General features: G+C 43.6%; 1 protein-coding gene across 1 annotated transcript; it reads left to right on the top strand.

Moving 5' to 3' along the window:
- The first annotated feature begins 37,821 nt into the window (after positions 1 to 37,821).
- Positions 37,822 to 41,331, top strand: RPTN (repetin). The gene is made up of 2 exons (XM_047082283.1): positions 37,822 to 37,959; positions 38,638 to 41,331. The coding sequence occupies exons 1-2, from the start codon at positions 37,822 to 37,824 to the stop codon at positions 41,329 to 41,331; spliced, it is 2,832 nt and encodes a 943-aa protein (XP_046938239.1).
- Positions 41,332 to 72,089: the final 30,758 nt, after the last annotated feature.

Here is a 72,089-nt window from a genome sequence, read left to right on the forward strand (position 1 = left end):
CAAGGAGGAAGACACAGAGTGTCCAATCAAGTGGAGAGATCTCAACAATTGTGAATATAGGTGACAGAGACGGTTCTAAGGGGAATGAAGAATGGATCCAGGTGGGGCATCTAACCAAAGCCTAGGAGACAAAGCATAAGCCTTGTCTCATAGATGGTTCCAACACAGAGTAGAAGGGAGTGACCTGGGGATACACAGGGGCACCGTGTACCAACTGGCAGCAAAACGAATCTAGGGAGAGTCCAGGAACCTAGAAACTAACGATGAGTGACCAAGTTTGAGGACTGATTCAACTCCAAGCTGTAGGTAGAGATCATCAGTGGACTTGTTTAGGGGAAGTAGGGAAAGTAGATCAAAGAAATGAAGACCCAAATGTTTACGGATAGATTATTGGTCCCTTAGGTGCAGGGGCTATGCTCATTTCTTGCCTCCACAGCACTCAGCAAAAGAAATATTTACTCGTTACGTTAAAAAAAAAAAAGACCACGGGCAGTGTTAGTATTACCCAACGGGGGAAATACGCCAGCTCACCTGAGTCACTCTTGAGCAGGCTGTGTAGTGGCAGCTTTACAAGGTGCCATCACCTGGCAAACACAGAGTGGTAACATGATCCAGTACATGAACATGGGGCTAGGAATGAGGTGGTAAAGCTATGCCAACTTTGCCGGTAACCTCCCATAAGACCTTAAACAAGTCCTTTCACTTCTCTGAGCCTCAGTTACATCATCTATAAAAGGGTACCTAATGTAACTGCTGCAAATTTTTCATAGTCTCTAGAACACTCTTTCCCCAGCTCTTGCTTGGCTAATTTCATTTCTTTTGAAACTTTGCTCAAATTTTGCTTTCCTAATGAGGCCTATTAGCCATCCTCTGAACTGCCCACCCCAACCCCCATATCCCCACACACTCAGGTTTATACTTTTCTTTTTCACAATGCTTCTAACAAACTATATAATTTATTTACTCATTATCCTTATTGCTGCTGGCTAGAATGTAAGCTCTGTGAGGGCAAGGACCTTTGTTCTAATTCACCGATGCACATCAAGTCTCTGAATAGCATTTGGAACAGAGTAGGCATTCAATAAATATCTGTTGAATGACTATATGAATGAATCTAATAAAGGCCAAAACCTTGTGAAAGAAAAAGACCAGAATAATAAATCATTTATATTCTCCCTGAAGCCAGGGGCTCCTACCCATACCTTCATTCAACCCTATACCCCCACCCCCACATCCTGTATCAGAGTGTGAGGCAGATGTTAGGACCTAAAAGTGCAAATACACCCATGGTGCTCTGGGGCCACCTGCTGGCAACTCTATTTATTGGTAAATGGAATTGCCGGGAATCTCTCCCTTCAGTAGTGAGGACTGCCACACTACACATAAACGGGAGGAAGGAGAATAGAGTGGAAGTCAAGGAGTTTCCCAAAGCTCCTGGAAGAGAATTAAAATCATCTCTGAACATGTAACAGTGTTTCCTAGAACTCCTTTTCCACCTACAGTAATAACAGTAACACCATGCACTTCTGGCATTATTTCATTAATCTTTTGATGCTGGCATGGTTGTCACCATTCTATACATAAAGAAAGTTTCCTTTCAAAATAAATGTTTTCAAGAGGCGCCCAGCTGCCTCAGTCCACACATAGAGCCTGGGACTCTTGACCTCAGGGTTGTGAGCTCAAGCCCCACACTGGATGTGGAGACTATTTAAAACAAATAAATTTAAAAATAAAAATAAACATAAACAGGAGCGCCTGGGTGGTACAGTCAGTTAGGCATCTGACCTCCACCCAGGTCATGATCTCACAGTTTGTGGGTTCTAGCCCCATATACAGAGCCTGGAGACTGCTTTGATCCTGTGTCTCCCTCTCTCTCTCCCTCTGCCCCTCTCTGCTTGCACGCTCTCTCAAAAATAAACAACTAAAAAAATAAAAATAAACAAATAGGGGCACCTGACTCTTGATTTCTGCTCGTCATGGTCCCAGGGTCATAGGATCGAGCCAAGAGTCTGTGGAGCCTGCTTGGGATTCTCTCTCTCTCTTCATCTGCCCCTGCCCTTCTGGCACACTGGCTCATTCTGTCTAGAAAAAGAACATAAATAAAAATAAAGTCATTTTTTTAAAATAAACAAATCCAACTAAGTAAATCAGCGAAGCCATTCACATTAGAATATTCATAGGTGACATCAGGACAAGGTGCGCACAGGAGGCTTTGGGAGTGTTCGCGCACACGCGCTGGACAGCGTGACAGCACCACGGAGCACCCACGAAATGTGAGGGTCCTCAGCAACCCGATGATGCTCCCCAAGCCGGCCGGGGGTCTCCACTTGGTTCTGAGCAGCTAAGAACCCGAGGCCGCTGCCCCGGGACTGCCTCCCGGGCCCCCGCGCTCCCACCGCCCTTCCCGACTGAGCGGGCGGAAGACAGACCGCTCTTACCCGGAAGCGCAGCCCTCGACCCCCCGCGCGCCCCGGCCAGGACCCGCGACCGGCCGGCTCCAGGCGCCACCCCCACGCGCCTCCCGGAGGGCCCTCGTGCAGCCCCGCCCTTACCTCCGCGGGCAGGGACTCGGCCCGGGCCCCGGCAGCACCCCCCGCCCCCCCCGACCCCCCCCCCCCCCGCCACCGCGGGTGACGCCCCCGCCTTTCCCAGCCCGGCCGCGCGCCTCCGCTTGCGGTCGAGCACCTGGGGCCTCTGGGACGGCGGGCGCTGACGCCTCCTGGTGGCCGGTGGGAGCCTCGGCGCCTTCCCTGCAGCCCTGGCTGGTATGCTCCTTCCCAAAAGACGTGTGCAAAATGGGGGGCTTGTAGGTGCTACGTGCACTTTTAATAGTATTTGAGTTATTCTTACCCGTGCTAGAAAAAACTGCAACTAGTGCAACTAACACCATTTGTCTCAAATAGAATTTTAGTATAAGGCTAAGATGTGTGTATGTGTATGTGTGTGTGTGTTTACAAAATCTGATTTTATTTTTATGATCTTAGAGATGAAATAATCCAGGCATAAATAAAGGGGTACGTGCTACCTCTGGCAATGGAACGGTCCTGCTTAGTAGCTTTATTTTTTTAAGTGTTTTTTTAATTCATTAGTTAACAATGTTATGTTAGCTTCAGGTGTAAATTAGTGATTCCATATTTCCATACATCACCCAGTGCTCATCACAAGTGCACTCCTTAATCCTCATCACCTAGTTCCCCCATCCCTCCACCCCCTCCCCATCCCCTCTGGTAACCATCACTTTGTTCTCATAGTCTGTTTCTTGCTTTGTCTCTCTCTTATTTTTTTTCCCCTTACTTGTTTGTTTGTTTCTTAAATTCCACATGAGTGAAATAATATAGTATTTGTCTTTCCCTGACTGACATATTTCACTTAGCATTATGTTCTCTAGCTCCATCCATGTTATAAAAAGGGAGTAAACATTGTTTTAAAGAAAATATTAAATAAATGATACAGAGATACTGCAAAAAATCATGAAAGGGATACTCAAATAACTAATATCAGGGAAAATGACCAGCCCAACAAGGACAATCAAGGGAATACGTGTAATAATTACTGTTATGTGTCAACTTACAGGGTGTTTTTGGATGAAATTAATATTTTTTAAAAATTTTAATGTTTATTTTTGAGAGAGAGAGAGTGGGAGTGGGAGAGGAGCAGAGAGACAGAGACACAGAATCTGAAGCAGGCTCCAGGCTCTGAGCTGATGGCACAGATCAGGACACTGGGCTTGAACTCACAAGCAGTGAGATCGTGACCTGAGCCAAAGTCAGAGACTTAAGAGCCACCCAGGCTCCCTGGATGAAATTAATATTTAAATGAATGAACTGAGTGAGGTGCATCTCATCCAATCAGTTGAAGGTCTGAACAGAAGAAAAAGACCCACTGCCCTGAACAAGAGGGAATTCTCCAGCAGATTGCCTTTAGACTCCATCTCCACTATTGGCTCCCATGGGTCTCCTGCCTGCTGGTTCACAATGCAGATTTTGAAATTGCCATAATCATATGAGCCAGTCCCATATAATAAATATATACACTATATATAGTGTATTTCTGTTTTTTCTCTGGAGAATCCTAGTATTAAAGTAGGTGATCTCAAATAGTCCTTCTTGCTCTGACTCTTGGTGAAGCTGTAAGGATGTAAGGAGATCAGCAGGACAGAGAGGGCTTGACTCCAACAACTGATGCTCCAAAGTGCTAAAGCGGTCACCCTATGCTCTGTTTACTGGGCCCACCTACTCTGGCTTCACTGCTACTGTCCTCCTTCCCCTTCCTACTCCTACTGCTCCCTCTTTCTGGAGGAGAACAGCATAGTGAGATGTAGATGGAGCTCTGGACCCAAGTCAGGATGTCTGGTGTCCTGGCTCATCTCCCTCACAAGCTTGCAACAGTCACTTATCAAAATCCTTTCCCCTCCCTGGAATTCTGTGGCACCTGTACAATGATGCAATGTATCTGTGCAATCTGATATTTAAGGTTTCTTCTGGATGTGAGCACCTTTTCCCCACTCCTGGTCTCTTTCCACCCTTTTTTTCTCTTTACCCCTGAGACGGTAGAGGGACTGGTTGGAAAATTTTTGTAAGAACAATTGGCTCATGTCTGCCCTGCTTCTGTTTGGGAACTACAGGTGCTCCAGGCCATAACAGGACCTATACTTGTGCAGGGATGTGTGCCCCACCCCAAGGTTGCCACTGGGTGGGCAAATATGACTAATTCTGAGGTCTAGTATGAGCGAGCCCTAGCTAGCAGACCTAGAGCCACTGCCTATAATCTAATCACTATCAGAAAAAATGGTGGCATTTTCACTACTGTATTTTTGGTTTAAGGTTTAATTTTTAATCCTGTTCAGAACAACAGCGGGGGCGGGGGGAACACTCTTTATTGAAATGCCTTTGAAGAACCAAACAATTCCTCTTAGCCCCTTCTAGAACTTCCATTCACTAAGCAGTGAAAACATCTAATGAATAAATTCACATCAGTGAGTTACTGTAACCCTTCATAGGTTGTCTACACCTTTAAAAGAACTACAAAAACAATACACAATGCAGAAAAGACAGTCTCTTCAACAAATGGTGTTGGGAAAACTGGACAGCAACATGCAAAAGAATGAAACTGGACCACTTTCTTACACCATACACAAAACTAAACTCAAATGGGTTATTGACCTAAATGTGAGACCTGAAACCATGAAAATCCCAGAAGAAAACATAGGCAGTAGTTTCTTTGACATCGACCATAGAAATATTTTTCTACATATGTCTCCTAAGGCAAGGGAAACAAAACCAAAATTAAACTACTGGGACTACACCAAAATAAAAAGCTTTTGCACAGTGAAGGAAACCATCAAAAAACCAAGAAGGCAAGCTACTAAATGGAAGAAGATGTTTGCAAATGATATATCTGATAAGAGGTTAATATCCAAAATATATAAAGGACTTAGGCAACTCTACACCAAAAAAAAGAAAATCCAAGTAAAAAACGGACAGAGGACCTGAATAGACTTTTTTCCAACGAAGACATACAGATGGCCAACAGATAACATGAAAAGATGTTCCACATCAGAGAAATGCAAAACCACAATGAGATATCACTTTATACCTGTCAGAATGGATACAGTCAAAAGCGCAAGAAATAACAAATGTTGGCAAGGATGTGAAGGAATCACAACAATGTGCATTGTTGGTGAGAATGCAAGCTGGTGCAGCCACTTTAGAAAACAGTATGGAGGTTCCTCAAAAAAGTTAAAGAAAACGAAGACACTAATTTGCAAAGATACATACACCCCAATATTTATTGTAGCATTATTTACAATAGCCAAAATATGGAACAAACCTAAGTATCCATCCATAGATGAATGGATAAAGAAGATGTGGTGTATATCTACAATGGAATATTATTCAACCTTAGAACGAGATCATGCTTTTAGCAACAACATGGATAGAGCTAGAGAGTACAATGCTAAGTGACATAAGTCAGCGGAAAACAAATATCATGATTTCACTTACATGTGGAATTTGAGAAACAAATGAACAAAGAAAAAAAGAGACAAACAAAAAAACAGACTCATATACACAAAACAAACGCATGGTTGCCACAGGGGAGGTCGGTGGGGAATGGGTAACATTGATAAAGGGGATTAAGAGTACACTTTCTGTGATGAGCACTGAGTAATGTACAGAATTGTTGAAAAATATATACTGTTCACCTGAGAGTAATATAACACTATGTTAATTACACTTGAATAAAAAAGGTGATTTTAGGGGCGCCTGGGTGGCTCAGTTGGTTAAGCATCCGACTTCAGCTCAGGTCATGGTCTCACGGTTTGCGAGTTCGAGCCCCGCGTTGGGTTCTGTGCTGACAGCCCGGAGTCTGGAGCCTGCTTCGGGTTGTATCTCCATCTCTCTCTGTCCCTTCCCCGCTCATGCTCTGTCTCCCTCAAATATAAATAAAACGTTAAAAAAAATTTAATAATTTTAAAACATTCCAAAAAATCACTATAAGAAACCCTGACAAAGGGCAGTACTTGATAGTAAATATACAACTCTACCCCCAGAGTTCCTCAAGTAATAAACATATATATCATTCAGTAAACAATTGTTTATTAAAAGTTAAAAGTAGAGATTATGGGGGCACCTGGGTGGCTCAGTTGGTTGAATGTACGACTTTGGCTCAGGTCATGATCTCATGGTTCATGGGTTCGAGCCATGTCAGGATCTGTGCTGACAGCTCAGAGTCTGGAGCCTGCTTGAGATTCTGTGTCTCCCTCTCTCTCTTTCTGCCCCTCCCCAGCTCATGCTCTCTCAATCTCTCTCTCTCTCTAAAATAAATAAACTCCAAAAAAATTTTTTAAGTAGAGATTGTGAAGTTAAAACAGTCTGGGGTCTCTTTCCCTAGCTCTGTGACCTTGGTTGGGTAAGTTATATCACTTCTCTCTGCCTCAGTTTTTTCATCTATAAAAGGGGATAATAGTGGGACTGTGAAAGACACTTGGTAAGCATGATAAAACTTCAGCTACCTTTTACACTCTTTGTTAGTCCTAGATCCACAAGCATTTTACCTCTGGAATAAAATCTATGGAACTAAGAAAGGAAATCATTGCAATCAGATTGTAGGAATAGTAAAAATTAAACCAAATCTGAACATTTGTGCTCGTAACAAGGATGGATTTCTAGACAAACTTGACTTAGAAAATAGTCCCATCTTCCCAGGATGAACCCCTCAAATTGAATAACTTAGCCTTCAAACCCAGGAAGTGTTTGGGGGCACCTGAGACACACCTGAACAACCTACAGGGCTTTGCTCTGATAATACTGACTTTAATGCCTTCAAACTGCCACCAGGTGTCTACAGACACTCACACTTTCCCTGTTTGGCTCCAGGGTCAACAAATGTGGATGTAGGAACAGAGAGCAAGTAACTAACCCAAGGACACAAGGTTTGTCCATTGTGGGCTCTGCCCTAGAGCCTAGGTTTGGGTGGCTGGGTAGTGCTTTGGCCCCAGTTCCAAAGTGTTCCAGGGCTAGGAAGGAGAAACAGATTGCAAAGAAAGAATCATATGATTCAATCAAATCACATATCCTTCTGTCTCTTCACAGAATAATACTTAAGTCATCCCAACCAAAGAAGAATCCTCTAGTCTACCAGAAAAGAGATTTAAATCGCCCCTCTGTTTATAGCAGCACTTTCAACAATACCCAAATTATAGAAAGAGCCTAAATTGTCCATCAACTGATGAATAAAGAAGTTGTGGTTTATATACACAATGGAATACTACTTGGCAATGAGAAAGAATGAAATAAGGCCTTTTGTAGCAACGTGGATAGAACTGTAGAGTGTTAGGCTAAGTGAAAGAAGTCATACAGAGAAAGACAGATACCATATGTTTTCACTCTTAGGTGGATCCTGAAAAACTTAACAGAAGACCATGGGGGAGGGGAAGGGGAAAAAAAGTTACAGAGAGGGAAGGAGGCAAACCATGAGAGACTCTTAAAAACTGAGAATAAACTGAGGGTTGATGGGGGGTGGGAAGGAGGGGAAAGTCGGTGATGAGCATTGAAGAGGGCACCTGTTGGGATGAGCACTAGGTGTTGTATGGAAACCAATTTGACAATAAATTTCATATTATAAATAAATAAATAAATAAATAAATAAATAAATAAATAAATAATTGCCCCTCTGTTTTCCTGAGCCTCTAGCCCAGGCTCTGACACTTCTCACAGCTGAGAAGTTATTCTTGGCTGTGCCTTCAGATACCTTCATGTCAGCACTGAAATGTCCAGCTTGCATTTGTCTGTCTCCTGTGAGCCCAGGAGCACATTAGCATTGTTCAGTGTGGAGCAGGGATCCCCCACTACAAACTTCTATCTCTCTTTCCCCTGTCAGTTCTACCTGTTGACAAACCTAGAGGTAGATATATACTGTTTTCCTCTGTAAACCCTTCATATCTGTAGCTCAGGGGCCATTGTAGCCATCTAGCATGTTCCGGCTTCACCACATCTATTTTATGTGTTTGTCCTGTTTATACAAATATACCACCACCACCACCAGATCCTAAGTCCCTTGGCTTTCTATTATTCCCAGCACCACACAAGGTAACTTACATGTAGTGATGATGTTCAGTGAATGTTTGTTGAATTGGTCCCAAATGCTGACAAACTTGAGAGATTTGTGTGAATTCTAGATGTGGGATTTTATGTCCATGTGGGATGGTTGCCTCTCTACCCTAAGGAATGGCTTCTCTGGAAAATGGCAGACATCTCCCCAACAGCAACAGTCGTTCTGTTTGGAGACCCATATGGGTGGTATGATGTCTGATATGGCAGCATGACATGGGATGAGGCGCCGGCTGGGCAAATCTGAGTAGGCCAGTGGTCACAGGCACACAGACCCTCCACAGCCTAGGTGCCCCTGACTCTCTACAGCTGCCCCAGGGATGACGAGCTGCCTTTCTCACTTCTTCTCTCCCCTCCTTCTGTCTCCTCATCTCTCCATTCTTGCCATCCTTTTTCATTTCCTCTCCTTTTCCACCTCCCTGCATTGCAGAAACAACATCAGAGCTCCATTCCTAAGACTCAGAGCCCTGACTAGAGGGCCTCCAATGACCAGCTCAATGGCAGCTCAAGTACAGCTCAAACGCAGGGGCATTTGGAGTCACCTGTCCTAAAGTGTTCTGCACCAGGGAGGACTCCAATAGAAAACCCTTTACTACTTCCTATACCCCCATCTAGCGGGGGTATATGTTGTTCAATCAGTCACTTGCCGCCCCCCTGCCCCTGCCCAGGTGCTGGCTTTCTTTCACTAAACCCTCCGAATAGAGCTGATCTATGAGAGCCCACCCTGCCACGTGCAGGCCAGTCCACTAGCTGGGGTCCCCCAATTCCTATAGAGAGCACTCAGAGGACCATCAGGCCCACTGTAGGAGCTCAGGACATGCCTACTCCACACCCAGGGATCAGTGGCAGTATGGCTGCTTCACCACCAGTCAGGAAGAAGCAAGCATCCAAGCCCAAGGCAGGCTCACACCCAGGAGCACTCAGTCTTGCGGTTCTGCTGTCCTGATCCCAACTCAGCACTTTTCCACTAAGCCCTGAGCAAGGTGCTGGACCATGCTCTATGCTAGGAGAACTGACACACATCCTATCCCGACTAGGGATCCAATTAACCTGGTGCCAACTGTGCCAGTTCAGTGCCACCTCACCCCTACCCAGGAGCTCTATCCCCTCCACCCCCTCATAGCTTGGACCTTGATCTGAGATCTACTCTCATCCCATGCACTCCCTACAAATGGTCTCTTGGGACCTGGTGAGAAACTGAGCTTTCATTGATTTCGCTTCATTTCTGGTCATAATTGTGGGAGATGAAAACTGGCAGAAAAGGAAGACCACAAGGTTGTGGTCCAGAGGGAGGCATGTTGGAAATGCCAGATTCCAGAGCAACTCCATGAGTTCATGCTGCTGATTAGTGTGGAGGAATGGGTACCCCTCCCAGACTCCGGATGCACTGCCAACACCATGTCGGTCACATCTTAGAGCCAGGACTGACAGTCGAACAGGACCAATGCACTCCTTATTCCTTCCCACTCTCAGCTGTTTTGCACATGAAATAACTAAGGAACACATATGCAAAGTGACTAGCCAAAGCCCCACAGCTCATTGATGAAAGAGTCAGGATGTGAGCCCAGTTTTTCTGACTCTTATTAAAAGCCTGTTTCCATAACAAGAAACTACAAATTCAAATCTAATGGTGAACTTGTGGCAGCTCTCAGCTGGGTTCAGGCCAGCCAGAAAGCTGCAAAGCTAACATGCAAAGTAGCAGCCACCCCTGGGGAATCATCTGAAGTGCACTCCACTGGGAGGCCGATGGCTAAGGAGCCAGCTCATGGGTGCACCCTGGAGTCTCAAGGTGCCAGGAGTCTGATCCACATGGACCACATGCAGATTACCTGACTGAGGAGCCAAATGACAATAGTCATGTATATTGATGAGACACCAGGCCTTATCCTCAGGCCAGGCACCGGGACATGCTTATCACGTGTACAAGACCACTAAGGAGTCTGATACCACATATCACAAGTTTACAGGAGACAGGGAGTCAGGACAGAAAATATTTTCACCTTGAGAGGGATTTTAAGTTTTTATTTATTTATTTTTGAGAGAGAGAGAGAGAGAGAGAGAGAGAGCAGGGGAGGGGCAGACAGAAAGGGACAGAGAGAATCCCAAGCAGGCTCTGTACTGTCAGTGCAGAGCCTGATGAGGGGCTCGAACTCACAAACTGTGAGATCATGATCTGAGCTGAAACTGAGTCAGATGCTTAACCGACTGAGCCACCCAGGCACCCCGAGAGGAATTCTAAATTAAAAAACAGAATGCTTTTTCCCAGAATACTGGTAAAGGAAATCTAATAATTCAAACTTCTTCCACTCTGCTTTTTTGTTGTTGTTTAAACAGCATAGTAACCTCTTTGTTGGCCTTTGTTACTCCAACATCCCTCAGCACCAAGCTCACAACTTCTTATGAGATAATTCCCAAGCCCACAGAATAATATGCATTGATTTCACTTCAGGGTGGTTGTTTCCAGGTGCTTCCTTACAGAGGCACTGCAAACTTGCTCAACTGTCCCCACAGCAGAGCTGAATAAATTCCTTCCAGGAAAGCTTTTGGTGGAACAAGCAGCTGACCTCGCCCCGTAACTTGTGACTCAGGTTAACCCCAAAGAGGCCTGACGTGGCCTTCATGTTCTCTTCCAGACCTTCTGCCTCTGTTTTGTCTTCAGCTCTTTGGACTTTATAACCCTCTTCCCTTCTAATAACTAGGTCCCACCCCAAATCCAGGTCTTCAGTACTTAGGGCAAGACAGAATATTGAGAGTGGGCCCCTTGCCTTCTGACCCACTACATGTGCTGAGATTAAACTCCTTTCAAGCCTAGCCTATGCCTGAAACCATTCAGCTCTCTCATCCCCATGGGCCTCACCCTCTGCATGGTCAGAACCCGGCCACAGGGGCCAGCTCCAGTGCTGTCATCTGAGGAAGGCCTTATTCTTCATGGCAGGCCCTTCCAGTTATGCCTTCTGGCTATTTCTGACCCCAGGGAGCTATGAGACCCCAGGGTGAGATAAAACTCTTTTTTAGATTTTGCCACGGTCATTGCATAGTAACAGCAATAATAATGATAACGTGGGCAACAAGAGTGATGATATTAGAAGTCACTGGATGTTTTCTTGTCATTTGTGAGTCAAGGTGAAGAGCCCAGCTTTCTGCAGAGCAGGACCTCGCTTCATAACTGTGTGCCATGCAGTCTGTGTCCTCATGGGAGGTGCCACACTGACCTCCACACTTTTCCAGCACGGTGTGCACAGACTCAGCCAGCGGCCCATCCTGGGACAATTGCTCCAACCTCGGCCTAAACTGGCATTCTGGAGCCGGGTAAGACCAGGGAGGAAACAAAAACTCTCCCTCTGCTTAATGAGGAGAACAAAGGCAAAATAAATGTAGAGACAATTAAATTTCCTTATAATTTTCAGCCCACTAATAAATCCCTGAGATGGACAGAGTAGGACATTCCTTGAGGAATTCACAACAGCATCAACATTAATGCTTTACTAGAGAAAAAAGCAACCTTAGAGTGACAATAGCCAGACCTCAAGGATCCTGTAAGTCTTCTCTAACGTACAAAGATCCTTTTGGAAACTTCATTTATCTCTACCCCTCCCTCCAACTTAAAAGTATGTAACCAATCACTTATCACAACCCCAGTGCATCTCTTCTTGCCCATGGTTCCCGTCCCTGTGCTCTAATAAAAGCACCTTTGGCACCGAAGATATCTCAAGAATTCTTTCATGACTGAACATCACATCATGCTGAGGGGCAGCCCTTTAAGTCTATTAAAAATGCAGGGTGCCCAGGGGTGCCTGGGTGGCTCAGTCGGTTAAGCAGCCGACTTCGGCTCAGGTCATGATCTCACAGTTTGTGAGTTCAAGCCCTGCATTGGGCTCTGTGCTGACAGCTCAGGGCCTGGAGCCTACTTCAAATTCTGTGTCTCCCTCTCTCTCTCTGCCCCTCCCCCACTCATGCTCTATCTCTCTCTCTCCTTCAAAAATAAATAAATTTTAAAAAAATAAAAGAAAAATGCGGGGCGCCTGGGTGGCTCAGTGGGTTAAGCATCCGACTTCGGCTCAGGTCATGATCTCACGGTTCGTGGGTTTGAGCCCCGCATCAGGCCCTGTACTGACAGCTTGGAGCCTGGAGCCTGCTTCAGAATCTGTGTCTCCCTCTCTCTCTGCCCCTCCCCCACTCGTGCTCTCTCCCTCTCTCTCCCTCTCTCTCTCTCTCAAAAATAAATAAACATCTAAAAAAAATTTTTTTTAATGAAAGCCACACAGACAAAGCATTTTTGCAAGCTGGCTGAGCTGAGCCCTGGGAGCCACATCTCAAAACTCCACCAGAGCCTTTCCCAAGACTCTTTTATGCAACTTTGGTATCTCTGCCTGTGTCTTCCCCAAAATAGAAGAAAAGGGAGTGAGGCAGAGAGACTGGAGGCTACAGAACATCAGGTCTGAAGGTGCCTAAGTGGCTCCTCCCTCTGTGGAAGGGGGTAGTCAAAGTGTGCCTCAGGCCCTCTATGAAAGCCCAGGACTTACCATCTTGAGTCATGTCCAGGGTCTGTCCACACAGGCCAGTAGCAGGAGGACCACCTGAATGCTGACTTCAGCAGTCAGGAATCTCTCCAGATATGGTACACTCCTTCACATCATGTACTGCAGTTTGTTGTTGTTTTAGGACATGGCTATTTGAGTATTAACCAAGTTCCACAAAATTAGGAGCCCTCAGACACTTGCCCAGGGTTTGGCACAGAGCAAGCTCACATAAATATTTGTTACATAAACAAAACTGAATGGGCACCAGCCAGTCCAGGGTGCCGCATTTTATGAGAGGAGCTGACAAACTATAGCATATTGGGAGACGGCACGGCCAGGGTTGTGAATGTTCTGGAGACCTCATCACATGAGAAAGATGACAAGAACAGAATCGATAGGGACAGAGAAGAGGAGGTGTCAGAGGGGGACTGGCCAATTGTTTGGTGATGCCACATGGAGGAAGAATTCAATAAGCCTTGATTTACACTGTTCCAGAAGGTAGAATGGGAACCAAGGAGCAGAGGTCCGACATAGATTGCATCTCCCAGTGATGTATGTTCCCCAAGACTAGCACTATCCGGAATGGCACAGGCTGCCCCCTGGGGAGGGCCGCCTCCATTAGAGGGCACGGCCAAGCACAGGCTGGTCACCACCATGGGGTGTACCTTTTGAAAGGTTACCTGGAACCACTGACATTACCTGGAAGATTTCGATTTGTGTCTCTCATGCCCCAGAATAGAAGGACAAGTGTCCGTGTGATACGAGTCCTGAGGAGCCCTGAGCAAAGCAATGGAAGAGAGGAAAAATCTGACTTCAACATCCTTCACTCACCTTTTCACAACCTTTATTGACTCTACTCCCCAAACTCCTAACACTAACTTTCCTGGCTTGGGTATGAGTAATGGAAAAAAAGAACCTACTTACAAGTGTTAATGCCTTACTATGTCAGTCCACATTTTGAAAGAGGATGCCTGGACTTGTGATGAGCACCAGATGTTGTATGGAACTGCTGAATCACCCCAGTGTACACCTGAAACTAATATCACACTGTATGTTAACCAAATGAAATTTAAATAAAAACTTAAAAAAAAAAAGCAAGTGCCTTGGTAAAGTGTGAGCAAGTCTAATGGTGGGTTGGCAGCTCAGTAGCATTTGAATGGGAAAGTCTTCTCAGATACTTTTCAGTTAGTCAACCAACAAGGGCTCAAAATCTCTACTATGGCCAGCGCAGTGCTACAGAGGGGTGTGGGCACAGTGTTACGCACGGGTGTGGGCAGAGGACTGAGAGGTAGAAGTCCTGAGGTTAAGTCCCAGTCCCACCTCACACTGACTATGTTGTCTAGGTCAATTACTTAGCTTCTCGGGACTTCGATTCCCTCATCTATAAAATAGGGTACTACCCCCTCTTCTTGAGAACAAACACACAAAATGACAGAGAAAGGAGATGGGGACACAGAAGGAGAAACACGCAGCTCAGGCCCAGGGAGAGGACTGAGCCACGCCTAATCCCCACTGAGAGCCCAGTCTTTCCTACTGGCATAGAAGATTCCTCAGTTCTCTCTCCACCAGCCCAAGCATGCCCAAAGGCCCTTGAACTCGTCCCCCTCCACAACAACTTCAGGTACTCCAGAGGGTGTCCTCAACTTCACCCTTCCTACCCCAAGCAGCATTTACTGGCTTCAGAGAGAGAGAGTTCCATAAATGAAAACCAGCTTAGCAAATACAGGCGGCTAGACCCGTAAGTTTCTTTACTGCAAGTAAAGGGCTTCATTATTCTGTTGCATAGAACTGACTCAGAGCAAATTAAAACAGATTTCCACAATGACCTGCTGACCTTGCTCTTCACTGATGAGATGCCAGATACCAGAAGAAATCAGCTCAACTTCAGGGCCAAGAATGAGATTTGAGAATGTATTTTCTGACAAGAAACAAAGCATAAAAGAAATGGGATCCTTTGGTGATTGTCTGTCTGTCTGCTCGTTTGGGTTGTCCCTTGGACATTTCCAGTATAGATAAATCAGGGGTAGGCAAACTCTCTCTGTAAAGGGTCAGATAATAAATATTTTTGGCATTTGTGGCTAAGGATATTACATTGATACTTAACGAGAGAGAAAACAAACTTCCACAATTTTTATTGACAAAATTCAAAATATGATATTAATAATTGAATACAATTTTTTGTAATACGGGTCTACAATGAGAAAAAAAATGTAATTCTCTTTTTAAGGAGTAACCGTTCATCTAATTGAGGTTCAGAGCTGTTGCTTATCATCAAAATCGACTGCAAATGTTCATCTGCCGATGCTAATGTGTAAAAAGATCTTAGATATTCCATATTTAAAAATGTGTTTTCACACATAGATATTGCCAAATACTGATGCCAATCCATAGATAGGATTTTAATTCAGCATTTTCATCACTTGGAAGATATTTATAGAATTCTACTAAATTCATCTCTTGATATTTGCCTTTTTTTTTTTTCAACGTTTATTTATTTTTGGGACAGAGAGAGACAGAGCATGAACGGGGGAGGGGCAGAGAGAGAGGGAGACACAGAATCGGAAACAGGCTCCAGGCTCTGAGCAGTCAGCACAGAGCCCGACGCGGGGCTCGAACTCACGGATCGCGAGATCGTGACCTGGCTGAAGTCAGACGCTTAACCGACTGCGCCACCCAGGCGCCCCGATATTTGCCTTTTAACATGGCATTACATTAAAGAGTGTAAGTCCTTCCAATTGAAGGTTAAGGGGAAAGATCTTCCATTGCATAGTTAAATGGAAACAGAAATTTCCTTTGTACCTGCATCAAGGTCCAAAAAAAAAAAAAGAAACAAAAACAAAAAACTGCTGCCAGTACAGAGTTGAGCTCAGAAAATACATCTGCTACAAATTTGTGTGGCAGTACAGCTTCACTTTTTATTCTAACTTTTGACACACAGGAAGGCACACTTCGACATTACTGGTGATCTAGACAGTGTTAGTCATCTCGGAAACAACTTTAGCATGGTAGGAGTTCCACATTTAAGAGCTCATTTGCCTTGTAAATTTAAATTCAATTCATTAAGAAACATTATCAAGTCTGCCACAAAAGCTAACTTCCAAAGCCATCTCTATTAAAAAATAGTGGATGGGGGCGCCTGGGTGGCGCAGTCGGTTAAGCGTCCGACTTCAGCCAGGTCACGATCTCGCGGTCCGGGAGTTCGAGCCCCGCGTCAGGCTGATGGCTCAGAGCCTGGAGCCTGTTTCTGATTCTGTGTCTCCCTCTCTCTCTGCCCCTCCCCCGTTCATGCTCTGTCTCTCTCTGTCCCAAAAATAAATAAACGTTGAAAAAAAAAAATTTAAAAAATAGTGGATGAAGATAATTCTCATTCAATAAAAATTTCAAGCTTAGCCTTGAACTCAAAAAATCACAGAAAAACTTGACCACTGCTAAACCTTCAAACTGTTGTGGAATAGAGCGAGTGAGACTACTTAACCTCTATTTCTGACCCAAAAAATCACAGAACTGAGGATGATTAAGTGCACAAGAGGAAGTGAAGTTCACCATTGACACCATTGGTTAAAAAACATGAAAGACTCCAACATTTTGTCCAAAGTATCTGCTGACAAATAACACAACATTAATCATAGGCTTTAAACACTACGGTTTCATGAGTTTTGAAAATGTTTCCAATTAAGCTCTTTCCAACTGTGTTTTTACCATCAGTTGTAACATATAGTAGCAGATTCCACTTCAGGAAATCAGTATTTTCTGCACTTTGAGAACATGCTTGCAGGCAGGTATTGCACAGACTATCGCAGAGGTACTTCAGATTTGTGAGGTACTTCAAACTCAGTATTAACTATCCAAATAAACAACTGAGCAGTATCAGAAACATCTGCCAACTCATCAAAAACCAAAGAAAATCACTCAAAACCATTTATTTTCCTTGTTTTTTATTGACGGTTGATGTTCCCAATGTCCTCACTCTTTACCAAAAGGCTAGTAACCTTAACCAAGTTTGTGTTCTCTGGATACATTTCTTCAGCCACTGCAATCAAATATGATTTAATTGACTCACCAACTAGAAAAGCTTTCCTTGCTTAGCTAACAAAAGAGCTGCTTGGAAACTTACTTAGTTATGGTTTTGCTTACATTTTTTTGTAAAGAAATTCTGCTGTGATATGTCTCAATTTCAGTTTGCTGATTTTTCTAACCATTGTTTCCTGTGAGTTGGGCACTTTGTTTTTTTAAACCTTTTTTTAATGTTTTTATTTTTTTATTTTTGAGAGAGAGACAGACAGAGCATGAGCAGAGGAGGGGCAGAGACAGAGGGAGACACAGAATCCCAAGCAGGCTCCAGGCTCTGAGCTGCCAGAGCACAGCTGGATGCAGGGCCCAAACTCACGAACCATGAGATCATGACCTGAGCTGAAGTCAGACAGACGCTTAACCAACTGAGCCCCCCAGGCGCCCAACTTGGAAACCTCTGATGAGTGCTTAGTCTGATGACATCAACATAGATTGTATGATCTCAACACAGCAGCAGCATCACTGCATAATAAACGTAATGCTTTGTCCTCTAATTCCATGATGAGAAGGACAACAGACTATGTTCCACTGTGCCTTAAAAGAAGGACATATGAAGTCTACTTTTCTCTTCTTTTTTTTTTTTTTTTGTTTGACATGATGGGTGTGACTGGTAATAGAAAATGAAAGGAGATGTTACAGTACGATGATCAGCTTGCCCTTGAAACACTGTCAAGTCACGACTGCACCTGCAATTAACAGCACAGTCAGCAGCAATGTGAAGGTGCCAGAGACAATATGCAACAAATAAGCATGGCTGTGTTCCAATAAAACAATTCAAGGGTACTAAAATTTGAATTTCATATGATTTTTATGCATCACAAAATGGTGTTCTTTTTTCCATTCTTTTCATTCAGTTAAAAACATAAAAATCATCCTTGACTTGTGGGCCTTACAAAAACAGTTGGCAGGCATGATTTGGCCCACAGCCATAGTTTGTCAACCCCTAAATTTGATGACTGTATTTTCTTGAATGGTATAGTTGTAGTTAGGGCTGCTTGGAGTCAGGAAAATGGACCAGGTCACTTCTAACCTCCCCTCCAATATGGGAATCTGTGGCATGTGTCACAGGCTATGGATGTTGTCATGTAATCACGTTAACCAGCTGGGTGAGCATCTGTGCCCAGCAGTCTGTTAGCCATTTAAGTGAGTGGGCAAGAAAAGCAGGGGACAAAAGAGAGATAGGAAACATAGGAGCTTCCCTCAAGTGTCCTGCAGTCCAGTTGTTTGTTTTGTTTTGTTTTTAAGTAAGCTCCACCCATGCTGGGTGCCCTAACACGAGGCTTGAACTCATGACCCTGAGATTAAGACCTGAGCTGAGATCAAGTGTTGGACACTTAACCAACTGAGCCACCCAGGAGCTCCTAGGATGAGACAATTTTAATACATACTTTTAACGGCGTTAAGTAAGGTCTCTTGAATAGAGTTGGTGCCTAATAAGTATTTGGTGAAGGAATCAGCCAGTAAATGATACATAATATGACTGTCTCGAAACCTAATAGAAGCTCAGCATGGTTGCAACATTAAGCCCCTAGTTTCTGAAGTCTGAATGCCTGGGTTCAGTTCTTGCCACTGCTATTTACTACTTCCAGGACCTCAGACAAATTATTTGACCTCTTAGCTCTACTTTCCTATCTATAAAGTGAGAGTAATAATATTATCTATTTCACAAGCTTGTTGTGAGCATCAAATGAGATAATGGTTGTAAAGCACTTGGCACAGAGCTCAAAGAGCTCAATAAATAGGAAGTACTAGTTGATAACATTGTGTTGTATAATCAAGGTTTGCTAGAGGCTAGAACTTAAATGTTCTCACACACACAAAAAAGGTAAGAATGTAAAATGGATTAAAGACCTAAATGTGAGACCAGAAACCATAAAAATCCTATAAAAGAGCACAGGGAGTAATTTCTCTGACATTGGCCATAGCAACTTTTTTCTAGATATGTCTCCTGAGGCAGCGGAAACAAAAGCAAAAATGAACTATTGGGACTACATCAAAATAAAAAGCTGCAGAGAGAATGAAACAATCAACAATACTAAAGGCAACTTACTAAAGGCAGAATGAGAGGAGATATTTGCAAATGACATATCTGATAAAAGGGTTAATATTCAAAATATAAAGAACTGATACAACTCAACATCTAAAAACCAAATAATCCAATTTAAAAATGGGGAGAAGACATGAACAGACATTTCTTCAAAGACATACAGATGCCCAACAGACACATGAAAATATGTTCATCATCACTTATGATCAGGGAAATTCAAATCAAACTACAATGAGATATCACCTCACATCTATCAGAATGGCTAAAATCAACAACACAAGAAACAACAGGTGTTGGCAAGGATACGGAGGAAGGGGAACACTTTTGTACTGTTGGTGGGAATGCAAACTGTTATAGTCACTGTAGAAGATGGCGTGGAGGTTCCTCAAAAAGTTGAAAATAGAACTAACCTATGATCTAGTAATTGCACTATTGGGTATTTACCCAAAGGATACAAAAACACTAATTCAAAGGGATACACACACCCCTCTGTTTGTAGCACCATTATTAACAATATGGGATACATATTTAGCCATAAAAAAGAATGAGATCTTGCCATCTGCAACAACATGGATGGAGCTAGAGAGTATAATGCTAAGTGAAATAAGTCAGTCAAAGAAAGACAAATACCATATGACCTCACTCATGTATAATTTAAGAAACAAAATAAAGGAGCAAAGGGGGATAAAAGAGAGAAAGAGACAAACCAAGAAACAAACTATAGAGAACAAACTGATGGTTACCTGAGAGGACACGGTGGAGGATGAGTAAAATAAGCGATGGGAATTAAGGAGTGCACTTGTGATGAACACTGAGTGTTGTACAGAAGTATTGAGTTACTATATTGTACACCTGAAACTAATATTACACTGTATGTTAACTAACTGGAATTAAAATAAAAACTTAAATATGTAGATATATATAAATTATAAGTTGATCCCCCCCAAAATTTTCTTTAGGAAAAAAAAGGTACTTACGTGAGGTGATGGGTATGTTAATGAACTAGATATGAGGAATCTTCTCGCAATGGGTACGTATATCAAATCTTCACAATGTACACCATACACTACAATTTTTGATATTTTTTTAATGTTTATTTATTTTTGAGAGACAGAGACAGTGTGAGCAGGGGAGGGGCAGAGAGAGAGGGAGACACAGAATTTGAAGCAGGCTCCAGGCTCTGAGCTGTCAGCACAGAGCCCAAAATGGGGCTGGAACCCACAAACTGTGAGATCATGACCTGAGTTGAAGTTGGATACTTAACCGACTGAGCCACTCAGGCGCCCTCATACACTACAATTTTATTTGTGAATTACACTTCAATAAAACTGAGCAAACAAGATAATAAAGCTAAAAGCACTGTTATCAGAGAAAGGAAGACTACTGGGAGCCTGGGAACCAGAACAGGCTCTGTGCAGAGGTGGGTGTTACAGGACATGAGTGAAGCAGAGGCGGAGGTGAGGTGAGTGCGTGCAGGAAAGCAAACACACAGCCTGAGAGCTGGGTTTGCCAACAGTGTTTGGGAGCCTCCATGTTTCTTGGTGAGACAGCTTTAAGGCCAACACTGAATGATGAGGAAGGCAGAGTTGGTTCATGTTAACCTTACTGATAACCAAAAACACAGTTTGGGGAGCAACTGGGATCCCTCTGAGATGCCTTGCCTGGACTTAAGGCCTAACCACTGCCACAGGCACACCACCGGTCAGGCAGAGCCAGGGAAGCTAGCCAGGGGCCTCTCAGGGGCTCACTGGATGTGTCCACTATGTCACTGTTATCACCACCTTTGGAGATGGTGGCCAATGTTAGTTGAGCATCTATGAGCAGGGCGTTGTGCCAGGGAGCAAGGAGATATAAGACTTTCATGATTTCAGAGAAGTTATAATTCACTTTAGACCATATGGCAGGGCATGCCACAACTCCAGTAATGCCTTCTGGTAACAGGGAGGTGACGTCTGATCCCAGCACTGCCTAGCTGTGTGCCGTTCTGTACACTGTGGACCTCCACGTCCACGTTATAAACAAATCAAATCTGCTGCTATAGTTTTCAAGCTGTCTGAGTCCAGAATCCCTTCCTTAAAGCAAAGCATAGGATGTTTGAAAGACAAAAGCAGTTAGTTGAATGGGCATAAGCAGCTGAGTCTTTCCTCCCGGCCCCTCACCTCAGCCCCTGACAGGTTCTAAGGAACACAGTTTGAAAGCCACTGGGTTAGAGCCATGAAGTGCCTCTTGGTGCTACTTTGAGGATCCTCTATGGTGGTAGATGTTGCTCTGAACCAAAGTGCTGTGCTAGATAAGGTGTGCCAAGAAGCTCAGTTCAGGGAGAGATCAAAGGGGGATCAAGGGGTGTTTCAGGGAGGGAGGCAGATTTTCAAGAAAGTGAGAGGTAAATAAAACATTTCAGAGGACTTAGCACCTGGACAAAGGTGTGGAGGTGGGTCTGGGGCTCAGTAAAGATGACATGTTAACTAGAGCAGAGGTTCTGGAAGGGAGATGAAGTTGGAAACAGGAGTCAGGTCAGATTATGGAGACCCTGACAGAGACCCTGATGGAAGGCCCCTGGTGCCCGTGCCCCCACCCCTGATCAGTGAGGTCTGCTTTGCAGAGGACAGGAACTACAGAGCAGTCTACACCATGTCCCACTACAGCTGTGGGTGACCTTCACCAACCCTCCCTCACCCCTGCCACATCCCTTGCAAGTTCATCAGGCACCATATACCTGAGCTCTGTGGTCACAAGGCCCTAAAAGGGGGTCAGGGGTGGGGTCCAAGAGACACATACATGATACTCAAAGCAGTCATGCCCAGATTTCCCAAACAGTAGTCAGTGTGGGGCCCACAGAGAAACAGAAGCATTGCCATAGGGAAATCTGTGAGGCTTAGCAATGCATTGTGTCAGCCAGCTCCCCTAATTTAGGAGGAGCTAAAAGATTTAAATTACCATCGTGTCCTTAATCCTAAAATACCATTAATCCCCTGTAACACTCCTGCATTCTTGTGAGCATATGGGTGGCAACAGCTATTATGTTCACTTAACTGGGAAGTAAAAGCCAAGGAAGAATCAGTCATGATGCCTAAGACAACAAGAAATGTGAGATGGGAAAGAACTCAAAATTCAGGAGACATTCGAGAAGGGAAGGAATGGAAGGAGGCAAGGAGAGAGGGCTGGAAGTGAAGAAAAGACAAACTTGGGCTCAGACTCCCATCTCAGCCGGGAGGCCTAGTGTGAGACCCTCTAGGAAGGATGGCACCCTTCTCCACACTGCCCCCACACCCTGAAAATGCCCAAGGCAGCAGCCCTCACACTGTTCAGTGACTATTTACTTGTTTCCTTTTTCAGCCTGAAAGTTCCATGGATCCTGTCTGTCTTGTTCACAGTATGTCCCCAGTGCTTAGTGTTTACTGAGTAAACTAGATTCTCCAGGCCAGGGAAGGAAACACAGGCACACGGAGGGAGGAAACGACTCAGAAGCAGACAGTCAAATGTAAATAGGCCACTGAGAGCTGTCTGGGCCTCTGGTTGGGACCAGACAGAAAGCTTCACCTCCTTCAGGCCATTATCAAACATCACCTTCTCAGAGCAGCTCCCCCAGCCAGCAGATCACAAATCCCCACCAGTCACTGCCTCTGTTCCACAGTCCCAAAACACCCTGTCGCCTCCCCTGCCTCTTCCTGTCCATAGTGCTTTGCACCAACTGACACGCTGTGAAGTTATTTACTAGTTTATCATGAGTCTCCCCATCTTAGAATGTAAAGCTGTAGGAGGCCAGGGTGTCACTTCTGTAACCCTCGTGTCTAGAACAGTGACTGGTGTATAGCAGGTTGTTAGTAAGCATCTGTTCGATAAATGAACAAGGTTTATGGTGGTCTCCCAAACTTCTCAACGTGACTTCCTCCAGGGTTCCTTCCCTATGTCTCCCACTCACGAAGACCCAGGGGAAATGCAATCTGTCATTCCCCACTCTCTCTTCCCTCCTCTTTGCTCTCAACAGCACTTATCCTTTGCCCTGTTACTTCTCTCTCTTGTTACCCCGGTACACAGAATCATCTGAAATGGCCAGCTGGGAAGCAGCCCTGTGTGTATTTGTCCAAGAGCCTGCCCCTAACAAAGGCATCTGAGTCTTACGCAAAAAAAGCTGTGGAAACCCAGTGCCAGATGGCCAGAGACGGTGCCTAGTGCTGCTGGAAAGCTGTGAATAGATTCTCATTTTTCAGGTAGCACCATTTCTTGGAGCAAGGAGTTCCCCCAAGTGCTGGCCAATTATATGGAGTAAGACTTCTTCTCTTCGTCTTAAAGACAAGCCCTTCTCAAGCCTTAAAGGAAGGAGGACCCCCTTATTTTATGTTAGGTGTTTGTAGACATGGCCATATGCATATAATATATACCCTTCTTGATCTTACAATCTTCCATTTAATGTCTTTGCTGCTGTCATCCTCTGTAAATGAAGAGACTTAATTTTGCCATTCAATCACATCAACAGGCATTTACAGCACACACCATGTGCCTGGCACTGTTGTAGGCACAGGGGCTATAAAGTACTTACTTTCTAGGGGAGGAGAGAAAAAAGAAATGAGCACCAAAGCAGGTGGTAGTCATAAGTGCTAAGAAGAAAAATAAAGCAGAGTAAGGGAACAGAAAGTTAGGTGACCACTTGCTATTTTCTACAGGGTGTCTGGGAAGGCTTCTCCTGTAAGTGGACATTTAAGCAGAGTCCTTAAAACAATGAGGAATTAAGCCACATGGCTATCTGAGGGAAGAGCATTCCAGGAAGTGGGAACAGCAGTGGAACAGCAAGGACAGAGGCCTTGAGGTAGGAGGTTCTTGATCGTCATCTCTTGGACCTTTTTTTGAAACTTTCCAATTGTTTCTCACAGTGTGGAAACAAAAATTGTACTTGCTGTTTCAGGCACTGGTCCATTAAACTCTTAATAATAATGAGGATAAACACAATTCCAGCTTACATTTACTAAGTGCCTACTACATGCCAGTGACTGCCAAGCTCGTAAGCACCAGAGCCAGCATACAACCCCAGGCCGTCTGGCTCTGGAGCCAGGGAGGCTGAGAGTGAGTGTTCCTGGCTTGTTTGTAGCACACATTTCAGTGGTGTCCGTACTTCAGGTCTCCTTTTAAATTTATTCATCCTGAGGAAGTGCCTTGTGCCAGGCACTGTGCCACAAGCAAGGGACACGGAGACAAGTAAGCCACAGATGGAGGGGAGGCAAGCCTAGCACAGCTGGGTGCAGAGGCCGGCTCACCACAGAAGGTTGTGACAGGCTGCGGAATACATGCACACTGCGGTAAGTTCTCAAGACACAGCGCAGGAACCCGGGACCCCCTTCCTGCATCATGTGGACAGCTCAGAGCCCATCACTCCCTGTGGACAGTTTGGGCTGGCGTTAAATTTATCATGTGCCAAGTATCATGCTGAGCTTTTTACAGATAGAAAAATCATATCGAAAGTAGCTAATGTTTCTTGAGGGCCGACCACCCGCCAGCAGAGTCCTAAGCACTTTGTCTTCACTACAATCCCACACTCCGATGGGAAGGAATAAGTAACATTACAAAGTCTAGCATCTGGACGTTCATAATCTAAAGATGGGCATCTGCTTGAGTGATAGGCAAAGAAATGGTGTTGACTTGAGATAAGCCTGGAACAAAAATCCTGGTTGCCATTTTGGACAAGACTCCATGGATTCTGGGAAGACTGAGGCAGAGGAACATTGACATGGGCCAGGGTTTGATAACAAAATCAAGCAAAAGCTTACTTTTCTAAGAAAAGACCCCACATGAAGCAGAGGCTGCCAATGGCATAAAGCTCCCTTCATCCCGTGTCTGGGCCTGGGCACCCAAGCAGAGACAGCTCATGGCGAGGTCACATCTGAATCAGTACACGCAGCCCTCAGAGTCAGAGCACACTCAGCACACCGTGGCTCCAGCACAGGCATCTGTCCCTTCTCAGAAGGAATCCTTCCAGTTTACTGGTGCCAGACAACTGGTTGTTCACAGACCAAGGAATGTGGGTCAGTTCCTCTGACTCCAAGTCCACCTTCGTCCCCTACAGTGCAGTTCATGCACTTCCCACTCTAAGTACTTTTCCCTAAATGTATTACTTTGCATGTGCCTGTAAGTGAACTCCATGTACCTTTCCTACCTGCTTTCTGGACTGAAGAGATGGTTCTCAAAATCATAATCATCACTGAACGAATGGACAATGATCTGCCCTCACTTCTCTCTGTTCCCCCATCCATCATTCGTGATCCTTCCACATGGAAAACAACCACCTCCTCTTCTTCAGGACATGTGGCTCAGGGCACCCGGGTGACTCAGTCAGTTGGGCATCCAACTTTTGGCTCATGTTATGATCTCATGGCTCGTGAGTTCAAACCCCATATCAGGCTCTGTGCTGACAGCCCGGAGCCTGGAGCCTGTTTCAGATTCTGTGTCTCCCTCTCTCTCTGCCCCTCCCCCACTCACGCTGTCTCTCTCTCTTGCTCAAAAATAAACAAATATTAAAAATAAATAAAATAAAGTAAAATATAATATAAAAAAAGGATGTGTGGCCCTCTAGGCTGCATCTGATGAGAACCTGACAGGGGATGCTAGGTGGCTGTGGGAATGCACTGCGGAGAACCAAGTTGTGGCAAAGGTGACAGTATAGCATGGAACAGAGTCTCTAAACAGTCTACTTCAGGGGTGCCTGGGTGGTTCAGTCAGTTGGGCGGCTGACTACAGCTCAAGTCATGATCTCATGGTTCGTGAGTTCCAGCCCCACATCAGGTTCTGTGCTGATAGCTCAGAGCGTGGAGCCTGCTTCCAATTCTGTGTCTCCCTCTCTCTCTCTGCCCCTTCCCTGCTCGCTCTCTGTCTCTCTCTCTTTCAAAAATAATAAACAATAAAAAAAATTTTTAACTGGTCTACTTCCCACAGTCCACATCCTCAAGACTAAGTTGATAGCACAGACCTTATTAGTTTCAGAAAGTCCCTCCACTGCTTCTCAGATAAGATGGTTCAGACCAGCATCTCACCACTGTGGGTGGCCAGTAGAATAAATTGTGACAGTAATTAATCTCTACCCATAAAGTACTTGAGCTCCTGACACATTCTGTAAACAGAGGCCTACCACTGAGCACCGTGCTCAAGGAGGTCAGGACCTCTGCTGCGCAGCAAGTTTCCAGAGAGGAAATGATGGCCGGGCCCCTAGGTAGGGAAGCAGAGAGTGCTGACCTCACCCTCCCCTGTGCCAGGTGCTGGGGGAGAGAGCAAGCCTGAGCAGAGCTGGGATTCCCACACAGACCTGCCTGACCCTCGGACCCTGGTTCTTCCTGACTGGTGTGGGACTAGTAAATGTGAGCAGAGAGAAGAATGGAATGTAGTGTCAAGACAAGAAAGACCCTGTGCCATACACCTGTGTTTGACTATTTGGGTTCTAACTACAGCTAATTATTGACTTCTTGTGTGACCTTGTAAAATGCACATCCTCTCTCCAGGGACCTTGATTTTTCCCTTTTCAAAAGCAGGAAGGCTCTGGGCACTTGAAACTCCCTGTTCTATGGAACCTGAGACACCCACAGTACAGGGGCTTCAGTCCTTCCAGAGAGCAGAGGATGCCCTGCACTCACCTTCACCAGCCCACCTCCCATGACAGAGGCAGGCTCTGGACACCCTGCGGAGGGGACTGCCAGCCTCTTCTCTTACAGACTAGCAAGAGAAGGCTGGCACTCTGCACAGATGCTTGGAGGTGAGAGGCTCAGATAGGAAGCCAGGCTCCTCCCGACTCTGATCAGCCTGGGCAACATGTCACGACAAAATCCTGCCTGGGCCTATCCCTCTGCTGCCACTTTTCCTCCCTAATCCCTCCCCTCTGCTCCTTTCGACAAATAGTGCAATGTTACTGTTTCTGGATGCTGCAAGAAACTAATGATTTCTTCCCTGCAGGGTTCTGGGGCCACGTGGAGCATTTGTGACCACAATAAAGAGGTTAGGGATTAAAGGGGATGAGTAGGCAGAACACCCATGGCAAAGGGGTGTGGTAACACAGCTGAGTCTGGTTGGGGCGCACAGCCGGGTATGAGGCATTGCAAGAGGGAGCCAAGGGACAGGGGGTGCTGTCTGGGTGGGTCCCACTGTGGGGGGAGAGCTAAAGATGGCAAAACTTTGTTCTTCCCCCAACCTTTGCCCCCAGCTCCACTGTAACCTCTCCTCGGATCCTTCTCATTATTAATGGGTCTGTCTTCCTCACCTACCATTTCGTCAAGAGGATGAATGAATGAATGAATGAATGAGCCAGCCAATTGAGGATGAAAACTCTGGTGTGGCCTCCAACCCCACAACCTTTCTTCTTTGTTTCCTGACTATGCCAAGAATTTGCTAGATGGACGTGACAAGTAGATGTATCACTCAAGCATCAGCTGCCCTCATTTTCAGAACCAGGCAACAAATCACAAAGGATTGGGGATAGCATCCCTCCCCACTCCCAGAGCATCTCCACCAAAGCCCCCAGGCCATCCACTAGTGACCTCTAATACTCCTTCTGTGCACTGCTGACCAAAGCCTCTGAAGAATCACTCCCCTTACTGAAGGCTTTGTAGTAACTCCCCGAGACTGCCTGCTTTTCTCTCCATGCTCTCTCAGAACCCTGGACCCAGCATCCTATTGTGCCAATAGCTGAGGGAATGAGAAACAGGCAGGAGCTTCTCAGGGACAGTAGGCAATCTGCTTCTCTGGGGAGCCTCAGGATGGACACCTGCCGGGGATGGCCAGGGCACTGACCATCTGAGGCCAAGGCAAGGCAAGACAGAGGCCTGATGAGTCTGATGCTCACCCAACACTGCTTTTGGCCTGCCTGTTCCAGAACCCATTGTGCATATGCTGACATGTGTCACACACACATTCAGCTGCTGGTGAGAGGTGCAGCTCCCAGGCTATGCCCAGATCCCACCCCATCGGCTGGACTGGGAACCACAGAACCCAGCTATTTCCAGGGAAACTAAAACTGTTCCTTTGTTCTTTGTCTGTACAAATCCTTTCAGATACTAGCAGTCATTCCCCAGGCCTCCTGAAATCATCATAGCCCACCACCGGTCCAGCTTACAAACCCATCTTTCTGCCCCACACTCTGTATGGAGCCATAATTTTCACAGAATATGCTCTTTATTCCCTAGAGTCCAACTACAAACAAGCTCTAAATCCCACCCAGAACTCCCCCTGGAGCAAAGACTTGCAGAGGTGGGCAGTCACCAGGTTCAGCCACCCACTGGGGGCCTAGCACTGTGGCAGGGCACATGGGGGGCACAGAAGAAGGGAAGTCAAGGTCCCTGCCCCCAGAGAACTCATCATCTAATTCAGAGGTAAGAAGTAGACACAGGAAACAGCACACAGGGCTAAGACACCACATGAAATGAGAGCTTAGCTGTATGTTTCAAAATCCCACTCTACAGGGGCCACAGGAGCTACAGAAAGCCACCCAACATCAATTTAAAAAACTAGGAATGGCAAAGCAGAGCTTGTAGGAGACAGGCAGAGGTATTAAGAGGCTGTCTTTTCCCTCATAGAGCTCAAAATCTACTGAGATAGGCAAACACAGACACAGCCATCTACAGAACACCAAAGAGAAGGTTGCAAACACCAAGCAAGGACTACAGAGTATGGGGAGGGGCAGAGAAGAGAGGGGACAGTTCTGGCGAGGAAGACTTGGAGATATCTTTCTAGAAAAGGTAACTATTTAAATGTGTTTAAAATGAATAGAATTTTGGGGTGCCTGGCTGGCTCAGTTGGTAGAGCATGAGACTCATGAGTTCAAACCCCACACTGGGCATAGAACTTACATAAAAGAATTTTTTAATAAAAAAATAAAAAATAATAAAATGAGTAGAATTTTGGTCAACAGAAATAGAGAGAAGCGGGTCCAGGGGGAAGAAGCAGTGTGAATACAAATAGAAAGGACACTGCAGATTTAGTAAGAGAACCTCAAGAAGTCCACAATGGTCAGGAAGAAATAAAACTACATGAAACCACAGATCTGCTTGCCATAGAGGGTCTTGAAGAGCATGTTAAGAATTTTGAACTTGAGGGGCACCTGGGTGGCTCAGTCGGTTGAACATCCAACTTTGGCTCAGGTCATGATCTCGAGGTTTGTGAGTGAGCCCCACATCGGCTCACTGCTGTCAGCACAGAGCCCACTTCAGAGCCTCTGTCTCCCTCTCTCTGCCCCTCCCCCACTCATGCTGTCTCTCAAAAATAAAAATAAATAAATAAATTTTAAAAAGAATTTTGAGGGGCGCCTGGGTGGCGCAGTCGGTTAAGCGTCCGACTTCAGCCAGGTCACGATCTCGCGGTCCGGGAGTTCGAGCCCCGCGTCAGGCTCTGGGCTGATGGCTCAGAGCCTGGAGCCTGTTTCCGATTCTGTGTCTCCCTCTCTCTCTGCCCCTCCCCCGTTCATGCTCTGTCTCTCTCTGTCCCAAAAATAAATAAACGTTGAAAAAAAAATTAAAAAAAAAAAAAAAGAATTTTGAACTTGATTTTTATGGAAAAGTGATAACCCTTTATTCTTTTTTTTAATGTTTATTACTTTTGAGAGCGAGCAAGTGGGGGAGGGGCAGAGAGAGAGGGAGACAGAATCCCATGGAGGCTCTTGCTGTCAGCACAGAGCCCAACGCGGGGCTTGAACCCATGAACCGTGAGATCATGACCTGAACTGAAATCAGGAGATGGACACTTAACCGACTGAGCCACCCAAGCGCCTCCCTAACCTTTTATTCTAACGGGAAACTGTAACCCCCCCTTGAGAAGAGACAATCACTCTAGGGATAATGTGAAGAATGAATTAGAAAGGAAGACTGGAGGCAGGGAGGTGTTTTGGTAGCTGCACAGCAGTCCCAGCAGTCCTGGCAAACAGAAACGAGGCCCACTCCTGAGCAGTGGCCAGAGCAAAGGTGAGGCAGGGAGAGACAAGAAACGAGTTAGGACAGAGTCTCAGCACCAGCAGACCTCAGGGAGCACACACTGGCAGAGGTGGGAAGATATCCAGTTCAACCAGTCATGGCTTCAAACCCCTCCTTCATTTAAAGATTAAGAAAAGGTCACAAAGTAGAAACATCGTTTCCAAGTTCACAGTGAAAGCGGGGGCCCTTGATGAGAAGCTAAGGCCTCCACTTCTCTGCCCAAGGGTTCTTGGGGGCACCGAAGTGAGGAGCAGGAGAAGCTGCAGGGAAAAGGGGGGAGCCGACCGCTTTTGCAGGGGAACAGGCAGATGCCTGATTTCCACACACCCAGCCACCCCACATTCACCTTTTCCCATCCTGAAGGAGCTGACTGGGGGATGGAAGTACGGGAGCTGGGGAACGGAAAACACCGATGTAACCCCAAGCGGCTTGCTAATAATACCTAAAATACAATTGAAACTTCAGAGACTACAAAGCATATTTATCTACCTTCCTTGCCCCATTTCCTCCACTCCCACTCTACCTCAGGCCACATTCATTCTTTCGGTCCACAAACCTTCAGAGGGTGCCTACCATTGTGGGTTCTTGGTGGCTGCTGGCTTCCAGGCGTTGCGCAAGCCCCCCAGAAGGCACAGAACCGCAGTGCTACCTTGAAAATATTATGCCAGGTGCAAGAAGCCAGTCCAAAAAGGCCACATTTTGTATGATTCCACTTACAAGAAATTTCCAGAATAAGCAAAGCTATAGAGTCAGAAAGTAGGTCAGTGGTTGCCATGGGATAGAAGAGGGCAGAATAGGGAATGAGTGCTAATGGGCACAGGGGGGATGAAAATGTTCTAAAAATGAGGTTTTAATGATGGTTGCACAATACTAAAAAGCACAGAGGGGCGCCTGGGTGGCTCAGTCGGTGACTCTTGATTTCAGTTCAGGTCAGGATCCCAGGGCTGTGGGATGGAGACCCCCATCAGGGAGCTCCATGCACAGCACAGAGCCTGGTTAAGATTCTCTCTCTCTCTCTCTCTCTCTCTCTCTCTCTGTCTCTTTCTCTCTCTCTCTCCCTATGTCCCTCTCCCCCACTGAGTCTCTCTCTCTCTAAAATAAAAATAATAATAATAAAAGCATTGAATGTCACACTTTAAATGGGTGTATTGTATGGCACATGAATTACATCTCGATAAAGCTCTTTAACAAAAAGAAGAACTCAAAAACCTGACCTGAATGATCCAATTTCTGTCACACATGGCCAACTTTAGGGGCATCTGTTTTGGTCTGGAGCAGTGTTAACTATGTTCTAGGGTTATCTAAAATTCCAGGGGCTGTGCTTGGCGATAACTTCTGACACTTTCTAGCTCATTTCATGGGGGGACATGGCCTGAGACATTGGGGAGGTAAGGGATGATGTATCCAAAAACAAAAACTACAGAAGAAAAGCCTGGGCTACAGGCTATCAGACAAAACCTGTGCACTAGACCCCAGGAACTCAACCTCTCTTTCCCTTTTGGCTCAAAACACATTTTCTGACAAGGTTAAAATATCGCTGAGGCCAGTGTTAAACTTCAAAACCTACTAACTCTCACAGATGTCATTAATAGGGAGATGGCCTATAATTAGCAGGAGGGTATATCATCTTCAAGGAAAGATTTTAAAATGAGAACTTATTTGTGTAGATGATAATAAATGACCTTTCAATATCAAGAAATCTCAAAGACTTTTATGCCTATTAATTAGTCCCACTCTTTTCCAGAGGAAGGTGGTCATTTTCCCCATCTGCAGTTTATCTACCTGCTTAATTCCAAAAGCTAAACAGGAATGGAGGGCTTGCCCCAAGCTTACACAGGGGCCTTCCTTTGTCAGACAAACAGCCGTTCTCTGGGTCCTTAGGATTTCATCTCATTGAGTAGACACCCAACTTCTCAACAGCAGGAAAAAGGAAGTCTAAAGAGCTCTGTGATAATTATCCCTAATGATTTGGTCAAAATATGCGAGGAGACTCCCTGAAAACTCTATTAGCTCAAAATAGTACCTGTCACACCCAATAGGCACATCTGCACCCCACAGAAAATGAACAGCAAAGGCTTTAATAAGGTCAAGACCTGAAAACAGTGGGCAACACGTGGAACTTCTTCCATCCCATTCTCTCCACTGTAAAGACAGAAGAGCAGCTTTAAAAAAAAATAATAAGTATAAGCATCTGTCTTATCTCTCCAAATAGATTGTAGGTTGCTTCAGTGTTGGAATCATTTAGGTAGGCAAGAAGCATGGGAAAATAATAAATATTTGACTGGCTAAGCATCAGAAGATTCTCATTTCAAAGTTGGATTCCTTCAGAGCATGTCATTAGGAAATTACTCTGTTCTTAAGTCAGCTTTTGTGGAAAACAATTTCTCTCACTGTGGAGTGGGCAATCACCAGTCCTGTTCCAAAAGATGGTATGAACATAGGTGTTGCTAACAAGGGCTTGGGAGCCAGGAAGGTGCAGCTTCAATCCCCAGCTCATCCGTTGCAGGGTGCATGACCCTGGGCAAGTTATTTATCTTTCTCTAACTCTCAGTTTCCCTGTTTGAAAACTGACAATAATATTCCCTGCCTCATAGAGTTGGGGGAATTAAGCAAGACAACATATATAACATATAGCTCAACATAGAGCCTAGCATATGATAAGACCTCAATAAATTGTAGCTTAAAAAACATCTTGTCTTTGAGGCCACAAGGCCACAGACCAACATGAATGCAAATAAAAGGAAAACACACTGAAAAACAATGAACAAAAACAGTGAAGATCCTCATGCAAGTTACAAATGACAGGACCCCCACAATCCCACTCCCCCTCCCCATTTTCCACTGAGTAAGACTGAGAAGCACAAAGTTCTGAGGCTTTTAACACATTTACAATTACAGCAAAGTTATATTTTTACAACCTCTGAAGCCCCTGCTAACCCTAAGATTAGAATCACAAAATCTTAAAAATATTAATGCCAAAAGATCGCTTAGAAATCAGTTCAACCCTCTCCTTTTACAGATGAAGAAATCCAAGACCGAGAGGTTAAGTAATTTGCCCGAAATTGCCCACTATATTCCATGATTTCTTCAAATATGTGTTATATTAAGCCTCTGCATCCTCCCCCTCTCTTCCCTCTAGCCAAACTCTCCCAACGCCCTATCAATGACAGTACAATGTCTACTGCAAAGGAGAAGCCTGTGTATCTCGTGTCTCAGTGAAATTGAAAGTTCCTTAAAACAAAGACTGTGCCTTTGTCTCAGGGCCTACCAAAGAGCCCTCCACATGCTCACACAGACCCACTGACTGACTGAGCAACACACAGTTCTCTGCTCATCCTGTAGGAACTTACCAAGCATCGAATGAATGGGTACATAGCAGACCCTACTTTAAGAACATCATCTTTCTCAGGGGGAACCTGGCTGGCTTAGTCAATAGAGCATGTGATTATCGATCTCAGGGTTGTGAGTTTGAGCCCCAAGTTGGGTGTAGAGATTATAAATAAATAAGGAAGTAAATAAACAAACAAACAAACATTTTTCTCTCCACTGCAGATTCAGGCAGAGAACTGCCCATCTAACCAATGAAAGAGTTTCTAAGGAGCCCTGGAAAATACCAACATCTTGGGGGCCACAGCTTTGCCACTCTATTGCAATGGCTGTTGTCTTTACCCTCTACCCACCCACTGACATTCCCCTTATTTGCCTCTGGGGTCACCAAAATTTCTCTTGGTTTTTGCTTCTAATGGGTAAGAAGAGACATAACTGAATAGTGCTTACAAGTCAAGATTCAAGGGTGCCTGGGTGGTTCAGTCAGTTGAGCGTCTGACTTCAGCTCGGGTCATGTTCTCATGATTTGTGAGTTCGAGCCCCACATAGGGTTCTCTGCTGTCAGCCTGACAGCACAGAGTCTGTTTCAGATCCTCTGTCCCTCTCTCTCTCCGCCCCTCCCCTGCTCTCTCTCAAAAAATAAATAGAACATTGAAGAAAACCAAGTCAAGATTCAAAAGCAGAAAGAGAATCTTGGTATGACCCCACTCTCAGGATTTATAAACAGACTGAAGCAAGTCCTGACTGGTACTGGGAGAGCCCAAAGAGCAGAGGATGCAAGCAGGAAGGCAGATGGCAGGCTCCCAGAGGCGGAAAGCCTGTGGGATGCTGGGAGGGGTGCTGAATCTGAGACCCCAGTGAACCCCTTTCAGATGTCAAATTTCTTCAGCACACCACAGTTCTCTGAGCTATCCAGACCTAGAGCCTAGAGGGCCTCCTGGCTTCTCCACCTTCCCTGCCCCTCACCTAATCTGGTCCCTAACCTTTCTTTCCCTCTATCATCCAAGCTCCTATCATGTAGTTCGGAACTGCGTTGTCCAAGTCATTTCTCACATGGGCCACACAATAGACTGCTAGTCTCCCTACTCAGAAACTCCTCTTTCCAGTTCATCCTGTATCCTGCAGTATCTGATGACCAACTTATCCTAGGTTGCCCAGAACTCTCCCCAATTTTAGTGCTGAAATCTCATGTCCTGGGAAACCCCTTAGTCCCACACAAACTGAGACAGGTGGCCACCTTACTGCAGTCAGATTAAGATCTTCCCCCAGACAATGCTTTACTCATGTCATTTTCCTCACCAAAATGTTCCCCATCTCCCATTTCTCATTAAAACTAACCCTAAAGCAGGCCCCAAATCTGCCTCAGAGAATGTATAAGAACCAGAGGTGAGAAAAAAAAAAAGAATTCTAGGCCTGGCTGTCATCAGAGCCCTGTGGAACCCTTAGCAAGTTACTCAGTCTACCTGGACCTCATTTTCCTCATCTGTAAAATTAAGAGGCTAAAACTAGATTTCCTTTGCCATTCCAAAATTTTCCGATTCGATTCTTCTGTACACCCGCTACTCCAGCCAGACTTACCAGCTCACCGCAATCCAAACATGTCTTATAAATTCTCGCCTCATACCTTTGTCCTTTCCCTTCTCCCCACCAGGATTTCTCTGCTTTCTTCCTCCCACCTGAATCCCACCAGGAACAACACAAAACCTACCTAATGAAGGGAGCCTGGGCATAGCCCACGAAGACTCCTCATGCACCTAGGTTTTCTAACTCTCAGCACTTCTCATGTCCTGCTTCTGCTGCCCAAACTCCTTTCTATATCAAGCTTCTTTATTCCAAATGGACTAAAATCTCTGCACTTTTGTGATTGCCTTGCAGAATGCTGAACACACAGTCAATAATAGCAAGCATCATCATTAATAACTGACTGGTGTATGGACGCACAAGAAAAAGTCCAAGCAAGGATGTAGATGTGAACACAAGTAGAAAGTAGAGGCAAATTTAGAATTTTTTGCGCTTAAACTAGATTCTGAAATGCTTCTATAAATCAGTAATTGACTTACTCCACAAAAAGTTACTGAGACTTTCCTATGCATAAGATATTGCTGGCACATCACAGGCGCAGAAGTGGGGAATAAGTCGCGACCCAGGTCTCCAATAGCAGCTCTACTCATAGATATCATAGCATCCACATTTTCCTTCACCTTGTGGCTTTTTAGGAAGACCTTAACAGGCTCTTGTGGCAGCAACTCCACCATCATCGCACCCTTCCCTCTCAAAATTAGTCGTGTATTTACTTCTCTCTCTAGCAGGACGAGCCATTAAGTGAAAAAAAAAACATTAAAATTAAAACAGGTCGATAGATTAAAATATACATATCTACCGACACAAGCAAAACAGCATAAAGCAAATCTCTTCTAGGAACTATATCCTGGCTATTTACCTACAGCCGCGAGTTTCTACTCTGACAGATTTTTATAAAGTGACCATATCAATACCCTTCTTTGGTATGACTTAACTGTGGTCCTCCATTAGCCATGGTAGGCAACATATATGAAGGATGAACTCAACCTACATATCTGTCTTTTGGGACCCCCGCAGCATGCACATGCACACACACTCCCCTAATTAAATGGGGCTGGGACTTGAACAGTATCACCTACCTAATGACAAACAGGTGCATGAGTAAGTGGGGGAAGTAAATAAACCAAACGGTCTGCAGAGGGAGAGGTCAAGCTGGGCTGAGCCGGGCTGGGCCCAGAGTGATTCAGGCTCCACCACAGAATGGGTGTCTCCTGGGATGGCCTAGCAGGACAATTAAAACCCCTATAAATACGATGGGTTTTCAACTCTCTAGTATCCTCTGTGGCTTCTGAATCTTCTGCTCATTCCTCCTTAAGCAGGTAAGGCATGCATGGGGAGGAGGGGGAGGAGGGGGAGGAGGGAGATAAGTAATGGCAGTCTCTATAAGGCTCTTGATAGCAGCTATAATGTGCTGGGCTAGGGGGGGTCTGAGACTGCTCCCTGTGCATGACAGGCCTGGGTAGAATCCTGCTTCCTTTTCTTGGTTCTGTCTGAGAATATGATGATAACTGGGGTGGCCCACTTCCAAGCCTGTAAAATATACATGCCTTTGTTTTAGCATGTCCTGGGCATCCCAAACCTGAGGGCTAGAACTACTGGTGAATAGCTTAGTCTCCCATACTGGAGCATTGACCTTTCATGCAAGTAAGGCAAGACCCAAAAGTTTAGAGCTCATCAGGAACAAGGCCCTAGACCACAGGGCCACAGTAGCATTCAAGTCTCAGTGCAGTGAACTGCCATAAGGGACTCAGCCTGTCCCATGCAATTCACTGTTTGCCATGCATCATTATAGACGTCACTGCATGCTTTTGGAAGTCCAATGTGCTTTGCAGTTAGGGCTTCTTGGAGGCTTATAAACTCAGTAACTAGAATTTGTATACCACAGGCAAAATACCATTGAGATCCAGATCCCCAAAGACCTGAATCTCCCAATGTAGCCAGAGTGAATCTAGCTGATTATATATACTTCCTATCATCTGTGCAGTTAATTTGGCTTGCTATCTTTATCTGTAATCATTTTTATATTCATTGATTCTACTTTATAAGCATATCCCAAGTGATCATCCAGGCCAGGAGCACTTGCTGGGATTTAGCCTCTCAAAAAGTTTGCTTGGCCTATGGCAAGAGACCTCTGGCCTTCCACACTTGAGCAAGGCTCCTTAGAAGACCTGTTTGGCAGGGTCTATTTAGTTGGTGGAGAATTATGTCTTACTGTACTGGCTTCTGGCCCTGCCTCTGTGGGCCTCCTGATATCTCTTCCTTTTTGTTCTAAGAGAGTTTCAATCAAGCAAGTCCCACCTGGAGTAGGGGATGGGACATGGAAACCACCTACCATATGTTTTTTGCTTTTTAGGAAATTGCCACTTTTCCTAGCAGGGAACCCATAGCTGGCACCCATCACCCACTATAGCACATAGTATTTGGAGCCTGGTTGTAGATCAGAGGGAGTGTGAGGTAAGGCTACGAAGGGGCTCTGTCATTTCTTTTTTTTTTTTTTAATGTTTATTTATTTTGAGAGAGAGGGAAAACAAGTGGGAGCGGGAGAGGGGCAGAGAAAGAGGGAGAGAATCCCAAGCAGGCTCCATGGTGTCAGCATAGGGGCTTTGTCATTTCTTAAGCTTCTTTCCCTGACCAAAAAGGGCCACTTGCCCTCTAGAAATCTGTCTCCTGGTCTTCATCTTAAACACGAAATCTTGTTTCTTCTTTTAGATTCACCCATCTTTGCTAAAATGGCTCAACTGCTGAACAGCATTCTCACTGTGATTGAGGTGTTCCAGAAACATGCTAAAGAGAATGGGAAGTGTACCTCACTGTGCAAGAAGGAGTTGAAGCAGCTGCTCTTGGTTGAGTTTGGAGACATCCTCCGGGTAAGATGCATAGACTCTGACCCCATGGAGTCAAGTGTGAGTGATTCTGACACCTGCATCCAGGGCTTGATGTTTTTTGTTTGATCTGGTCATGTTCCACCCATAGCTAAAGATTTTCAGGCAGCTCCTTAGTACTTCTCTCCCAGAACACACACGTTTACAGGCATACACACACACACCTTCTTATAGCTGAGCTTGACAGGAGAGGGTACAAGTTCAAACCAGAAATCATTTCTCAGAAGAAATTCTAGATTCATAGCTTAATTTCTATACTTGAGTGCTGTACACACATCTTCTCATTCATGTATTCATTCATTCAACAAAGAGTTGTGGAATACCTATTCCATGCCAGCACCATCCTAGGCACTGCGGATGCAAACATGAACAAAACCAGCTTCTCTTCCATCTAGGATCTCATGGTGTGGTTAGAAAGAAGTAGGTAAATAATTACAATATAGCATATAATGGAATAATCATGACCCCATTGGTCTAGCAAGGGATGAGGTTCAGAGGACCAGTTTATCAAAAAGACTAAACCAAGCCCAAGCCATTTCAAGATGAATAGTGACCAACTGAGGAAGGCTCATACAGGACTAAAAGGGTAGGGGTGTGGATACCAACATACATCTTTGTATCCACAGAACAACTGATTTTGCTCTTTGTTTTATCTTCTCACAGAGACCAAATGACCCAGAGACTGTGGAAACCATCCTGAGCCTCTTGGATAAAGACAGAAATGGACATGTTGATTTTCATGAATATCTCTTGTTGGTGTTTCAATTGGCCCAAGCCTGCTATCATAAACTAAATAATAGGTCATGTGGAGATAGAATCTCTCAGCAAGAAGGGGAGCAGGAGGGAACACAAGACCATAAGTTCCCAGAAAATACAGGCAGACAACACAGGCAGAGGCATGAGGAAGAAAGGCAGGACTCCCATTGCACTCAGTCCGAGAGACAAAACCAGGATGTACACCAGGATCAGTCTGAGAGACAGGGTAGGGACTCCTGCTATGGTCAGGCTGAGAGACAGGATATGGACTCCCATTGTGGTCAGTCTGAGAGACAGGATAGGGACTCCCACTATGGTCAGTCTGAGAGACATGTTAGGGACCCCCACTATGGTCAGTCTGAGAGACAGGATAGGGACTCCCACTATGGTCAGTCTGAGAGACAGGATAGAGACTCCCACTATGGTCAAAGATGGAGTCATAAATCTAGCAGTAGCCAGCCTAAAAAACAAGGATATATCTTTGCCTTAAATCAATGTGAGAGACAAATTCACAATTCTTATTATGGCCAGACAAACCAACAGGAATCAGGCTTTTATTATGGACCGTCTGGGAGGCTGGATCAGAAATCAGGTTATGGTCAGAAAGACAGGCAAGAATTGGACTCTCAATATAGCCAGACATACAGACAAGACCAGAGTTCCCACTCTAGCCAGACAGACAGACAAGGCCAGAGTTCCCACTATGGCCAGACAGTCAGACAAGGCCAGAATTCCCACTATGGTCACACAGACAGACAAGGCCAGAGCTCCCGCTATGGCCAAACAGACAGACAAGGCCAGAATTCCCACTATGGTCAGACAGACAGACAAGGCCAGAATTCCTGCTATGGCCAGATAGACAGACAAGGCCAGAGTTCCCGCTATGGCCAGACAGACAGACAAGGCCAGAATTCCCGCTATGGTCAGACAGACAGACAAGGCCAGAGTTCTCACTATGGCCAGACAGACAGAGCAGGCCAGAGTTCCCACTATGACCAGTCAGACAGACAAGGACAGAGTTCCCACTATGGCCAGACAGACAGACAAGGCCAGAATTCCCACTATGACCAGACAGACAGACAAGGCCAGAATTCCCGCCATGGTCAGACAGACAGACAAGGCCAGAGTTCTCACTATGGCCAGACAGACAGAGCAGGCCAGAGTTCTCACTATGGCCAGACAGACAGACAAGACCAGAGTTATCATTATGGCCAGACAGACAGACAAGGCCAGAGTTCCCACTATGACCAGTCAGACAGACAAGGACAGAGTTCCCGCTATGGCCAGACAGACAGACAAGGCCAGAATTCCCACTATGACCAGACAGACAGACAAGGCCAGAATTCCCGCTATGGTCAGACAGACAGACAAGGCCAGAGTTCTCACTATGGCCAGACAGACAGACAAGACCAGAGTTATCATTATGGCCAGACAGACAGACAAGGCCAGAATTCCCACTATGGTCAGACAGACAGACAAGGCCAGAGTTCTCACTATGGCCAGACAGACAGAGCAGGCCAGAGTTATCATTATGGCCAGACAGACAGACAAGGCATGAGCTCTCATTATGGACAGACAAATAGAGAATGCCAGGGCTATTGTTCTGGCCAGACAGACAGAGAAGGCCACAGTAATTGTTATGGTCAGACAGACAGACAAGGCCTGAGTTCTCACCATGGTCAGTCAGAGACTGGGAAGATAGGGCAAAATAGTTACCTTCAAGGGAGGGAAGAAATAAGCAGAGACTCGTATGTTGAGCAACCAGGAAGTTCAGGGAGACTAAGTCAACAGACTCAAGGACAAGAAGTGGCTCGAAATCAGGGACAGAGATTTCAGTCTAGGGAAGGGCAGCAGAACAGCCACCAGGCATGGGAGCCCGAGGAGGATAACCAACACCACCAACACAAACTCATAGCACAAATCAAGCAAGAAGTGCCACACGGTTATAAAGAAGGTGAATGGCAATCATGTAGTGGTGAGCAGGGCCACAGACAGACACAGGCCAGGCATGAAGAGAGGCAGAGCCACCAGGCAGAAGGAGAGCAGGCCTGCCAAAGCTGGGGCAGACACGGTTGTGAGGGTCAGGAAACTCCATGCAAGATGCAGGCCAGGCAAAACCATGAAGAGGAACAAGGCCATCAGATACAGGACAGGCAAACCCACAAAAATGAGCAGACCCGTCAGAGACAAGAGAGGCAAACCCACGAAAATGAGCAGACCCGTCAGAGACGAGAGAAGCAAACCCACGAAGATGAGCAGACCCATCAGAGACAAGACAGGCAAACACATGAAGAGAATCAAAACTATCAGCAAAAATGGGATAGGCAAACCCTTCAGGAGGAAGAAAGGTATCAAGGGTCCCAGGATCAACAACCTTATGGGATCCAGCAAGGCCGTGCTAATAGAGAAAAATTCCACAGGAATGAAAATAGCCAGAGGCAAAATTCCCAGGGAGGATGCAGTAACCTGACCCTCCATCCCACCCAGAGCAGTGGGAGGCCCTCAAGGGGAGAACAGGGTGGAAGTCACCCTAACAAGGTAGCTTCTGCTCCCAACGCCCTCTATAACTATGTACAAGAGCAGAAAAGGAATCAGCGCTAGGTTGTGCACACACCACAGCTAAAGCAGCCTGAAGCCAAAGAAATCTACATGTCAAGTTTATCCTTACTTCTGTTTAAGAGATTGAAAATGTATGTCTTCCTTCTCTCTTCTATCTACTTGTAAAGATGCTTTGAGGACTAGTATTCACTTTTAGGGCATTTCCGTTCTTTAAGCAGCAATTCTAGGGTGTTCCAATTGGGTTAAGTCTGAGTGGCAAATTGGGTGACATAATCAGATCCCAATTTTGATTAGTTTGGGGATTTAAATCATTTCCTGGTTTTCCCTCTGTGTAGGTGGGGACATGGCTGGGTCACTGAATGGTAGAAACTTCTTCCAAAAGTTCAGAAACAGGAAAGGTATTCCAAAAATACATATTACAGCCCGAGGACAGGACATCTGGTCTTTTGTGACCTTGGCTCCAATGGACAAAACACCAGGAATTGCGAACCTCATAGCCTAAAATGAAACACGGTGAGATGCTGCTAGGAGAGTCAACTCTGAAGTCCACAACACCTCCCACACCTAGGCTCCCAACCCTCACCAGAGGGACATTTCCCTGAGCTGCTACAGCTGACTTGACTGGTTCCAGCTCCATAGCATTCCAGTTTCTGACCACATAAAACAGAGAGAAAGCATATGTCATCTGCTGACAGATTCCAACAAACCAAAACCGTCCCTCCATTGCTCTGGAAAACCCTTCAAAGAAAATCTATGGAAATGTATTAAAATATCCAATAAATGATTGGTGAACAATGACCTTGATGACTCTTTTCCTTCTTCATGGTGGAGATATGCTGTCCTATCTTCACTTGGGTGCTGCTTTCCAAGGACAAGATCTCATTTCTTGACTTCTAAGATGACTTTGTTCTTTGAGTTCCTGAGCACTGAAGAAGGAGAAAGAGGAGGAAGTTGGGGTGGGGGCAGGGAGAGGAGAAGGAGAAGAAGAAGAGAAGGAAGAGGAGGAGGAAGAAGAAGAAAAGGAGTCAATATGAAACAAATAACAAAAAGTCAAAAGGAATTTATCTAAATATCTTCAGCTCCTTCCACCACAGAGGAGTCAAAGTTGACCCTTACCCTCATTCACCTCCACATTCAAATAGTCATTAAATCTTGCCAACTCTATATCCTTCATACCTCTTGGATCTCTTCCCACTTCTCCATTTCCACTTCCTTTATCTCCCTCTTGTTCAGTGGCTCCCAGTGACTTTAGAATAAAGTTCATACTCCTTAACATGACACATAGGCCCTTCACCATCTGATCCAGATGACCTACCCAGTTTAGTCTCATGAAGGGTCCCTCCCAGGAGTACCCAATGCTCCAGCCATGCCAAGGATTTGTCTTTTCTTAGGATACCATGGTCTTTCATTAATTCATATCTTTGAATATACCATGCCATAGCCTGGAGTACCTCCCTTCCCTCTTCTGCCAGGTAAAAACCTGGGCATCTTCTGTGTCTCAACTAAAACATCACAGCTTCTGGGAAGCCTTTCTGGACACTCCAAGCATTCCTTCCTCTAAATTTCCACTCATTTCTCTTATAGGCTTTGTCACACACTTTTCTGTGATTATCTCTCCTACCAACCTGGGAATAAGACCGTATCTTACTCAACTATGCACTGCTCAGCACTTAGTGCAGCCACCAATGTCCAGGGACACTCATTAATTATTTGTTGAATAGGTGAGGAAATTAGTGTGGAAATAGAAGGAGGAAATTAGTCTTCAGGACTAATTTAGACTTCAGGAAAAAATAAGCTAAACATTTACATAGTAACAGACAAAAGAGGCTAATTTTGACCCTTATTTAATCAAGACTCAATTAATGAAAGAGCAACATTTTTCTATATTTTAAGCAATAGCACATTAAATGCCTAGAATTATGAGATTTGAATTATTAGAAATCAGCAAGTGAACCCCAGAACTACTGAGTTCAAGACATCAATAGAGCTGTAATCCAGGAATCAGAAAGTTGGGATCCAGAGCTGCTGGCACTGATGCCAAAACTGCCTGTCAACATCCATGTTCCATAACCCTATTTACCAAAAGAAATAGCAAAAATCACTGTACCTTGCAAATATCATGGAAACACATCTAATTGGAAAAACATAATTCATATCGAGAACCCTAGCTACAAGGGAGTCTAGGAAATATAGGAGATAATAATGGATATTGAGGGCCATCAGAATCACCACAGGAAAGATATATAGATTCATAACAACAGCCCCTTTTCTAAAGAAGATTACAATCTAGTAAGAAACATGTGTACAGCAAACAACCGTTAAATAAGGCAAGATGTCATAAATACAGGAAAATTGCTGTCCCTAGGAATGCAAGCTGGTGCAGCCAGTCTGGAAAACAGTATGGAGGTTCCTCAAAAAACTAAAAATATAACTACCCTATGACCCAGCAATTGCACTAGTAGGCATTTATCCAAGGGATACAGGTGTGCTGTTTCGAAGGGACACATGCACCCCCATGTTTATAGGAGCACTATCAACAATAACCAAAGTATGGAAAGAGCCCAAATGTCCATCGATGGATGAATGGATAAAGAAAATGTGGTATATATAAATAATGGAGTATTACTTGGCAATCAAAAAGGATGAAATCTTGCCATTTGCAACTATGTGGATGGAACTGGAGGGTATTATGCTAAGTGAAATTAGTCAGTCAGAGAAAGACAAAAATCATATGACTTCACTCATATGAAGACTTTAAGAGACAAAACAGATGAACATAAGGGAAGGGAAACAAAAATAATATAAAAACAGGGAGGGGGACAAAACAGAAGAGACTCATAAATATGGAGAACAAACTGAGGGTTGCTGGAGGGGTTGTGGGAGGGGGATGGGCTAAATGGTTAAAGGGCATTAAGGAATCTACTCTTGAAATCATTGTTTCACTATATGCTAACTAATTTGGACATAAATTTTAAAAATAAAAAATAAAGTTAAAAAAAAAAAAGAAAAAAATTTGCTGCCCTAACTCCAAAAATGGAGTAATTAACTGTGTGGAAGGACTGAGGGATGCTTGCATGGAGGACAGCATCTAAGCTAAGGCCATGATCCTGGGGGAGTGGAAATGAAAAGGGTCACAGCTCATCCTGGCCCTTAAGGTCAATGGGGATGCCCATATGTTGGCTGCTATTTACATGGCATAATTGTTCAGGGGTAAGATGGGTTTTCCCTACAAATGTTCTCTATAACTGAGACCCTCCCCAGAAAGCTAAACTAGAGGGTGGAAAATAAACCCAAAGCTGAGAGGTCTCAAAATCGGGAAGCTACTAAGCGTTCCTGGGGACTCTCAGTGGGTCAGCCAGGTAGTGAAGAGAGGGAGAGATTTAGGCATTCTAGGCAGGGGGAAGTATGAGTGCCACATGGTGAAGGAAGGTCCAGGGGTGTTCAGTGAAGCAAAAGGCACATAAGCTGAACACTAAAGAGAGAAAGCAAAGAGTCCAAGCTGGAGGGACAAATAAAGCCAGATAACGGAGGACTTCAAAATCTACCATGAAGAGTTTGGAATTTCTTCTGTTAGTAGTAGGAGCCACAAAAGTTTTCTGAGCAGAAAATGAAGGGAAAAGAGGAAAGAGCAGGAGAGATGTTTGGAATGACAAGAAATGGCTACTATAAGGGTGGAGTTAGATAACTTTGGTCTGGGTAATTCCCCATCACAGGTACAACATAAATACAGGTTGGGGGAGGGGGTATCCTGGCTCTAAAGCCAAAAGACAAGAAAGGGGGCTCACCCTAAGGGGGTACAAAAGCAGAGAGGAAAGACATCCTACTGCACTAACCAGGGGTGGACTCTGCAGCAGGCAATAAAGCAGCTCTCTGGATCTAAACCAGAGAGCAACTTTCTGAATTTCTTCAACTGGAGCAACCAAATAGAGACCATCCCTTTTAAGCATGATCTCTACTCTCAAACTCTGAGAGAATCATGCACACTGTGAAGCTAATTCACAGAGCGTCCTCCAAATCTACCTGCACCAGAAAGATACCATTCCCTTGTAAAAGACATCTTCTCCTTGGGGTTCACTCCTCAGCTGCCTTCTCTTTTCTAACTACGGTTATCATATCCAGTCCTACAGCTCCAAATGTCATCACTATTTCTAAGCCTCTCAAGTCTTCATCTCCAGCCCTACCTCTTTCCTAAACCCCAGACTTGTGTGTCCAAATATCTCCTTACATTTCCACTGGGACATCAAACAGCATCTCAATCTTAGCATTCCCAAACAAGAGTCTTGAATTAACCTGTTTCTCCTTCAATTTTCCCCAGTTCAGTAAGTTGGAAGGACCACCACATTGCTCAAGCAAACGCCTAGGAGAGACAGTCTTTATTATAATCATTCCCTCTCCCTAATCAAACTCATCAACAAGTCCCTTTGTTTATGTCTCAAAATACAGTGTAGCCCAGATCCCACCATTCTTGTCATCTCCCCTGCCATCAACCGTCTGGCCACCGTCTCTCTCCTGGAACCCCGCAACAGCTTCCTGATGGGGCTCCCTACTCCTCTGCGAAATGAAAACCACATCAGGTCACTCCCCTATGTAAAAGGCCCAATGGCTTCTCACCACACTAAGAAGAAAATCCAGCATTCTCCCAGGGCCTTCCTAGGATGGGGCCCTGCCACACTTCATTGTGTACCACTCCCCTCCATCCTGTTTTCCAACCATGCTGGCCTTCCACCTATGATTCCAGAAGGGCAACCTGGTTCCCACCTCGAGGCCTTTGAACAAGCTATTTCTTTGGCCTGGAAGAGTCCTCTCTCCAGCTTTGTGTGGCTGGCTCCTTATTTCATTCACTCACTCTGACACTGAGTCTAAAAGAGTAGTCCCCAGTCACTCCCGATCACATCCTCCTCTTTCTGTTGCTGTTCTCAGCATTTTTCATATCTGTTATCTTGGTTTTGTGATACCTGTTTATTGTCCTTTTCCCCCTACTGGAACTTAAGGTCCATAAGAACACAGATTTTGATTGTGCACTCATGGTGCATGTTCAATGGGTGTATGTGTCCACTGAATGCACACAGAAGTCCTCTGTGATCTTGCTTCAGTCTACACTTACAGCTTGCTTCCCCACTATGCCCCCACATGCCACCTAGACTCCAGCCTAACCAGACAACTGCCCAGCCTCCACACCTCTGCTTATAGCATTGCCTCCACTGAAGCACTATCCTAACCTTCACCTGGAAAAATTCTATCTATCCTATTAATTAGCAGCACCTCCTGGACCTATCACCAGTGCAAAATTTGTCACATTGCACTGAATCAACTCTACACCCATCTGTTTCCCACACCGAGCTGCAAGGTTCTCCAGGCAGAAACTGCATCTTATTCAATTGTATCTTGGGCACCAAGCACAGTGACTGACCAACTCTATGCAAAGAGACTGAGCTTTGGAATAAAAAGACATGTATTTGAGACCTAACTCTACCACTTACTGATTTTGTGATATTAGAAAACTTAGAAAAATTCTTTGTCTCTTTAAATCTCAGTTCTTTCATCTATAAAATAGGGTTAAAAATTCCAATAGTTGCTTAAAAATAAATTGAGATGACATGCACAAAGTAGTTAGTAATCTGATATCTTCTTACTTATTTAGTTGGTATTTATCATCTTTTCCCCTTTGGCATTATTTTTAATAGAAGCTTAATAAATGTTTACTGTATTATTGAAAAGCCCAGCTTACGTGTCAGCTCCTCCAAGAAGCTTTCCTTGATCCCCATTCTTCCCAGGCAATAGCAACCACTTCTTTGTCTTCAAGCAATATCTTTGGAAAGCTTCTGTGATCATCATCACAGTCTATGTTATTGTAGGTATCAGTGAATATTTTCTCTCCCGGAATGTATTATAAACTCCTTCAGAAAAAGTCCACACTTTATTCTTTACATCATTATTAGCACCCAGAACACCCAGAATCAGTATTTGGTAGATGTTTGTTGAATCAAATTCAACTGAATGGACTCTCCATTACATTGTGGCTCTGCCCCTCCATGCCTGGCACCACTACTCTGCCCCCTTTGTCCTGTTCTGTGCTTTCATCCCCCACCTTCCCCTTCAACCCAGGACCCAGCCTTTCTCTCTCTCTCAGACTTCTTGTGCATCCCTACTTAATCCCCATTTATTATTTTCTTATATTTTTTATTGAAGTATATTGTATTGGCATGCAATGTTATGTTCATTTCAGGTGAACAACATAGTGATTGGACAATTGTATCCACTACACAACACTCACCACATGGTAAGTGTAGTCACCATCTGTCAACATACATTGTTAAAATATTACTGACAATATTCCCTAGGCTGTACTTTTCAGCCCCATGACTTACTTATTTTATAACTGGAAGTTTGTGCCTCTCCATCCCCTTCTGCCTAGTTCACTCATCCTCCCCCTGACATAGCCCCATTGAAACAGAACTCCTGAGGGTGGTAATCTCCCCTCAGCACCAACACTTTCCACAATTTGTAGGATCCCAGACTGTAGCCATTCTATTTTCTTACTCCTCACTCTACTCTCCCCCTTCTTCTCCCTTGCAGTCCAAACCCAATGATCCCTATCCCCCAACTACTGAAAAGACCAGTTCCAAAGTCCCTCATCTAATCCTCCATGCCCTGTTGACTTTCATATGCTCAGACTTCCCTGTGAGTGCTCTGCTTTCTGACACAGACACACACAAATGTTCTTTCGTTGCTTCCGTTATGCTATTCATCCTTTCCACTGAAGCTACAAGCCATTAAGAAGCTGATGAAATTGGGGCGCCTGAGTGGTTCAGTTGGTTAAGCATCCAACTTCAGCTCAGGTCATGATCTTGCATTCCATTCAAGCTCCACATCGGGCTCTATGCTGACAGTTCAGAGCCTGGAGCCTGCTTCACATTTTGTGTCTCCCTCTCTCTCTGCCCCGTTCCTGCTCATGTGCTTACCTCTGTCTTTCTCTCACAAAAATAATAAACATTTTTAAAAATTAAAAAAAAGAAGCTGAAATCAAGGTAATGCTAGCTTCAAGAATGAGTTTGGAAGCTCTCCTTCCATTTCTATTTTTTGGAACAGTTTGATAAGAATAGGTATTAACTCTTCTTTAAATGTTGAAGAAATTGGTAGAATTTCTCTGGGAAGCCATCTGGCCCAGGACTCTTGTTTGTTGGGAGGTTTTTGATAACTGATTCAATTTCTTTGCTGGTTACAAGCCTGTTCAAATTTTCTATTTCTTCCTGCTAAGTTTCAGTGTATGTGAGTTGCTAGAAATTTGTCCATTTCTTCCAAATTACCCAGTTTGTTGGCATATATTTTTTTTATTTTTTAACATTTATTTATTATTGAGAGACAGAGAGAGACAGAGTGTGAGAATGGAAGTGGCAGAGAGAGAGGGAGACACAGAATCTGAAGCAGGTTCCAGGCTCTGAGCTATCAGCACAGAGCCCGACACAGGGCTGGAACTCACAAACCCCGAGATTATGACCTGAGCCGAAGTCAGGCGCTTAACCGACTGAGCCACCCAGGAGCCCCTGGCATATAATTTTTCATAGTATTATCTTATAATTGTTTGTATTTCTGTGGTGTTTGTTGTGATCTCTTCTCTTTCATTCGTGATTTTATCTATTTAGGTGCTCTATCATTTCTTCTTGATAAGTCCGGCTGGAAGTTTATAAATTCTGTTTGTTATTTCAAAACACCAGCTTTTAGTTTTGATCTGTTCTACAGTTGTTGTTTTTTTTTATTTCTAATCATTTATTTCGGCTCTAATCTTTATTATTTCCCTTCTTCTGCTGGATTTAGGCTTTCTTTCCTGCTACACCTCTTTTAGGTTTAATAATGAAGCAGTAGAAAAAGAAACCAAGGAATCAATCCCATTTACAATTGCAACAAAAACCATAGTATACCTAAGAATAAACCTAACCAAAAAGGTAAAAGATCTGTAAGCTGAAAACTATAGAAAGTTTATGAAAGAAATTGAAGATGACACAAAGAAATGGAAAAACATTCCATTGGAAGAACAAATATTGTTAAAATGTCTATACTACCCAAAGCAATCTACACATTCAATGAAATCCCTTTCAAAACAATACCAGCATTCTTCACAGAGCTACAACAAGCAATCATAAAACTTATAGGAATCAGAAAAGACCCTGAATAACCAAAGTAATGTTGAAAAAGAAATCCAAAGCTGAAGACATCACAATTCTGGACTTCATGCTGTATTATAAAGCTGTAATCATCAAGACAATGTGGTATTGGCACAAAAACAGACACTCAGATCAATGGAACAGAATAGAGAACCCAGAAATGGACCCACAAATGTATGGCCAACTAATCTTTGACAAAGCAGGAAAAGAATATCCAATTGAAAAAAGTCTCTTCAGCAAATGGTGCTGGGAGAACTGGACAGCAACATGCAGAAGAATGAAACTACCACTTTCTTACACCATACACAAAAACAAATTCAAAATGGAGAAAATCCCTAAATGTGAGACAGGAAACAATCAAAACCCTACAGGAGAAAACAGGCAGTAATCTCTTTGACCTCAGCCATAACAACTTCTCACTAGACAAGTCTCCAGAGGCAAGGGAAACAAAAGAAAAATGAACTATTGGGACCTCATCAAGATAAAAAGCTTCTGCACAATGAAGGAAACAATTGGGGCGCCTGGGTGGCGCAGTCGGTTAAGCGTCCGACTTCAGCCAGGTCACGATCTCGCGGTCCATGAGTTCGAGCCCCGCGTCAGGCTCTGGGCTGATGGCTCAGAGCCTGGAGCCTGCTTCCGATTCTGTGTCTCCCTCTCTCTCTGCCCCTCCCCCGTTCATGCTCTGTCTCTCTCTGTCCCAAAAATAAATAAACGTTGAAAAAAAAAAAAATGAAGGAAACAATCAACAAAACTAAAAAGCAACCAATGGAATGGGAGAAGATATTTTCAAATGATATATTGGATAAAGGGTTAGTATCCAAAATTTATAAAGAACTTATCAAACTCAACACCCAGAAAACAAATAATCCAGTGAAGAAATTGGCAGAAGACATGAATAGACACTTTTCCAAAAAAGACATCTAGATGGCAGACACACGAAAATATGCTCAACATCACTCATCATCAGCGAAATACAAATCAAAACCACAATGAGATATCACCTCACACCAGTCAGAGTGGCTAAAATTAACAACTCAGGCAACAACAGATGTTGATATTTGCAAACGACATTATCAGATACAGAGTTAGTATCCAAAATCTATAAAGAACTTATCAAACTCAACACCCAAAAGACAAATAATCCAGTGAAGAAATGGGCAAAAGACATGAAGAGACACTTCTCCAAAGAAGACATCCAGATGGCCAATTGACACATGAAAAAATGCTCCACATCACTCATCATCAGGGAAATACGAGTCAAAATCACATTGAGATACCATCTCACACCTGTCAGAATGGCTAACATTAACAACTCAGGCAACAACAGATGTTGGCGAGGATGCGGAGAAAGAGGATCTCTTTTGCACTGCTGGTGGGAATGCAAACTGGTGCAGCCAGTCTAGAAAACAGTATGGAGGTTCTTCAAAAAATTAAAAATTAAAAATTAAAAATATAACTGCCCTATGACCCAACAATTGTACTACTAGGTCTTTATCCAAAGGATACAAAAATGCTGATTCAAAGGGGTACACGCACCCCACTGTTTATAGCAGTGTTATCAACAATAGCCAAACATGGAAAGAGCCTAAGTGTCCATTCACTGATGAATGAATAAAGAAGACGCACACAATGGAATATTACTCAATGATAAAAAAAATGAAATCTTGCCATTTGCAACAATGTAGATAGAACTAGACTGTATTATGCTAAGCAAAATAAGTCAGTCAGAGAAAGACAAATCTATGATTTCACTCATACGTAGAATTTAAGAACCAAAACAGATGAACATAGGGGACAGGAAGGAAAAATAAGATAAAAACAGAGAGGAGGCAAACCATAAGAGACTCTTTACTACGGAGAATAAACTGAGGGTTGCTGGAGTTGGGTGAGGGGATGAGCTAGATGGCTGATGGGCATTAAGGAGGGCACATGTTGGGATGAGCACTGGGTGTTATATGTAAGTGATGAATCACTGGGTTCTACTCCTGAAACAAATACTACACTGTATTTTAACTAATTTGAATTTAAGTAAGTTATTTTTTTTAAGCTGGTGAATGTCCTATTCCTTTTAGAACCCCACACGATGGATTTGCAACCACTTGTGTTGGCTAACTGACTGGGAGGCTCACTCAAGACCTGGAGCTTAATGTGAATTGAACACTTATTGAGTACCCACTGTCAGAACACATTTTGCATACAAGCAACTTGCATTCTTGAGTTGGAGATAGATAGTTAAATAGACAGCAACAGCCTAAGAGAGAGAGAACTGAACTGGGAGTCAGAAAACTTAAGTTCTTGTCCTGGGATTGCTGCTAATGCTACGTATGACTGGATAATTTTGTCCCCATACTGTGCTCCAGTATTCTCATCCTTAAAATAAGAAGCTGGCATAGTACAACTTACAATGTAGATTTCCCTCAAGTTATACTGCTCTGGTTTCATAACTAAGTGTCTAGGTGAATCAGCCAGCTTGATTAAGGACAGTAAATATTCCAGAGGCTGAAAAACACCTTGGCAGCAAACTGAAGGAAAAATATCATATGGGATTCTAGTGCCACCTACTGGTCACTGGATTCCCTGTGTCCTGAGATGTCTAGAAAAATGACAAAAGCTGTTGAGAAGGGAACAGGTCAGAGTATGGCGCTGTCTGCCCAGTAAACAAGTAAGATTTTTGTCAGATGGACTCATCATCAGTTTCTACTACAGTAGCTACTGTCCCTTCACTGCACAGTGTATATACAGCAGTTTGTGAGTCCAATAGAAGTGAATTCCAATCTTGTCCCAACAACTTAAGTTCTTATGTGACTTGAGCCTCAGTTTCCTCATTTTAAAATTCTGATAATAATACCTTCTTTACACGATGGAGTACTATGTGGCAATGAGAAAGAATGAAATATGGCCCTTTGTAGCAACGTGGATGGAACTGGAGAGTGTGATGCTAAGTGAAATAAGCCATACAGAGAAAGACAGATACCATATGGTTTCACTCTTATGTGGATCCTGAGAAACTTAACAGAAACCCATGGGGGAGGGGAAGGATAAAAAAAAAAAAGAGGTTAGAGTGGGAGAGAGCCAAAGCATAAGAGACTCGTAAAAACTGAGAACAAACTGAGGGTTGATGGGGGGTGGGAGGGAGGAGAGTGTGGGTGATGGGTATTGAGGAGGGCACCTTTTGGGATGAGCACTGGGTGTTGTATGGAAACCAATTTGACAATAAATTTCATATATTTGAAAAAAATAAAAAATTTTAAAAAATTTAAAAAATTAAACTTGGGGAAAAAAAACTGAGAACAAACTGAGGGCTGATGGGGGGTGGGAGCGAGGGGAGGGTAGGTGATGGGTATCGAAGAGGGCATCTTTTGGGATGAGCACTGAGTGTTGTATGGAAACCAATTTGACAATAAATTTCATATATTAAAAAATAAATAAATAAATAAATAATAAAATAAAATAAAAAGTGAAAAAAAATACCTTCTTTATAGGGTGACTGTAAGGACCTGTGGAGTGATTGCCATAGTGCCCAGCACATTCTAGGCACTACAGAACTATGGTAACACAACTCATGCTCTAAAAGAGCCTGCAATCCGTCAGGTACTAAGCTGAGCATATAAGTAATGATGATTCAATGTACACCCCTTTGGTCACCTCATGCATACCAAGGGCTATAACAGAAGGTGGTACCGTGATAAGAAAGAAAGCACCATGGAAACTCAAAGGAGGTGCAGATCACATGCTGGTGGGGCAAGATAAATGTCTTCATAGTCAAGGCAGCATCTTCAATGGACTTCAATGAATGGTTAGGATTTAAATAAGCAGATGGGCTCATCCTTAAAATTTCACTTCAAATCTGATCTCCATAGTTATGCCGTACACTTACCTTAGTCATACTTTTTCCACATCATGTGTCTGTACCTACTATTCTCATTCCTCTATTGTGACATTCTAATTTTTCTACTTAATTTAAAGTTCATAATTTGTAAGTGTCTTTCATGCTGTCTTCCACACACTCAAGGAAATTATTGCTAGTATTCATTTATAAGACCCCACAGTGCAATGTCTAATAACAGCAGCATTTACATATGGAATATTAGGGCTACAGTTCAAAAGTCTCAGATTGGGGCACCTGGGTGGCGCAGTCGGTTAAGCGTCTGACTTCAGCCAGGTCACGATCTCGCGGTCCGTGAGTTCGAGCCCCGCGTCAGGCTCTGGGCTGATGGCTCGGAGCCTGGAGCCTGTTTCCGATTCTGTGTCTCCCTCTCTCTCTGCCCCTCCCCCGTTCATGCTCTGTCTCTCTCTGTCCCAAAAATAAAATAAAACGTTGAAAAAAAAAATTTAAAAAAAAAAAGTCTCAGATTCATTCATTCATTCATCCAACAAACAATGATGATCATAATCTGTTGGGCACTGTGCTGGCACTGGAGGTTTACAGAGATAAGGGTCCACCATCAAGAATTCATATATGGGGCAGGAAGACAATCTCAATTCCATGTGATGGGTCCAAAAGAACAAACAATTGTTTGCAAACACAACTGAAAAATAGCCCTTAACTTTCACAGAGCACTTCCTGTGCACTGGGCACAATGCTGATTCCAAAGCATGGAATCCTTTCATGAACCCTCATAAGTTAAGTGCTTTTTATCATCTCCACTTTACAGATGAGAAAGCCAAAGCACAAAGAGATTAAATAACTTCCCCAAAGTCATATATCTTGTAAGTAAAAAGGATAGAATTCAAATCCATGTCTGACTTCTGGTATCCATGTTTTTAAATAACTTTTTGCCTCCGAAGCCAATGTAAAGAGCCTACCTGAGAAGCACTTTAATTCATGGAGCTGAATCCCGCACATAACTGCCAAGTCAACCAGTCTTTGCTTAAACAGCTACACATAAGACATGATGCTGGGACTGTGAGAGGTACAAACATAAACCAAGCTGCCCCTGCCCTCAAGGAGCTCACAGTCTACTGAAGAATGTAATACATAGAAACCAATACATTTAACCCAAAGAATAATATGACAGTCTTATAATCAAGCACAAGGGCCAGAGGAAGACAATTACATCTGACTGGGAATACTAGTGGGATTCATGCTGAAGGAAGAATTTGCCTTTAAGGATGAGTATCTTTAGAGAAATGTAGGTGAAGAGGTAGAATGAAGGTCACTGGGCTTAACAGCATTAGGCATGACAGATGTGTGACCAGGGCTTTTGATTGTCCTCATAACAGGAAAGTAGCAAACTGTAATTGCTTTAAGAAAAAATAAAACAGCCTAAAGCATCACACCAAAAGTAAAGGCAACAAAAGTAAAAATTGATAAATTGGACTACATCAAAATTAAAAACTTCTGTGCATCAAAGGACACAATCAATAGGGTGAGAAGACAACCGATAGAATGGGAAAAAAATATTTGCCATATATATCTGACAAAGGATTAATATCCAAAATGTATAAAAAGAATACCAAAAACTCAACAGCAAAAAAACTCCAAACAATCCAACTAAAAAGTGTGTGAGAGATTTGAAGATGTTTCCCTGAATAAGGTATATAAACAGCCAACAAGCTCATGAAAAGATGCTTAACATCACCAGTCATCAAGGAAATGCAAATCAAAAGCACAAGATACCACCTCACAGCCATTAGGATGGCTACTATTAAAAAATTAAATTTTTGGGGCGCCTGGGTGGCGCAGTCGGTTAAGCGTCCGACTTCAGCCAGGTCACGATCTCGCGGTCCGTGAGTTCCAGCCCCGCGTCGGGCTCTGGGCTGATGGCTCGGAGCCTGGAGCCTGTTTCCGATTCTGTGTCTCCCTCTCTCTCTGCCCCTCCCCCGTTCATGCTCTGTCTCTCTCTGTCCCAAAAATAAATAAACGTTGAAAAAAAAAATTAAATTTTTTTTTAAAAACAGAAAATAACAAGTGTTGGCAAGGATGTGGAGAAACTGGAAACCTGTGCACCGCTAGTGTTTATATAAAATTGTGCAGGCATTATGGAAAACACGTATGGCAGTTCCTCAAAAAATTAAGCATAGAATTATCATATGGTTCGGCAATTATACTTCTGGGTTCATATCCAAAAGAACTGAAAACAGAATCTTGGGACACCTGGGTGGCTCAGTCAGTTAAGCATCTGACTCCTGATTTTGACTCAGGTCCTAATCTCATGGCTCAGGGATCGATCCCTAAATTGGGCTCTGTACTGACAGCATGGAGCCTGCGTGAGATTCTCTCTCTCCCTCTTTCTGCCCCCCCCCACTCATGTGCGTGCGCGCACACACACACACTCTCTCTAAATAAATAAATAAGTAAACATTAAAAAAAAGAAAAAAACACGGGGCGCCTGGGTGGCGCAGTCGGTTAAGCGTCCGACTTCAGCCAGGTCACGATCTCGCGGTCCGTGAGTTCGAGCCCCGCGTCGGGCTCTGGGCTGATGGCTCAGAGCCTGGAGCCTGTTTCCGGTTCTGTGTCTCCCTCTCTCTCTGCCCCTCCCCCGTTCATGCTCTGTCTCTCTCTGTCCCAAAAATAAATAAACGTTGAAAAAAAATTAAAAAAAAAAAAAGAAAAAAACAGAATCTTGAAGAGATAGTTGTACACTCATATCATCACCATTCACAACAGCCAAAAGATGAAAATAACCAGAGTGTCCACTGATGGATGAATGCATAAACAAAATGTGATATACACACAATGGAATGTTATCCAGCCTTAAGAAGGAAGGAAATTCTGACAGATACAACATGGTTGAACTTCAAGGACACTAAGCTAGGTGAAATAAGCCAGTCACAGAAAGACAAATATTGTATGATTGCATTCATGTGAGGACCCAGAGTAGTCAAAGTCATAGATACACAAAATAGAATAGTGATTGCCAGAGGTTAGGGATAGAGGGTAATGGGGGAATTATTGTTTAATGAGTACAGAGTTTCAGTTTTACATGATGAAGTGTACCAGAGATTGGTTGCACCACAATGTGAATATACTTAACACTATTGAACTACACACTTAAAAATAATTAAGACGGTAATTTTCATGTTGTATGTATTTTACCACAATTAATTTTTTTTAATTCTTTTAATTAGAAAACGCTTACAGCAGGGCACCTGGGTGGCTCAGTCAGTTAAACGTGTGACTCTTGATTTCAGCTCAGATCATGGTCTCACGGTTGGTGAGATCAAGCCCTGTGTCCAGCTCTTCCTCTCTCTCTGCCCCTCCCCTGCTTATGCTGTCTCTCTCTCTTTCTCTCTCTCTCTTTCTCATATAAATAAACTTAAAGAAAAAAAACTTTAAAAAATGCCTAAAGCAATCTTAGATTGAATTAACAGAATTAGTGTCCAGCTAGGAAGGAAAAGAACTCCCTGCCCTGCACTGCTCAGTCCAGACACGAGAGAGGCAAGGCAATGGGATGAGGACCCATCTCCCAGGAAGACTTGAAAGACGCTAAGACATTTGCAAGTATCTGAAGATGGTGACATAGAGTAAGGAGGGATTGTACATTGCTTGAGAGTAGGACTAGAGCCAATAGGTACAAGTTAAAAGGAAAGCAATTTTACCCAATTCAAAGAGAAATATCCTTATATTTATAACAGAGTCCACTGCTTTAGGAGGTAGTGATCTTCTCATCAGCAGCCCTGTCTAAGAAGAAGCTGCATGACCCTCAAATTGTGACCCTCTTCCCTTGACCATGACCCTTCTTCCCATGACCCTTCTTCCTTCTTCCAGAGAAGCATTCCTGCAGTACATGGGACTGGAGTTGGATGATTTCTAGGTTGAACTAGATGACCCAACTCTCAGATGCTGTGACATAAGGGGGTCACCTAGTGCAACCTCCCACATAAGCCAGAAATCTCTGCCTTGGCATCCTTGCCAAATGGTTTCTCAAACTTTGTCAGAATCTCATTTAAAAATCAGTAAAGCTCTGAGATATTTTCACTCCTCTGCCTTACTTCTTTGTATGGTGTAGCTGGATGAGATAGAGGTGAGTCAGATGAAAAATACAGAAGCCACTCTTCACATTCAGTCCCTCCATGTGTCTGAGCAGAGCACCCAGGGGCTTGTGAAACACACCACAGAGGCTCTCTTGGGTAAGACCAGTGGTCCATACAGTCACTGCTTATATGCTAACTATGGAAAAGACAGGCAGAGGAAACAGTGTCCACACACATTAGGATGCCAGTTCACAAGCAGCTCATTAGGCTTAACTTCTGCAAATTTGTCCAGGCTCTTCTGGAAAAAACCTGCACTCTCAACCCTATCAACCACATCACAGAGTTAATCCCACATATTTACAAACCATAATGTCCTAATTCTTCTCTCTTCATTTGACTTTGAAGTTCAAAGAGTGGGACACTGTTCTTTAGAAAATCCCCTCCCAAAAAAAGGTAGGAATTTCCAGACAAGGGAGCCACATTCAGGAGATATAAGAGGAAAGAGCTTGAAGTAAGATTCAGTAAACTACCAAAGCCCTCTCCTCTTTAGGATTTATTTCCTTTGAGGGAAAATAAAAAAGGCCAGGAAGCTAAAGAGACTTTTCTCCATAGGAATTAATAAGAGTTTTCATTAGGGGTGCCTGGGTGGCTTAGTCGGTTAAGTGTCTAACATTGGCTCAGGTCATGATCTCACTGTTCATGAGTTCGAGCCCCACATTGGGCTCTGTGCTGACACCTAAGAACCTGGAGCCTGCTTCAGATTCTGTGTCTCCCCCTCTCTACCCCTCTCCTCCATGTGCTCTGTCTCTCTCGCTCTCTCTCTCTCTCTCTCTCAAAAATTAATAAACATTAAAAAAATTTTAATAAGAGTTTTCACTATAATTGATTAAATAAAAGCTGATAAACAAACAAAAAACCAGAGTAAGGAAAGGAATCAGATTCCTTGACATACTGTTTCTGCCAGTTCAAAATATCTTGCCCATTGATAAGTAAATTTTATTTATTCATTCTTTGATTCTTTTATTCATTCATCAATAAATAGTGAGTGCCTACTACATCCAAGAACAATCTAGGCACTAGGGATACAGCAGTTTTTAAAACTGGACAAAAAAAAATCCATGGTCCTCACAGAGTTTACATCCTAATGGAGAAATACTAGGATATAAATAAAATACATATTACATCAGATAATGACAAGTGTTATGGGGGGGGGAAGCAATGGAGGAAGACAAGGAATTTGAGGGTCACAATTTAAATAAAGTAATCAGGGAGGGTCTCCCGAGAAAGTAACATCAGAGCAAAGACCTAAAAAGGAAGGGAACAAAGCAAACGAACACCTGGAGAAGAGCATCCAAGCCAAGGGAATGGCTGCTGTGAACACCTGGAGAAGAGCGGTCCAAGCCAAGGGAACGGCTGCTGTGAACACTCTAAGGCCACAGCAGGCCAGGTGAGTTCAGGAACAGCAGAGACACAAGTATGATCAAGGGTGAGTCACAGGAAATGAGGTCCAAGAGGTCAGTCTGCACACCCACTAATCTGATAGGCTTAAGGATTTTGGATTTTCCTCAGAGCAAGCTGGAGAGCCATCAGATGGTTTTGCCTTAACCTTTTCCTACTTCTTGCACACACGTAGGATTTGTCCCTTATATGTTTGGAGCCCACAGATCCAGTCTAGATGATACTGACCCAAATAACATCCCATGCCTATACAGGCTATGATCTGACTCTTGGTCCCTGCACAGAGGTCCAGATGTCCTGTCACCTGGGAGCAACACCCTCAGGGATGCTGAGGTTAACCAGCATGATCCCACAAATGGTGTTGGCTGCCTAAGAATCACAACAGCCCACTAAACCCCCTTTTAGAGAGGTAGAAAAGAAACAAAACAGTCTGTCTCTAAGGAGTTTATAATCTAGTTAGAAAATCAAATGAATACACACACACACACACACACACACACACACACACACACACACAGGCTTTGCTTGCAAAGCAACCTATTCACCTGTGTAAAATTTAATACCACCCTATACCATATGTATAGCTTTCTTACAATTTCACATACAAAGCTTACATCAATCCTTCAAAGTAGTAATAGCTATGAATACCTTACAGATTAAAAACAAAACAAAACAAAAACAAACACAAAACAAACAAACAAAAAACTAGTGAGCTTTAATGACTTCCCCCAAAAGGTTCAGCTAACTAATTTGTAGTAGAGCCCAGATTTGAACTCAGATCTTCAGAGTCCAAGCTCAGGGCTCCAGGCATTGTCCCAGAGCTGGGCCATCTCTGACAAACCACTAAATGTATGAGGGACTACCTAAGGAGGATTCTCTGAATCTGACAAAATTAGCCAGATCTTTGGAGGAGGAGTTTTAAGCCAAGTCTTTATACATGAAACAGAAGTGGATTGGCATCCTAGCAAAAGGCAGGAATCTGGGTATCTACAGTAGTTTGAGCAGAGATACAGAGGGACATCTCCCAAGTTAAATGCAAGAAATAACCAACAGATTGGGAGCTTGTGGGAAAGGGTCATTTCAGGAAGTGACTGAAGACTCTGTAAAAGAGGGTTCTCACTCCTTTCTTTCAGACTGCTCACCTTCTTAGCACCCATGACCCATTCTCTCCCTCCCCTTCTGTCTCCTCCAGTGAGGCTTTTCCTGCTCCTCTTTATGTATGCCAAGTGCTTCTCTACTTTGGCTGCCACTTTATCATCTGGTGAGTTCTAAAAAACAAAAACAAAGCCAAAAATGGACACTTGGATCCCATTCCCAGAAATCCTAATGTTCCTGTGATGTGATCCAAGCTATCTGCATTGTTAGAATCTCTCCACCACCCCATGGTTCTAATGCATAGCCAGATGAGAACCACCATGCCACATACCACCCCATACTCAATCTCAGCTCCTCCTGAGGCTACAACCATGTCATTCCTGCTGATGGCTTCCAAATTCATATCTTCAGCCCAGACTTCACTCCTGCCTTCCAGACCAAGTGTCCTATTGCCTTGTAGCCCTCCTCACTTGGTATCTCACAGGCAGCTCAAACTCACACACTCAAAGATTTCCTCTCATGTCCCTCTCCTTGCCTTATATCTGCCCAAAAGCTCCAGACAAACCGAGATCTCCTCCTCATTCCTTCTTCCTCCTTGTCTTCTGTATCCAATACTTCAGCAGGCTTTATGGGTTTCTACTTCTTAAAACATGATTCAAATTATTTTCTCCAGCCCAACTGTAAATATCTTAGTTTAAACCTCCATTTCTCAACTATTTCTCTGCAATGAATACCTAAGTGACTTTGCTGTCTTCTATCTAGCCCACCCTCAGTACCTTCTCAGTGTTTCTGCCATAGTGACCTCTCCAAAATGCAAATATGAGTATGTCATCATATCCTCTCCTGTCTTAAATCCTATAATGGCTCTCCATAGTCTACAAGATGAGTCTAAATCCCTTCTCTTTGCCCACAAAATCCTTCATGATCTTCCCTGCTTAGCTTTCCCACCCTCACCTCTTATCCCTCTCTATCACACCCTACACCCAACCTGGTCCATAGGATGCAGCACAAGCCCAGCCTTCTCTAAGCTGCCCTCTTCAAGCCCACTGTCTGGGTGATGCGCCCCTTCAATGTGCTCCCATGATACCCTCTTCTATAGCTTTTATTATCCTGGATTAAAATAATGGGTTAAACTGCATGACTCCCTGACCACACTGTAATCTCCTCAAGGGTTGGGACCAGGTATAATTCCTCTCTATATCCCTGGTTCTTCACACATCACAGGTGTTTAATTAAGATGTGCTGAATAAATGAATGAATGAATGATGGATGGATGAGGAAGGTCAACTGGCAAAGAGTTGAACGACTGACTGGTAATTATGCAGCAGGCAGTCACTGTAAGCTTCTTAATCAGAAGAGTAGCATAATAAAAATCGTACTTGAGGAAGAATATTTTGATAATAGATTATATATATACATATATATACTATATTATATTATATTATAGACTGGACACTAAACAATGCATGTTGGACAAATCACTAAATTTTTATGAGTATCAGCTTCTTCATCCAAAAAAACTGGAGTATTATTACCTGTGGTACCCGTTTTATAAGGCTGTTGCAAACATAAAATGAAATCAAATTTGCAACAGTAACTTTCTGAAGCCATAAATCACTATACAAATGTAAGAAATTAAAATTATGTGAATAACAAGAAGTGCAGCCACCATAGAATTTTTGGTAAAACTCAAATCAGCAGGGCATAGTGGCAAAGACAATGGACTGAATGGGACAACATCAAACTAAAAAGCTTTTGCACAGCAAAGGGAAAGAAATCAACAAAATGCAAAGGCAACCTACTAGATGGGAGAAGGTATTTGCCAATCATACATCCAATAAGGGGTTAATATCCAAAATACATAAAGAACAACATACAACTCAATAACAAAAAAATCCAATAAAAAAAATGGGCAAAGGCATAACATTATTTCAAAAAAGATATACACTCGGCCAACAGGCAAACAACAAGATGCTCAACATCACTCATGAGCAGGGAAAAGGAGATCAAAATCACAGTGAGGTATCACCACACACCTGTTGGAATGGCTAGTATCAAAAAGACAAGAAATAAGTGTTGATGAAGATGCAGAGAACGGAGAACCCTCATGATTTATTTGTGGGAGTGTAAATTGGGACAGCCACCATGGAAAACAGTATAAAGATTCCTCAAAAAATTAGAAATAGAGTTACTATATGATCCATCAATCCCACTACTGGTTATCTACCCAAAGAAAGCAGAAACATTAATTTGAAAAGATATCTGCACCCCCATATTCACTGCAGCATTATTTACAATAGCCAAAACACAGAAACAACCTAGTGTCCATCAATGGCTGGATGGATAAAGAAGATATGGTATATATGCATATGTGTTATATATATGTATATATGTGTTTTTTATTTATGTTTGTTTTATTTTATTTATTTATTTATTTTATTTATTTATTATTTTATTTATGTTTGGTTTTTTTATCTTATATATATATATACAAATCTGTTGAACAGAATAGTACTCAGCCATAAAAAAACATGAGATCCTGCCATTTGAGATGACGTGGATGGACCTAGAGGGTATTACACTAAGTGAGACAAGTCAGAGAAAGACAAATACTTCATTGTTTTACTTACATGTGTAATCTAAAAGACAAAACAAAACAAAACTGACCCTCACAGATACAGGGAACAGATTGGTGGTTGTCAAAGCGGTGGGGGGTAGGGGGTAGAATGGGTGAAGGGGATCAAGAGGTACAAACTTTCAGTTATAAAATAAAATAAGTCATGGGGATGTAATGTACTGCTTGGGGAATACAGTCAATAATATTCTATTAACTTGGTAAGGTGACAGATGGTAACTGCACTTACTGTGGTAATCATTTTACAATGTATACAAATGTCAAATCACGATGTTATACACCTGAAACTAATATAATATTGTATGTCAATTACACCTGAATTAAAATTTTAAAAAAGAATGTGGGCTGAATGTCATGTGACCTTGGGCAGGTCACCTGGCCTGTCTATGCCTCATTTTCCTCATCTGCCAAATATGAATACCACACTCATACGTTTATTATGTTATTTTTGTACCTAGTATACAGCATGACAAATGGAAGGTATTCAATAAATTATAGTTTCCCTTCCCTGCTGAGCAACCACTCTGCACTTAACCCTGTGAGATATGATCCCAAGCCTCTGACACAGGAACCAGAGCCCAGAGAAAAGGAGGGTAGGTGGAGAGCTGCACTTACTGAGACTGGTAGTAGTACTTACATAGAACAAGAGATAGAAAACTCTTTGCAACCAAGTGAGAACCACAAGGAGATAATGAGCTAAATGATGCCTTAGATAAATGAATTACATCAAAGATTAATGATGGATGGGATGAGGCAACAAAATAGCTCTGGAACCGGGTTTCTGAGCAAGCAAGATTATGGGAGGGAATGGGCTAGACACAGTGGGGTCTGGGAGTGAGGTCAGGGAAGAAGAATCCATCACTTATATCCTCCTTCTCCCTTGTGCTCCTGAGTCACCCTGCAGCCTCAGGCAAGTCCGTCCCACCTCTGCCTCCATCTCATCCTCAGGAAAATGGGTGTCATAATGACATCCACATAGCAGAACACTGAAATGGTCTGGGCTCCTGAGAGCAAAAAGTTTCTGAGATGCCAGATCCTGATGACTGCGGGTAAAGAATAGCCTAAGACACCAGTCCTAGATGTCCTGGACACATGGTAAGAAAAGGCCAGTGACAGAACAAATGTCCAGCAAACATGTCCCAGTTTCAGCAAGTGGGTGTTTGGTAGTTTTCATGAAGAGACTTTACCTGAATCCTGACACATAGTAGGAAAAAGATTTTATGCAGAAACATAAAATAATCAGGCTGAACACCCCATAATTACAGAAGTTGATTATCAACTGATGGATAAAGGGCAGAGAGGCAAATCTCCCAAGTCTCTGTGCTTTCAAGGAGGGTAATGTTCCAGGCAACGCTTAGTGAAAGCAAGAGTCTGTGAAGGCCCATGAGCAGCTCCACGAGCAGGCATCTCTTCCTGGCCTCATTGCTCTCTCTTGGGATCTGATCTCCTGGGATCTATTCCCAGCATTCTGCATTTAGACACCAAGAGAAGGAAAAGAACATGGCGATCCTTAAAAATTCTCTTCTTGCTTTTTTCCTCTAGGCTCAAAACTTATATGACCTCATTTCTTCTAGCACCCCCACCCCTAAGAGGGAGGGAGGAAGCAAGAGACATTATCTTAATTTCACACACAGACACCCAGGGCCTGGTGAATTTCAGTGACTCACCTAAGATCGAAGATAATACCAATCTCCAAACTGGACCCACAGCAGGAACTCTGCCCCCAGCCCACAAGCTCCCAATGTACCACATAGGCAGCCAGAGGCTACCTAAAAATTAACTGTTCCTGAAAAAGACACATTCTTACCCCCCTAACACTACTATGTGCCAAAAATATCCAAGTGCACAATTCTGGGAGGAAATTTGGTGGGGATAACACAAGGTCATTCTTACTATGTTAAAACATTATTGATACAAATGACTCCAAAATGTTGCTCATAATATAGTACAATCTGCATGATCTATACTCCTAAGACCTGTGTAAGAAGTTATCTCCAAATACATACCCCGTAATCAATATTCATGTATTACATTACAATGGCATAATAAACCAGGGCAAAAATGAAAAGTTCAGTTCAGAAGACACATGGTTCATCTCCTGGCCTTGAGTACAAGCTCATGCCTAGAAGGTACGTGCAGTAAGGATGATATTTCACCTCCCATGAGAAATACAAAGGGAGCATTTCCTCCCCTCCCATGACTCCACAGGGCACAATGAAGTTCCATTAGGAGCCACAGAGAAGGAAGGAGACTGTGTGCTGCCTGTCTGAGTGGGACATGCTTGAGAACCTCAGCTTGAATTTCCTCAGGGATGTTCCAAGGACTGTCACTGTCAGAAGACAGAGTGAAGGAAAAAACAGAATTGGTTGAGTTTCAGATTTGGTGTACACTAGAGTCGTCCCTTGGAAACTCACAACACACAGAAAGCTTTGAGAAGTCCTACTGTACAAGAATAATAAACAGGGGCTACTGGGTGGCTCAGTCAGTTAAGCATCCAACTCTTGATTTCAGTTCAGATTACGGTCTCACAGTTTGTGAGTTTGAGCCCCACGTTGGGCTCTGCACTGACAGCGCAGACCCTGCTTGGGATTCCCTCTCCCTCTTTCTCTGCCTCTCCCCTGCTTGTGTTCTCTCTCTCTCTCTCTTCTCTCTCTCTCTGTCTCTCTCTCTCTCTCTCTCGAAATAAATAAACTTAAAAAATATTTAAAAATAAAATTAAAATTAAAAAATACTTCTAAAAAAGAATAATAAATAAATAATGTGTTTCAATTTGCTTAACCCTGAGTTCCTACATTTTAACATTAGAGCCTGAAGCACCTGTACCCCTAGGAAGATCCCATGAAACCAGTACTTTAACTAGAGACCCTCTGTGGAGAATGAGAGAATATCACAATGTTGCTTCCAAGCAAAAGAGAGCTCTCTCACAACGCTCACATGGCCTGTAATCAGCACGATGATAACCACACACCACCTGGCTCCCTCTCTAAATGCCTGGAACTTGAAATCACTCATTCAAGACCAACCTCTTCTTCTGGAGCATAGAGGAAAAGCTGGCACAAAAAAAAGGGAGAATCACAGAAGGCCAATAGGAATGACTGAGCTCTTCTACTTTTGACTTATGGACACCAAAACCAAAATTCACACTGGAAAACAAAACACAAGTTTCAAACAACACATCCTACTACCTTCCAGACCCCCAAGATATTATTTCATTAGCTCTAAATTTCCTGATTCCCACATCAAAGAAGCAGAGCACATCTGGCCAACCCAGCAAGTCAGAAACCCATCTCAGCTGCAAACCCAGTTCAGCTATGGGTGACCTCTCGCAGAAAACTTAACCTCACCGTGGCCCTGTTTCCACATCAGGAAAGCAGAGGCGGCAGCCCTTCTGTCAGGCTAGCCTGGATAGAGAACAACTAATAAAAAGGAGATCGTAAAACACTTGGCAATGCACTCAGTGTCCTATAAAATCTTAATGATTATAATCAAGCTGTGGCTAGAAGACTGCAAGGTCCGCACATGACATTCAGCAGTCACTGTCCTGGTATCTGATAACAGGATGCTCTCGGCCTCAGTGCATCAGCTGCACAAACTGGCCTAGGCTGACTCTGGTTTCTTCACACAAAGTTTTCAGGGGAAAAATATCACAGAAGTCCAGGTGTCTTGGTCTAAGAGCCACCATGTCTCGTGGGAGACAAGATCCTTCCCTCCTTCCAACAAAGACCATGAACTTCTGTGTATTTGTGGCTGAGGCACCTGCCCTCATGAAACTGACACCTGTTGCAGAGGGCTGCCCCACATACCACACGTGTTTCTTCTAGTTACATGGAGGACACAAGAGCATTAGCTGACCATGAGGAGAAGTGGTAGAAGGAAGATCTTTTATCTTGATATGGTACTTTCCATAACAAAGTATTGCTACCTCCACACAGGCAGCAAAGAATTAAAGGAGTAGTACTGAAGATGGTAAAAGAGCATGGGTTTTAGAGTCAGAGAAATCTGGATTCAAATTCCAGCTTTGCCACTTGCCAACTCTTCAACCCTAGAGAAGTCACTTCCCATCTCAAATTCTCCATCTCCCCACCTACAAAATGAGAATAGGTGTGCTTACCACACAAGACCAGTTAAGAACAAGAAACAACAGCTACCATCATGTCTGGCTCACAGTGATGATGATGAGAGTGGTGGTAGTGGTGGTGATGGTCACAGAAACACAAAAAGACTCCTCGCCACCATGCCACATAGGCCAAACTCCCTTCACCAAACTGGAGACGGAGGACAGAGGTATTTCTCATCCATCTTTTCACTCTCAGTACCTGGACGCAGTAAATTTGATTAGACTAACTGATTATATGATGCTGAGTACAGAAGATCAGGCTAAAATATTTCAGATGCTTGGATTAGAAAGATGAGGCCTCCTCATGAGCCATTGTCTAAGTATGGGCAAAGCCAGTCCACTAACTCAGCCTTGCCTAGGCTGGGGCCCCAGGCACTTTTCCTCACTGCTGCAAATTCTGCTTAGTCAAGTCCTCATCTGAATAATAATAGCAGGAGAAGTTCAGACTGGCTCAGGTGATACTCTTGGAACTGCTTTTAAATTACAGATATGAAACTAGCCCCTTGGTGAAAATAATTTCTTTCTCCAAACCTTTGTTTCAAATCTCCAAAAGAAACCACTGACCAGGGCAGTGTAGAAAGAACTAGGATATTAGTTTTATTGTCACTATTCTTGCCTTCCCCATCCTCATTCCCTTGCCACCAGTACAGTCCCAACCACCCATTCCACACTCCCAGCAAGACTTAAAAAATAAAATAAAATTATGCCCTCCCTCCTATTTCATGGTTCATTATAACTTCTCTCACATGCTCTTAATCTCTCGATGCTCCTAATCTCCCATTGAAAAGTAATTTCTTCCAAACTATTTTAGGGCTACTTTCTGATCATGACACTTATAGATGGTCTTGTACATGATGCATAAATGCAATTTGTTCATTCTTTCAATCAACAGATACTTCCTGAGTGCGTGCTCTATAACAGGCACTGGGGATTCAGCAGAAAACAAAACAGATAGACAATCTGCTTTCACGGAACCTACATCATACTGTATTCAATTCCTTCCTAAATGAATGGATAGACGGTTGATACTAACATCTCTTCTGTAAGGCCAGACCATGAAAGGACCAAGGAGACACAGCCCTTTATCAAAGAGTGATAAACTCCCCAAAATAGTCCAACTGGTCAACATTTTTCTCAAAATAGACTTTGCTTGTTCCTACTGCCCAGCTTTCCACACACTGCCTAGCATGCATGAAATCCTTGGCCTGCCTGAAATCCACTCATCTTATCCAGAAGGAGAACCATCTCCTCCCAGAAGCCTTCCCAAACTATGTTAGCCAGCAGCGGTACCTTCCTTCTTTAACCCATAGACCATGTGTGGGTTATAACCAGACTTCACAATTCTGTCAAACTCTCTGAATGCCCAGGGTGGGGTCTTCTTTTCATCTAGTTCAGTGCCTTCCATTTTATATAGGTTTTCTTTTTTTTTTTTTGTAACATTTATTTATTTTTGACAGAGTGTGAGGCGGGGAGGTACAGAGAGAGAGAGGGAGACACAGAATCTGAAGCAGGCTCCAGGCTCTGAGTTGTCAGCACAGAGGCAGATGTGGGGCTTGAACTCACAGACCACAAAATCATGACCTGAGCCAAAGTCAGACGCTCAACCGACTTAGCCACCCAGATGCCCCTATGTAGGTTTTCAATGAAAGCTTTTGATTAGCTGAGGAGCAAGGTGCTGTGAACATTCATGGGACAGGTAAGGTCATACAAGTACTATTTTAGAGTTTGCATTCAGAGACTTTCAAAGAGTTTTGCACCTTGAAAGCATGAAAAAAGGGACCCCCAGATCTGATTCTGAAATCTACTGGCACCAAAAGGAGGGATTACATTAATGCCAGAAAAACTTACTTTTTGCCCTATGAGAACTTGCAATCATTCCCCATTTGCAATACCTATGCAGGTTGTGGTTCACTTCAAAGACTCTATGCTGCTGAAAGCAATTTTTCTTGTAATTTGGGAAATGCTTTCAAACAATGCAGTTATAGATGAGCCACTCATGGTACACTGTCTGATCAGAGCTGACGGCCAGCCAGCTGAAAGCCCAGAGCCAGTGGGGCTAGTTAGACAACCAGCATCCACAGCACTCTTCATCTGGAGATAAGGAAAAGCCTCAAAGAAAACTATCTGAAAAGTTCCAATTATACATCTGGCAGAAGAGTTAAAAGGCTAAAATGAATGCTTAGTGTGCAACCACTGTAGTGAATCTTAAGGCTCAAGCAATTTAAGGGCTATTTCATGGCATTGTAATTAATATATATACATATATATATATATATATACACATACATTTATTTATATATGTGTATATGTGTATATATATATACATATATATGTATATGTATGTATGTATATATAAATCCCCAAGTACCCTGCCAGATGCAATACCAAGTGAGTAAATGAGATGCATTCTTGTCTTCTAGAAGCACTGACACCTAGAAACTCTCCTGTTTCTGCTCTTTTACATCTTAGAATAAAATGTTTGATTCCCTCTATCTCATTCTGCCAGTTACTTTCTCTTTGTTTCATATCTTTTCTCTTGGAATTAAACTTTTGTTCTTAGGGCTCAATGTATTTAATTTTTGCACAGATAACACATTTACATGGTTCAAATATCAAAAAGTATAAGAAAGTATACTGTAAAAAAAAGACACTTCCCCATCTCTCTCCCTATAGGTAGTTGCTGTTACTAGGTTTTTGTGTGTTCTTTTTTTTAAAAAATATTTTAATGTTTATTTATTTTTGAGGGAGACAGAACATGAGCGGGGGAGGGACGGAGAGACAAGGAGACGCGGAATCCGAAGCAGGCTCCAGGCTCTGAGCTGTCATCACAGAGCTGGACGCGCGGGGCTTGAACCCACAAGCCCTGAGATCATGACCTGAACCAAAGTCGGATGCTTAACCGACTGAGCCACCTAGGCGCCCCTGTGTGTTCTTAGCAGAACATATTTTGCACATCCAAGGAAATACTAATACATAGCCTTATTTTGGGAATTAAACATGTCCTGTGCCAAATCATCAGAGGACAGGGTGGAGTGTCTTTTGGTGAGAATGGCGGTGCCTGGCACCATGCCTGGTGCAGAACAGGGACAGAATGCTTGTGGGCCGGAGAGACAACCACAGGAGGGAAAGAGGGAGAAACAACCACACAGCCAATCTTCTGCGTCACCACGAATGCTAGGAGCTCACTCGGATCATCATTCGAGCCAAAGGGACAAGGACCTTGACCGGTCTCCTCCAAAGTCCCTTCAACCCTTTCCTAGTTACTTGAGTTTTGAGGATGTGGTGGAGCAGTGAAAACTTTTTTCGAAAGCAGAGAAGAGAAAGGAGCAAAGAAAGTCCCCGGAAGAAAGACATCGGAAGGAAGGCTGCTGGGGCGGAGGGTGAGGCCAACCGCAGGGAAACCTGCGCTCCTCCGAAGCGGGCAGGGACAGCAGAATGAAAGCCACCAAAAATTCTGAACATTGTTCTCCTACTTGTTCCACTTCCATCCTTCCGTCAGGCATAAGGTGGGATTCAGGGGGCTGAAACACCTAAGATTCGGACACAATAGCTCTATCATGACACAGGTGACCATTGAATGTCTGGAGCTGGAGAAAATAATCTAAGGCAGATGGGAGCGTGCCGTCTGTGCTGACACTCCCCTTTTCCACGTTGGGAGGCTGCGACTCTTACTCCCACAACCCAAATCTTCTACTAAGTGTAAAGCCTCAGCTCCCAATCTGTTTTATGTTATGCCTTACTATCAGAAGCAAAACCTTTCTCAAAAAAAAAAATTTTTTTTTTTTAGTTCTTTAGACATAAATCCTCTATCTCATCCCAAAGAGTGACTTACCATTGTATCAGGTACAGATCTAAGTCCAAGAGGGAATGTCACACAGCACTTGACCCCTGAAGAGCTATGGCCCTTCTTTCATATGCCAGCTGTGAGCCTTTTTATAATAGACATCATCAAGTCTCCACTGCCCAACCAAAGATGCCTGCTTCTTTCCTTCAGTGTTCATCAAATTATTAAAATTAAATTCATTTTTCCCATTCAGTGTGTCCTTTGTTGAATCCCAACACTGTGAAATTGAGGAGCTTCTGGTTAGGATATATAGTTACAGGACAGAGAAAAAAATCGCTTGAAATCTGTGACCATTTTAATGACAAAGAAAGCTAGGAGCCCTCTGCTATTCTGGGTGAGAGTGGGAGTAAACAGAAGGTGGAAGTGCCCTCCCTGGGCACCCATGCCCAGTCACCCTTCCTGGCATGATGTAAGATGAAAGCATCTGCTGACTCTCAGAGGTGTAATTACCACCAGGGTGGGGGTATAATTAAAGTAAGAATAATTTACCTTAAAGAAGATAGAAATTAAGAATTATTAATGATCATAATAATTAGTCCTCTTATATCTAAGAATCACAAATGCTTTACAAGCTGTAATTATCACAGCTCCCCTCTGAGGAAGAGATTCATATCTTACAGCTCCTCACTTAACAAAGGGGTGAAGTGATGGCCATGGGGGAAGGCAGAGAGGGGTGGAGTAATGCCTCCTATCATCTGTCCCACACGTGGTGAAACTAGAAAGAGGCCCCAAGAGGGCTGACTCCCATTGTGGTGTATGCTTTCATCCCCAGACCCAGAGAACTCTGTACCAGATCAAGCAATCATCTCATTCTGACCTGCTGGCCATTTAAACTGCTGCAATGCAATAAAATTATATCATATCAGTAAGGACTTTACTAAACACCTAGTCAAAATAAAAGATACAGCATTGCCTTCAAGGAACTTAAAACCTAATTGAGAAGACAAAAGGAGCCCCCAATAAAATAGAGAAAAAAATCTGCAAATTACACATTAACTAGTGCTAGGTTGTATGACGCTGATTATGCATGCCGTGTAATTTTTTTTTAATTGGAAGATCATTATATGTAAAGGTCAAAGAAGGTTTTGGGAAGAGATGGAACTTGTACAGGACCCCAGAGAAAATACATTAGGTCTTAGACTGGCAAAGGTGGGATCACAGCGGATAGATCAATGAAAAAGAAAAAAACAGTAGGAAAACTTGAAAGGTTTAACACATAATTTTAAGAAAAAAATTCTTCATTGGAGAGGTTTTTAGAGAGTTTAGCAAACAATATTTTTTTAAAAGCCATCTAAAATCATCCTACTTGGACATTTTCCCGGAGTTCCACATTGTGGCTCATACAGTGTTCTGTAGAAGCCGTTAGGCTTAGGATGACACTTTCTCTGCTTTACCTAAATTTTCACTTTGGAGGTGCTGGGTGGCTCAGTCGGTTAAGTGTCTGGCTTCAGCTCAGGTGATGATCTCACAGTTCGTGGGTTCAGGCCCCACATCAGGCTCTGTGCTGACAACGCAGATCCTGGAGCCTGCTTCAGATTCTGTCTCCCTCTCTTTCTGCCCCTCCCCCACTCA

This window comes from Lynx rufus, unplaced genomic scaffold, assembly GCF_022079265.1.
Source record: "Lynx rufus isolate CCGP_SWC_20201006 ecotype Redwood Valley unplaced genomic scaffold, mLynRuf1.p SCAF_2, whole genome shotgun sequence".
NCBI lineage: Eukaryota > Metazoa > Chordata > Mammalia > Carnivora > Felidae > Lynx > Lynx rufus.

Coding starts and splice junctions, on each gene's coding strand:
- RPTN (XM_047082283.1), top strand. CDS start 37,822: ATGGCTCAACTGCTGAACAGCATTCTCACTGTGATTGAGGTGTTCCAG. Junction 37,960..38,637: donor AGTTTGGAGACATCCTCCGG/GTAAGATGCATA, acceptor ATCTTCTCACAG/AGACCAAATGACCCAGAGAC.